Source organism: Nipponia nippon, unplaced genomic scaffold (assembly GCF_047370975.1).
Source record: "Nipponia nippon isolate SJK-2023a ecotype South Korea unplaced genomic scaffold, ASM4737097v1 scaffold_1, whole genome shotgun sequence".
Taxonomy (NCBI): Eukaryota; Metazoa; Chordata; class Aves; order Pelecaniformes; family Threskiornithidae; genus Nipponia; species Nipponia nippon.
Window position 1 is genome coordinate 31112994 of NW_028262290.1, and position 72089 is coordinate 31185082.

General features: G+C 37.6%; 1 long non-coding RNA gene across 1 annotated transcript; it reads left to right on the forward strand.

Annotated features, from left to right (window-relative positions):
- The first annotated feature begins 17045 nt into the window (after window positions 1–17045).
- LOC148057286 (uncharacterized) lies at window positions 17046–35496 on the forward strand. The gene is made up of 3 exons (XR_015699431.1): window positions 17046–17215; window positions 19904–20101; window positions 34340–35496. It is a non-coding gene; the product is annotated as an uncharacterized LOC148057286 (long non-coding RNA).
- The last annotated feature ends 36593 nt before the right edge of the window (window positions 35497–72089 follow it).

A 72089-nucleotide genomic window follows, 5' to 3' on the forward strand; every position in this document is an offset into this window, starting at 1 on the left:
ATGAATCTTTGGAAATTACCTATGCACTCACATGATTTTACAGTTGGTATTATCGTTAGTAACCTTTGAAATTTTATCTCAGTTTAACCACCACAGTATATTCTCGATATTGTGAGACCAAAAGACAGATTTGACATGAAATATGAAGACTATTCACAGATTTGCCACTGGGCATAATGCAAACTCACTCTTTACCAATAACGTCTTATTGTCTCCTGGCAAAGATTTGACATTTGTTACTTTATATCCCTCTCATGAGCAGCTTGCTGTAAGTAATTAATTCAATTACATCATCTAAACAGACACTAGGGAGCTTTGTGTCAACTTTACAAAGTATAACGGACAATGTCATATGTGACAGTGCCTGTCAGGAAGAGATTCTCATGGGTGTTGAATGTACTGTACTCATATTTTCAGTAACAATAAAAAAATTACAAAGGAGTTAAAAATAACATGAAAGAAATTATCTAACAATTCAAATGGAAAGAGAAAAGAAAGAGATCTGGTCACAAACAGCTGACCTGCACAGTTATGTTTCCTGATAAATTCAGAAAAGATCACAGATGAAATATCCAAAATAGATGTAGTTGCTCTTTATGCTTCTTTTAGACTGCTAAATGCTGTATTCCCCGCTTAATATATCGCTACCTTTAACACTGTCCCATTTTTTTAATCCAGCCTTCTTTATGCTTAGTATAAATCTATTTTGTCCAGCTCTTAAAGCATTTCTGTTACATTATACACTTTCCCGTATCTCGCTCTGTTATTTAAAATAAGATGGCTAAGCTGTGATAGGACAAGTCCAAATTATCTACATATTAGCCTGACAAATGGAGAGTGGCATCAGGTATATAATTTCAATGTCTGCAGGAGCTCTCTAAGGGATGTAGATAGCTAGGATCAGCTGAAAAATGCATAGAGAGTTAGGACAATACTCGGACAAAGTTAGAAGGCTGGAACAGCCTGGGGCAGTTGAGAAATTTGCCTAATAAAATAATAGGAGAGACAAAAGAGTTAGTGGGGGAATTTACTTGTTAGCAGTTTTACTGAAAAATATGTCTAGGGAGGATGGTAAAGAAATGATTGACCAAGGAAAAGCTGGTAGATCTACTTAAAGGTTTCCATGAGAGGTACCAGTGTGATTGCTAGACCAGAGTTGCTAAGGAAGACCTTCAAAGAAGGAGACAAAATTAAAATTAAGCCTAAATAATTTATAGGAAGTTTAAGTTTGAACTCTAGTTATGTGCCAAAATGCTTTTCTGGATTTCATCTTGCTCTTCTCACCTGAAGACAGTATTGCATAATGAGGAACCTTTCTGTATGGCCTTTTTCTCAATCCAAAGTGCTCACTTCAGATTCTCATGCACTCTGCTCTCCATCAAGGCTCTGGTCAGCTAATACTCCATCCTGTAATTAGGTCATTCACATCTAAATGTATCTATTGAAAGCTTTACAGTCCTCAGAGTGTTGCATAAAGAATTATGGACACAAGTTAGAAAAAAACAAATTCAGGATTTCAAAAATGTCATTTAAAACTGACTTGAATGCATGTCCAGAGGCATGATGAATTTAGTGACAGTTTAAACTGTTTAAGGAAGTTGCTTTGAAAGTCAAGACATTTCATTTCTTTAGTTTAAAGCACCTCACTTCAAGTTTATTTATTTTATTGTAATAACAAAGGCTTTAAGAAACTTCTAAATTAAAAAATATGTTGGTTTAGGTGAAATAAACTATTTAGATCAAGCCCCCAGCTATGTTTTATTGTTTTCCCAAGTATGAAAAAAGTGTTTGATGTGATACAAGAACAGTGTTTTTTTTTCAGTTTGGTCAGGGATCTAAGAATGAATTATTCATGCAGCTGTATAAGAAATTCTTATTAAGGCTACCTAGCTACTCTGTCTGGCCTTGAGGGAGTAAATAGAGATATAGGTCTTCTTAATTCTACTAGGAACGTGTAGAAGGAATGAATCTTTAATTCTTTAACGTCCATTGATTGATACAGGTTTGGGTGTTCTACAAGGCATTGTAAAATTACTGCCACTGTCCTAACAGAGGCAACAGGTGCAGTTGAAGAGCCTAAAAATTTCTTAGATGACATTTCCTAATTGCTATGTTTACATTTATGTATTCCACATTTGATGCTTTGCTCAGAGCTTAAATTCATGGTCTTGCATCATGTTGGCCATTTCAGTATAGGAGGCTTACACAACCTTGTGGCTTGATCATAATCGTATTTGGAAAAAAGAAAAATATTTCAGCACAGGATCATATTTGGCCTGGTACACTATTGTTTCCTAAGCAAAATGCTTTGAATATGTTTATACAGAACTACACAGTCAGCAGCCAACAAAATGGAAAGTGATTTTCATAGTGAAATAAATTAAAAGGAAGGGGTGTTTTCTTTCTAAGATTCGTGCTCTGCCCAAAAGCCAAAAATGTGAGGACAGACACATAAGTACGGCTTCTGATGTTATTTCTTCCTAGGAAGGTCCAAGGCTTCTTCACATTTAAATTTTTATCTTTATATTTGATCACAAGACAGCATAATGAAATATGCTATAATAAGATCAGAAGGTCATCTAGTCATTGTTCTCTTTCTGACTGAGAATATATAAAAACTTGCTGTTAGTGGCCTGCGGCAGGAAAGTAGACTGTATTAATATCCAAATTTTTCTCAGTGAAGATATAAATAATATATAAATGCTACAATGGAAAAAGGAGATGCATGGTTTGTGCACATTCATCCTTGAGTTCGGTGCAATTTCGCTGTGCATTGACACATCACAGCTTTCTTCAATAATCTCTTTCATCATAAAGAACTGGATATTGAATGAGCAAAGCCAGAACAATCTAGTTTCCTCCGTCTGTACTCTGAAAATACCCATATTTCTGGGGAGCACTGAAAGAAAGCCTGAAAAGATTCAGAAACAGTCTCACCGTTGCTCATTTTCTGCCCTGTGGTTTACGTAGAAGTTTGAATTTGGATTGTGGGAATTTTTCTCAGGTTATCTGTTCTTTATTCCTCTATGTCCGTGTTCACAAGGACAGTAAAAGTGGAGAGGCAAATCACAAAGCCCTTAATCACCTGGATCAAGCTAATCAAAGGACAAAGGGTTGTAGAATGGTCTGTAGGCTGAACAAAGAAGGGACAAATTCCAACACTCTTCCCCATTTCAGAAACAGACACATGTCACCAAGAAAGGAAAGGAACTTACTTTCTGTTATAGTGACACTAATTTCCTAAACTGATGTGAAGGACCTAATTGCAGCTTGTGATTCCTGGATGACTTGAAAAATAGACCCTGTATTCTATGTGGTCTAGGGTTAAAATAAGGTAAAAAATGTGAGCAGAAAGAATAGCCTTTATTAAAATAAAGCAAAATATGTTACCTCTCCCCATAAACCTTAGTGTATTCATTCTCTGGAATTTAGATGTTTTCTTCCTGCAGCAACTTTAGCCCATGCTAATTGATAAAGACTGCAAATGCTCAGTGTCCTGAACTGTAGAACTGCGCAAACATCAATGAATACTTAGAGTCTACATCAAATTCAAGAAGTATAATGCTCAGGGGATCGCACTAGCTTAGGGCAAACAGAAAGATTGTGTCCAGTTGTGAGTCCATCTCTTATCTTCTGTGACCTATAGCAAAGACAGGGTAAGAAAGTGGCATCAAATTGAAGGAAATATGCCTGACCCAAGTTGATAGCTGCTGTTGCAGTCTAGGGAGAACAGTTGCACAGGTCTGGCAAGTAGGAGGCAGAAACAGTAGTTAGAAGATGCCTGAGGGAAAGAGGAGAGTTAAAAATGCCTCTGAGAGCTAAAAATGTCTCCCTGCCATTCTAGTGACATTATCTAACATATGAAAAATACCCATATGTGCAAGCCTTCTGTATCATTCAATTATCACAGGATGCTCAGCAAAGTCATACTGCAAACTCTGATTTCACATTTCCTCACCTTTTGTCCCTTTTCACTCTGCAGCCTTGCCATTGTGTTACTGTAGGTGTAGGCTGGACTGAGCATTCAGTTGCATGCAGAAAGGAAATTCTTTAAAAGCTTTTAAACTGCTGCCATAAAAACAGTGCTGAAGTGATCTGTCAATCCTCCTTTTCTTGGCTGTAGAAATATTTTTATGCTTATTTGTAAGGAGATTGAGTTCACATTAGGGAGAAGCTCTTTGCTTACAGAATTTTTACTAAATCATGTTTTCTGCATGTCATCGAACACTAAAAGATCTACTTTCTTTGTGTCTGTTGTCTATGGCCTGTCTTTGTGTCACCTAGGCCTATGCTATTAAATGAAACCAGGAAAACATAATTCATGGTAACAGCTGATAACTGTTTGAAATTTAGCATTTCCTGAAAATACTAATTTATCTAGACTCTTTTTCAAAATCATACATGGGATGGATAGGGAACAACATGACAGAGGAGGTTAACTAAAACACCACAGGAAGAATCTAAATGTCTGCCCTATATGCTAATCTTCTAAGGACTGCAACAACTTATTATAAATATATCAAGTGAGTAGAGATTGCTTCTTCCCTGAACTGCTGAATTGGTATCAGAGCAGTAAATGCAAAGACATTGAGAAGAGCTTTTATACATTCTCCTCGAGGCTTTGTTCTGATCTTGAATAATCTTTTGGTTATTTATGCATTGTTGCCAACTCTACAGTGCCAAAGATCATGCACCAGGATAACAAACTATGAATGTTTGTTTTTTTTAACTTCATAATTTCTAAGCCAAATAATAAATGTTGGGTCCTTTTAATTTCTTTTTGATCTTTGATATTTTTGCTATCATGCCTTTCTCCAGAATATCTTGCAAAGAAATTTCTACATTAAGTTTTTTTATTATCCTTTTATTACGTACATAACCAAGCCATGAGAAAAAAAAATACAGCATGGGCAATACGCTATTGATATTTTAGTAAAAGAAACCCATGCTAACATTAGAATACTGAAAACAATGGTTCTTCAAATTAGTACTCATTCTCATGGTCAAGACATGAGGCTTACAACTGCCTCCTTGCAAAGCAGATTTTTTTCTGGAAAGATGTGATTGATCTATTTATAAATTGAACCATATAATGCAGTAAGTGATAAGGCATTTACATTGATTGTCCTTCCAGCTCTGATGAAAGAAAATCTGCTGTTTCAGAACGATGATATAACATGTGATTATGACAGAATTTAACATGACAGTCTGCTACCATTTCAAATACACTACCATTAAGAAAATATTGAGTAAAAATAGAATATAGAAGAAATGAAAAATGTTAGAAATTCAAATTTCATTAAGACATTGTATGCCAAACTTTCTTTCAAAATAACATATTTTCATTTTTAAAAAAATATAAGTTTTGTTTTGTGGTATTTTGATTTAAACCAACATAGAAATAAATATCAAAGCCCATGTTTACTAAGATTTGAAAACTCCAACATACTATCAGAGCTAAAAGGCATGCTTTGTTCTTTCTAGAACAGACTCTGAACATGTTCAAAAAAAACACTTATAGTTTTGAGGAAATAATTTAAGACAAGGCTTTGGCCAGGAAATTAACTCAGTCAAGTCATAGCTTTTAGCTGTAGGTAAAAAGGAAAATGTAACAGGAGACCCATTAAACAACTTAGTCAGGTTATTACTGAGAAATATTAACATGTCTGAGCTACATTTACCAGAAGTGAAGGATCAGAAACTATTGACACCTAGCCAAAAGGGTGAAAACTGGTGAGTCCAGATGGCTGGGATCTTAACCTCCACAAGGAAGATGATTACAGAAAAAGACAAGCTTTCAACAAATGTTATCACTCAAACATAAGGATTCTTTTTCACTACTATTTTTCTTAACTTCTACACAACAACCTACACCAGGAAGCTAAGTGAGATTCACTACAACTGGAAATGAGTAAATCATTAGTCCTTTACAGTACTGCAAAATTTATGGTATTTCTAATTGTTTTTCTCTTTCCTCAGTTTTAATAAATATTTTTAGTATTATTTTTATTTTATATACAGAGACAGTAGTATACATATTCAGTAGATATAATTTGTAATTTAGCATATAAAATGATAGCTTTATATTTATAGACTTGATGTAAAAAAATAAGGAACTAAATAGAAATCAGTTAAAAAATACAAATACTCTCTTGAGATCATCAAAATGTTGCATGCTAAATTTCAAAAGTACATTTTTTTTAAAGAAGTATTTATTGAACAAGGTAGTGCCATTTATACAGTATGTTTAGTTTAAAAAGTTTCAGTTAAAATATTTGGGACATTGGATGAATAAAATCAAAGTAAAAGTTATTTCTAATTTAGATAGATTGAATATAATTTTTTTTTAAGAGTTTATTTTTTTCAAGTCTAATTCCACTCAGTAGTTGACTGAAAGAGCTAAGTCCTCATCTACCTCAAAGTGGAAATGCATCTAGGACAAAGAGTATTTTGCTATATACATATCAAAGGGGATGAGAGTCATGAAATATCAAAGGGTAAACCTTCTTTGAGTTCTAATGTGCTGTAGTTCCAATAATACAGCCCAAAATTATTCTCAGTACAGGAATACAAGCAAAGACTGATGGACTACAGGAGAAGTAGATTACTTGAGTAGACTCCAGGTGTGTGGTCCCTTGTGAACATCCAGCTTTGTGAATGGCTTATCTGGCCTTTCGTGAAGGAGTTTCACAAGCCAGGTCAGAAAACCAGTGCATCTCAGGACAGCATTCTACAAAAGTCTGCTAATATGCATGTTACAAAGAAATCTGCTGAATCACTTGCCAAGAACTGTCATTTCTAGTGGCAGTGCTGGATGTCATAGCAGTAAGCAAAATACCTCCTTAAAACTGGAAATAATTTCTCATTGATCTTTGTCTCTCGGAGCTCCTTCACTTCTTGACAGATCTGAGAATAAACTGTTACATAAACTGAGGGCATGGTGCTGCCCTTGATCCCCCTATGACACATTTTAGTCATAATACTGAGTCTTTCAGGTCCTAATTCTTTTTTCTTTCATAGGCAGAAGTATTTTGATACATTTGGTAGCCTACAGAGGAAACTGGAGATTCCCAATATATAGTTACTTGATTACATAGTCCCTTGTAGCTCTGTGCAGCTATTTCAGCAAATTAAAGATACCAAATATTTGACAAAATTAAAGTCAATCTCATGCACTGTAACTCCATCAGGATTTATGATTTTGTTTATTTAACATGTGATGACAAGAGTTTGGACAGAATCGAGTTCCAGCTTATTATTGTTCAACTTAATAGTAGAACTTCTAGACCTTGTCGAGCTGTTTTTATTATTTTAAAATTAAATAAAGTTAGAAGCTTTTTGGCCTTATAATTCTAATGTAAAACATTCTGATAGAGGGAGAAAGTTATTGTAAAAGAGAAATAAAAAGCCTTTGGGGCTTCCCATTCCTCCACAGGGGCTTTAACTGGTGGTAGATGCTCTCATGCTTCAGTGTGTAGTGGGCACATTTTTTCTATAGACTTTTTTTGAAAACTCAAGTTACTGCAACTCTCAGTCCATATCACCACCTGAGATTTCTGGAACAGAAAAAAATAGCTTTTACAATAGGATTGTCTGGCTTCTGATATTCTTTCAAATGCAAAATTAGATTCAACTAATCATAATGGGTTTTTTTTAATCACAGTGCAAAAAGAGCCAGCTATATAACACTCAGATTTCCACAGCAGCATTAGATACTTTTAAGTATTTCATAGACTTTGCCTATATGTAGCAGTCTTCTTCCATCCTTCAAGATCTCCCCATAGTCAACATACTTTACCCAAAGTACACATAGTGAAAAAAGATCAAGGCACAAGCACTGATATTGCCATAATTTGCTATAGAAACAATTTAGTTCTAGTTTTTTAGAAACACTAACATCCTCTTAGATCCATACCATCACATCAAAGCCAGAATGATTGTGGTCTATGGCTTCAGTGGTGTCTATTTTGAACATGTTCAGAACCAGATCCCTTGGGTGAAAAATGCACTGTAGTGGACAAGAGGAGCCAAAGCAAAAGTTGGAGGACACAACAAAAGTTGATAGGAGCTGCTGGCTTGTGTTCTCTCTGATTCCTTTTATAAAAACATCTCTCTCTCTCTCTCTCTTCTTGCCAGAGAAATAACATTTTAAATGCTCAGGTTCTGGTTACTCTTGTCTTAATGTTATTAGAAGTTCTTGAATAACTGAAATGAAATTGAATTTGGGTAGTAGTAGGAAATATCCTTATGAAAAGTTCTAGGCAGCCTGACAACTGTTCAGACAAATTATGCAATTAAATCTGTAAAATACATTTTTGACCTCAGGTGACTAGAACAAATATAGAAACTCAACTATCTGAAAAATAGCTATGCAATTTTTATATTTAACCTGATTAAGCTCTATCACTACATTAATTGTCAATAAAATTTTACAATGCGGCATTTCCTGGGTGCTTATACAGCATCAGACCCTTCATTTCTTCTTACCTGCCAGCTTCCCAATGCAGAATAGCCAGGATGTTGCAGTGAGGAGAAGTGTCTTTCTTGTGTAACCTGCCATTCAGTAACGGGTATTCATGGGATGCTACAACAAAAAATGTCATAGAATAGAATAGAATAGAATAGAATAGAATAGAATAGAATAGAATAGAATAGAATAGAATAGAATAGAATAGTTCAATTGGAAGGGACCTGCAACAATCATCTAGTCCAACTGCCTGACCACTTCAGGGCTGACCAAAAGTTAAAGCCTGTTATTAAGGGCATTATCCAAATGCCTCTTAAACTCTGACAGACATGGGGCATCGACCACCTCTCTAGGAGGCCTGTTCCAGTGTTTGACCATTCTCTCTGTAAAGAAATGTTTCCTAATGTCCAGTCTAAACCTCCCGTGGCACAGCTTTGAACCATTCCCATGCATCCTATCACTGGATGGCAGGGAGAAGAGATCAGCACCTCCCTCTCTGCTTCCCCTCCTCAGGAAGCTGTAGAGAGCAATGAGGTCACCCCTCAGCCTCCTTTTCTCCAAACTAGACAAGCCCTAAGTCCTTAGCTGTTCCTCATAGGACATGCCTTCCAGTCCTTTCACCAACTTTCTTGCACTCCTCTGGACACATTCAAGGACCTTAACATCCTTCTTAAATTGTGGGCCCCAGAACTGCACACAGTACTCAAGATGAGGCTGTACCAATACTGAATACAACAGGAATAGATCTTGGCAAATCTGGAGAGCTGCATCCGTAGGCTTTGATTATAATTATCCTTGGGTTTTTTCCTACAAACTGCATCAACTTAGAAATCAAAGCAACATAACTTGTATCGCAAAAAGAACAGCTCTGCTTGTCTCAGTTACCAAAGCCATTGGAGCCACAAAGTCACTGAAGCAATTGAAGTCATGGTGATGAGACAATTAGGTAATGGTTCAACACACAGTGAACACAACAGTTTGTCACAGGGTGCTACTAAAGCTTCGTTTTCAGTGGCTGGTCCAGAAAGAACCTACAAAAAACTTAATCTTCAGCAGTAACAACTCGAAAAAGTATATTGCTTTGAATATTCCTCTGAAATTTAACTTAAGAGTTTTTGAAGAGAAAGTTTTCCATTTGTTGTCTTTGATCACTCTTGGTACTGTTGTTTTGTTTTGATTTTAACCAACAGATGTAGGATCCTCAGTGTGTGTATGTCTGCAGCTGCAGATTTTGTGCCTCATGCATATTTCATAAACAACCAGGACTGAAATGAAGAAAAATTGCTTTTTCTGAGTCACTCTGAGGCCACATATTTATTTAATTTCAGTACACTTTTCCCATGCAAGAAAGTACTCTCAAGGAAAGCAAACATGGATTTGAGAACGTAAGTGAGGTATTTAGATACATACAAAATATACTAAACAGATCACAGACTCTTTTCTAATAAATTGAACAGACAACAGGGATTTGAACATATGAAATTATCATGCCACCTCATATTGGCTCCACTTTTAAATATAACACAGTTTCTTCACAGATCCAGTTTCCAGTCTTCTCATTCTCATGGCCTCAATTCAACAAAGTGCTGAAATACATGAGTAGTCTCTGCTCTCATCTGGGTGTTAAGAAAACAATGAAGTAACCTGCGGATGTCGGTCAGGATATTTCTAAAATATCTGAGTCACCATCCCTGGAGGTATTTAAAAGATGTGTAGATGTGGCACTTAGGGACATGGTTTAGTGGTGGACTTGGTGGTGTTAGGTGTACAGTTGGACTCAGTGATCTTAAGGGTCTTTTCCAGCCTAAATGATTCTATGATTCTATGATAAAACAAAAATTGGGATCAGTGATGGAGTTCCTGAGAAAAAGTGCCACTGCTGTGAGGGTCTTGGCACAGTCACATGTTATCTCACACTGGCAGCCCCAGTATTTCTTTCTTATGAGTCTTCAAAGCAAATATATACGTAATTTCCCCACTGATTAACAGAGAATGTTCACAGATAATTCAATATGAAATTTCTGTAAAAACGTAACAAATGTATTAGAAACTATATTTAGAGCTGTTCAAAACCTGAAACCCAGACTTAATTCTCACATTTTCATATTGTATAGCACTTCTAATATTACACTTAGGTAAATATATTTAATGGATGTGCTATGAGAATTAAAAAATTAATTATTGCACAAAAAAATCACCCTACCTGAAATCATAGCAGTAGGAGAATTCATAACCAGAAATTATCCTTTTTTTTTATTTTTTAAAAATTATGTATGGTTTAGTGTGGTTCAGTATGGTTTCCATATCTGGGAACTTTTATTTGGGAGAGAATTGAAAAATCTCCTATCTGAATTCTCCTCTTCACATAACAAATGTTTTACTGTACTTTTTCAAAAGGTAAATACTAAATCTGATGTGAAATTACTCTCCCGAATCTAACTGGGGGAGCAGTGTGAGGAGGCAAGAAGCACAAATTCTGGAAAAAAGATATTGCTCCTAATTAGTCAAAACTCTCTGTTTTCAAAAGCTTTCTTTATGGGATGCATTGGATTCCCTGCTCTTCCAGGGCTGTGGAGAAGGAGGACTTCTTGCCATTTTTGTATGTAATTCCTACTCCCAGCCCACAGTCCCAATGTCACGGCTGCCTCCACTGTCTTCTGCTGCTCTGCCTGTTCCAGCAAGACCCCCGTGGCTCCAGCGGCCCATCCATACTCTGGCTGCCTACTGTGAAGGCTCAGGCATGGAACCAGATCAGTGAACCCCAGATCACCCCATTCCAGAGACAGAGCTTGAGTTACCAAGTAGGCAATGTGGACAGTCAGGAAGTTTGAGCTTAAAGGTGAGTTTGAGCTCCAAGCTGACTTGACAGCACAGATAATACCATAATATCTATGCACACCATGCTACCCAAGACAGACAGTAAAGACAAGGCGTGACTGATACGAGGAGGAGAGAAAATAATTTTACTCTTCCCCTATTATTCTTCATTGTGGAGTCAAGTCCAGATAGAATACGACAGTTGTTACATTTCCAGATACATTAAGGGCCACACAAGACAAACAGAAGAAATAGTTTTGTCAGGGATTAGTTTTACGGCATTTGATTTTTCAGCTTCAGTTCTCAGCCTAGGAAATTTAAGGCTAGACAAAACCAGAAACAATGCATTTTCATCATTGATGTTTATCTGTACAAAAACTCTTATGCTATCTTAAACAATATAGAATACTTTGACAAACGTGCAACTAAACCAACAGTAAGCTTCAGAGATACCTGAGGATTTTTTCCTTACAAACATCTGAAAGGTCATGATATGTTTAGGAATCATGTTTGCTTCTTCATTGGTTAATACTACATTAATGTCATATTTTTAAGAGGTCAAGATTTTACTGTTTTTCAATTCTAGCTCAGCAATCAAGTTTTTTAATAACTTAAGTATTTAAATGTTATCTTTTTCTTGCTCCACATGGCAATATTTTTATTTGTATGTTTTTGTTTTGTTTTCTCAAAAAAAACCCTATTGAAATGGAAAACTTCAAGAAATACTGTCTGAAATGACATTTAGAGGAATTGTATTGAAATACAAACTGAACACATGAAATTAGTACCTACATTACACACCTAAGGTCTGAAAATGATGTACCTTAAAGAACTTCAAGAATGTATACAATGAGACTTAAAGAAAAAGAATTAATGAAAAATCAATAATTCAATATTTTATTTCTTAGTGTTGTGTTGCAAGTTTTGGTAACTATAGTAGTTAAACAGTAAAGGATTAGTGATATGGAAGAATATCAGTAGCTTATGTATCCGACAGGATAACTGAACCATACCATGGATGTACTTGGGTAGCATACCACATGCACTTTTCTAATCTCCAGGATTGCTGTTGGATTTACAACACACTGAGATTTCAAGAATGCTATCCAATTTGTGTTTACTTTTGCTTAATTGATAAATAACATAAAATGAGTTTAAGGCTGAAAATGGCATTTTAATGACTGTTTCTCTATTTCGGATGTGGAATGAAGGGCCTAACCTATAGAACAGGAAAGAAGTGAACCTTGTCACACACAGTTCCCCTGGTATGGAGAGCGTGGCAGCTGTAAACTGGCTCCTGGCTTCAGGAGCTGCCCCATATTAGCGCAGCCCCTGCATTTCACTTTATGCCCTAGCCATAGACATATGCATATGTATGTGAGTCTGGAAGTGAAGGAGAGAAGCATGGCATGAAGAAATCTGTGCCATCTTTGGTTTTTTTGAGGAATCCATCCATATGGGAGATTCTCTCTTTACTGGAGGAAACAATACAGCTGCTTGGCAGACTCAGCATAACAGTTGCAAAGTAAATAAGAACAGCAGTCACCAGAGGCGGATTTGTACGGAAACTGGCCATCAGCAGCATCAGCAGAAATAGCTGGCATCGTCAACTGGATAAACTCGGAAACGTTTCTCAAATGACACACTGAAATGTAGAGGAAGGCAAGACACAGTCCTTCAGAAAACTGAGATCTTCAAATATTTGAAGAGATTGAAAGCCAGGTTCTGATGAACGGCTCTCATATTACCAAGAGCTCTTTTTACTAAAAGCTAAAAATTCAGACCTTGTATTCAGATGCATGCACAGAATCTAACAGAACAAGCATGACAAGATAGGTGCAAACTTTTGATATCTTTTAGTAAAGACAGGAAATTCTGTGAACTACCTTGAAGAATATCTCTGGTTCCATATGCTACTTGCTTTTAACAAGGAGCTGATATCCACACCCTGGCATAAATAAGCACCATTAGTTCAGTGAGTTAGGGTTTTAATTATTTAAAATAAATCTTTGGAGGGTGCTTTTCCCTGTATTCTTTTATTATCTTTATTTTAAAAACAATTTTTCAGGTGAAGATATGTCTCAGAGTTACAAACAGGATTTGACAATACCTACTAATCTCATCTACAGATCAGACAGTCTCTCAAATAAACCTTCCTCAATCTGACAAATGGGAGTAATATATACTTCTGTAACTGCAGGCTTCAAATGCTGAGTACCATTTTTAGAGGTCACAATCAGTTTTGTTATCACTGACTTTTGTTGTTAAAGTTTCTTCATCTAGTGAAAACACTTCCTACATTCTTCAAGTGGGAGAAAATACTATTTATGTTATTCCATGTTAAAGTATTATGTAGTATTTTATCCTACAGGAAAAAAAAACACTCAAAATCTGTTTCATATTTATGTAAGTCACATTTTTAAATGCTAACAAAGTGCTACTCGGTCTCCCATGTTTCCCTTTTCTATAATAAAATCATTGCACTCTTGCTATTTTACTTCAACACCATTTTTTATTTAAAAAGAACACTTTTCCCATAAGTTCCCTTGGAAAAAATTGAAATAATAAAGCAATTATGTATGCCAAGTCTCCACTTCCCTGAACAGCACTTTCAAGTATTGAAAGGAATCCCGTAGTTAATTCTTTCTTCTATTCCCTTGTTAATCTCTCTTTTTTCAACACCAAACCTATTCATTTAATCATTAAAAATACCATGGATAGGATTCAATTCACCTAACTTTAGACATCTGTATTGCAGATATCCACATGAAATACTTAGTTCAATTACATTAAGCAAAGAGAAACCAGCATAGTTAGAATCATACAATCATAGGATGGTTTGGGTTGGAAGGGACCTTTAAAGACTATCTAGTCCAGCGCCCCCTGCAATGGACAGGGACATCTTCCACTAGACCGGGATGCTAAAAGCCCCATCCAACTTGGCCTTGAACACTTTCAATGACAGGGAAGTTGTGGATGCACAACTTCTCTGGGCGACCTGTTCCAGTGTCTCACCATCCTCACATTACAAAATTTCTTCCTTATAATCAATCTAAACCTACCCTCTTTCAGTTTAAAACCATTGCCCCTTGCTCTGTCACTACAGGCCTGGGTAAAAAGTCTCTCTTTGTCTTTCTTATAAGCCCACTTAAAGTACTAAAAGGCAGCAACAAGGTCTCCCCGGAGCCTGCTCTTCTCCAAGCTGAACAAACCCACTCTCTCAGCCTTTCTTCATAGAAGAGGTATTCCAACCCTCTGACCATTTTCATGGCCTTCCCCTGGACCCACACTGACAGTTCCATGTCTTTCTTGTGCCGGTGGCCCCAGAGCTGGACTCAGTACTCCAGGTGGGGTCTCATGAGAGCGTAATAGAGGGGGAATATGACCTCCTTCGACCTGCTAGCAATGCTTTTTTGTACGCAGTCCCGGATGTGGTTGGTTTTCTGGGCTGCAAGCACACATTGCCAGCTCATGTCCAATTTTTCATTCACCAGTATCCCCAAGTCCTTCTCTGCAGGGCTGCTCTCAATCAATTCATCCCACAGTCTATACTGATATTGGGGATTGGCCCGCCCCAGGTGCAAGACCTTGCACTTGTCTTGTTGAACTTCACAAGATTCTCATGGGCCCATTTCTCAAGCCTGTCAAGGTCCCTCTGTCCTGCCCCTCAAGTGTACCAACTTCACCACTCAGCTTGGTGACATCCACAAACTTGTCAAGGGTGCACTTAATCCCACTATGTCATTAATAAAGTTATTGAACGGTATTGGTCCCAATACAGACCCCTGAGGGACACCATTTGTTAGTGATCTCCATTTGGACATTGAGCTGTGGACTGCCACTCTTTCGATGTGGTCATCCAGCCAATTCCTTATCCATCTAACAGTCCATCCATCAAACTCATATCTCTCCAATTTACAAGTAAGGATGTTGTATGGGACCGTGTCAAAGGCCTCACAGAAATCAAGGTAGATGACATCAGTTGCTCTGCCCTTATCCACCACCACAGTCACTCCATCACAGGAGGCCACTAGATTAGTCAGGCATGACTTGCCCTTGGTGAAGCCATGTTGGCTGTCTCTGATTACCTCCCTGTCTTCCATATGCCTTGAAATAACTTCCAGGAGTATCTGTTCCATGATCTTACTGGGCACAGAGGTGAGACTAACTGGTCAGTAGTTCCCAGGGTCCTCCTTTTCACCCTTTTTAAAAATCAGTGTGATGTTTCCCTTTTTCCAGTCACGGGGGACTTTGCCTGACTGTCTTGGCTTTTCAAATACGACGGAGAGTGACTCAGCAATTACATCTGCCAGTTTAGGGTATAATTCATCTGACTTAGTTTAGACGTCTGCTATAGGGCACAAGTAATCTCTCCTATACGAAATGATTTCTCACAGGAATATATAGGGACTTTAGGGTGACAGTTCAGATACATTACAACATAAACACGTACATTGCCTGTTCTTTTCTACCCTGGTCCTTAGCTTTTATGATCAAAAAGTATCAATTTTTACTTTTTCATTATTTCTTCCCTCTTATTGGCATTTAAATTTTGGGAACTGGTCAAATAGCCTAGTGATCATTCCACAGCAAAACCAAAAACATTTGTTCTTCATTTCAGGTGACAGAATTGATTAACCTAAAAAATTCCTAATGCTTTTTCAGAAAGATTTGTTCAATGGGTACACACAGAAGAAATAAAATGATATAACAAGAGCAGATGCTGACATTTTCATTTTGACATCTGTCATTTCTATGCCCTGCATGGAAAAAATAAACCACACAAAGGAAACACATCTTTTATCATATTTTTATTCACCCACCTATGATTTAGATTACACTGATCACAAAATAGTATTGTAGATGTTTGTCTGGATTTTTGCCAGGCTGAATGTAAGATAGTGGAGTTAGGAACAGGAAGCTGGAAACGCACTGAGATAATTTCAGGAATATATATGTGTCCTCAACCCAGATGGAGCTCTGCACATGACCTTGATCAGGTTACCAGATAAGAAAGTATAAATTTATAAGACCCTGTAACCCATGGCCAGAGGGTCATCTGTCTGTGAGCAAAAGCCCAGTTTTGTGTAGCACAGCTGGGTGGCTTTCTGTCAGAGAAAATTGTTGCTGAGCTGTGACTAACTACAAAAGTTAAAGCCAAGCAAGACAAGAAAAGCAAAAACACAGACAAAAGTAAAATTGTTGAGATAACAATAGTTACCAAGTCAACGATTCAAGGAAGAAAGAAAAAAAAAAAAAAAAAAACACAACAGGAAAACGGCTGACATTTTTCTTGAGGAATAAAGTCCTAAGAAAAAACACAGAGAATCAGAACATGGGCACTTAGCAAGACTGAGAATCATGCCTTTGCAAGGAGCAAAGACACAGCACTTCTGCATCTGACTGATGACTGCCTGGCCAGCAGAGACTCATCTGGTGTCTCATCAGGGCCAGTGAGCAAATTAATGCTAAGCCTAGTAGCACAACTTTGCTATCAGCTGTGTATATGAGACAATAAATAATTGCTTTGAACATTTAAGTTGTATATCCTGCTTGCAGGATCTCTGTGAATAGTAAAAGATGCCTGAACAAAAGTGACCCAGTTAAGGAGGTTACAGTTCCACATTTTACACTAGGAAACAGCTTCTGCATGCAGAATATACCCCTGCTGAGCTTTTTCATTTACTTCCACACTTTGATACAGTCTGTAAATGAACTCAGTGTATGGTAGTGCTGGTCCAGCATTTGATTATTGCTCTGACCAGGACCACATCAAGAGTCTATTTGCTCTAAGAAGAAATGGAATAGACATTTCTGGAATTCTGAGAACTAGATAAAACTGATCCCCAGGAAATTCACAAGTCTATATGCTTGCACCAGCACTATTGTTTCTTCCTGGTAGATTCTACAAAGCCAACATTCATTTCTGAGGTAATTGCTCTGACTTCTTGAAGTTGCAATTATGTCTTACAGTCCTGACGATATTTTGCCAAAGTGTGTGCAATGTTACTATAGTTAGTTCTTTACATGATGAAGATGTTTATCTTGTTATGCCTCCTTCCTATTTTACTCCTTTTCTCTTAAATCTCTTCAACATTTCAGCAATTTCTACTGTGTCACTAATGAATTCAGAACTATATTTTTCTACCAGGAAGATTCTAACTGTGAAACAGATCTCTCACGTAACAAACAGACATTTCAATATCTTTTCTTTCCCCTAGTCTCTATACAATAAGAGTTAAAATGCTTGCTCTTCCATTTATATAATATTTTGGTAATTTTATAGTAAAAGGCACTGTATAATCTACTAGTTACATGACAGCTTGCTGAAATAGTGGTAAAGGACCTGTAATAAACCTGAATCACTTTGGACTACTAAAACAATGCCTTTGCCAGTAGTTCTTAAATATTTTAAGCATGTGTATGTATGTGTTTATACATCTATTCCATTGTATACACCTAGTTAAAGGCTTTTTGGGGCTTTAAGAAAAGTACCACAGCTTTGATATCTAAAACGTTTTGCCAGTAGCCTTAATCAATGTTGTGTGTTTTATCATCTACTAAATAGCCACAGGCACTGATCGATACAATAGCAGAGCGGCTCATCATTAATCTCAATCTGTTCTAGGTCAGCATCCTAATACCTTCAACTGTGAATTTTTAATGCTCATCTGATGAACTAATATATCCTTTTCTTATTCCTTCGCATTGTAGTTTTCCTACTCACCCCCTAACGCAGGAGCTAAGCTTATTTCTGGTGACTTCTATTTGAATCTCAAAATAAAATTCAACATTGTTAAGGTTTTGCTTTTTTCTTTTAACAAATCCATTTTGAACACTGCAGTAATTTTACATTCTTGCCACGATAGCAGTAAAATGCTGGCATCCATTTGAATTAGCTTTTCTAAGCTTTTTTTTCTAATAGTTGTTATTACTCTAGTACTCCATGTATTAGACAGGTATGGGGATTTTTGACATTAAAAAGGTATGAAAATCATAAACTGCAAAGCTGTGTCTTGAAAAACACAGGTTCAGGCTGATATTCTAGCTCTTGAATGTTTTATACCAATAAGGAACCCAGGATCAAAAACAATAGCTTAATAGCCAGCAGAATGTCTAGACCATTTGTGAATGGCATTCATTTAATATAAGCTATGTTAAAGCAAGACATCAAAACTAAGAGGTACAGGATCTGTTGAGAGCCGATAGGGAGAGATGTAGCTCTGGAGCACAATGCCTCCTATTCTAAGTGGAATATCCAAAAGGCAGGATAAACTACCATATAATGCTAGTTTGGCAGAATATCAGATTGCTTATCCAGCCTTAAAAAAATCTGTCCAGCAGACACCAGTCTTTCTTTTTTGCAGTACCAGCAACAAGTGTTTGGATTCATCTCACATAACTTTGGCCATTAAGAATAATTAATTAATGCAATCATAGTATGGATTTCTGGGTGGAATTGATCATTCTTTGGCGATGCCTCTCTCATTTCCTTGCCAGTGATTACAGAAGGAGATAACCAGAACTATTTATAAGCTTAACATTTGGATGCTAAAATTAAGATGAATTCAAACTTTTTTGGGCAACTGTAAGGGCTGTTCCTATAAAGTAAGCTTTGTATGGCTTAAAGCAAATAAGTAACAAATCTTTCACATGTTAGTAATACAGAAACTGCCTTCTTAACTGTTCAAATAATTAATGTAAAATCTAGTTCCCAAAGATTTGAAATAACATCATAATATGTTCAAATTCCTGAGCTGTTCCTAGAAATTGAGTCCTATCCTTTGTCATAATGTGTGTTCAGTAGTAATGTCAGACTGTTTTGCCCTGAGTGGCATTCCACTCCACGAATTTTCAGAAAGAAGCTCAGTAAAAAATGTAATTAAAATTAAAAATATCTTGTAATTAAAATTAAAAATACCTTGTTTTTAAAGATTAATGAGAAGTACAATTCATTATAATAAACAAATATTTACAATTTTCTTATAAAAAGACCAATGGTGTACTAAGGCAGGAGAGATACTTAGGTATTTCTGCTTATAAAAAAGAAATCCTGATGTAGCAATAGATACAAGCAATTAATCTGTCATGATTTAACCAGCCCGAAAGTGATTAATTTTGAGTAATTGTGCTCATCTATTAGGCTTTTACTTAATTACCCCAGAAAGCAAAACAAAGAACAGTTTACACAGATGTGTGTAACTGTATTGGGCTCCACTTGAACTGACTGTGACAGAAAGCTGAAGTATCAACATTTCACATTAAGGGCAGAGAGAGATGGATCTTTCTGCCAGTTAACATCAGAGACAATAATCCTGTGGGACAGGGACTCTTATTTCACAATAAATTTGAACAATGCCTAGTGTATTGATGCCCTGGGATTTTTTGGGCTTTTTTGTTTTCAACCATACTGTAATAAAGAAAAAATCTCCTTCAAAATCTACTGGATTCTGAAGCTTAAAAGGTTTCTAGAAACAAAAAGCCCCTGAAGCTGATGGCATTCCTTCCATTTATCTCCACTAATGGTGGGAAATGTTTCTATAAGTATAGAAACCATCTCTGAGAATTGTTCACAATAATATGTACAAGCGTCCTCTTAATTTCTTATGTTTTTTCTAGTGTTATATAGGACTTGTGTGTAACACCAGCAAACCTGCATCACTGGTTGTAAGCAGAAGGCCCAGAGGAAGGAAAGCAAAGACACCTTGGAGATGCTACAGAGCCCATAACAGCAGAACCTGTCTAGCCACCCAAAGCAACCTGTATAGGATATTCACTTCTTGTCATCCCCACCTCAGGACCATTCTTCCACAATAGGTATATAGCATCAGTCCATTCTGCAGGTGGAAGATTTTATTTCTTTTAAGGGAGTGCTGAAAAGATATACAGAGAATATATGTATGTGCGCAGATTCCTCAGCTAGCTCCGAAACTAGAATTATTGAAGTCTCCTAAACACAGTGTTCTGTCAAAATTAATTAACTGCTACTGAAAAGAGGGTGCAATTAGCCTGGGAGCAACCCTTCACTGACACAGCCTTATCTTTTCAGGTATCAAAACTTCTGAACCATGTTATTATTATCATTATAATAGCACTGCATAACAAGCTAAGGTGTCTTTTATGGGATGGTATTGACTAGAACACACAGGGACTTCTCAGCTCCTGCACTGGGCCTGCAGTGCTGCCATTCATTAAATGTAGGATGCAGAAAGTTGACAGCAACATCGTGTCTCAGTTGTGTGGTACTAGGAAGCTGAACAGAGGAGAGAGGCAGGGTCACTTCAAGCCTCAGGTCTTCTACCATTTCCCAAAACCAGCAGTGGCACATGTCTGCAGAGGTACAGGAAAGGGGAGAGGGCCCATGATGGTAAAGCTGGTGCAAGAGATAGAAGGTAAATGAGGAAGGATGGCAGAGTAAAAGGCAGAGCTATGAAGTTCATCTAAACAAGTACAGGGACCTCAGTTTTAAAAAAAAAAGAAATATCCTCTGTTTTAGCTATCAGGACTTCCAAGGTAATGTTTGTGTAAGTGAATGTGGATCGTGGGCAAGATACCTGTAAATTAAATATTGTATTTGCAGTATAGGACAGTATTTATCTTGTGCCTCTGTCCATCCAATAGCACATGCCTTTGATTTTCACAGCATAAAAAGAGAAGACACAGGGGGGATCATATCAATATGTATAAAAAACAGATGCAAAGGAGTAAAGAAGACAGAGCCAGACTCTTCTCAGTGTTACCCAGTGACAAGGGAACAGGCACAAACTGAATTATGGAAAATTCCATTTTAAAATAACAGTAAGTTTTTTTTACTGTGATGGTGGTCAAACACTGCAAGAGGTTACCCAGCGAGATAGCAGAGTTTTCATCCTTGGAGGTACTCAAACCCCAGCTGGACACAGTCCTGGTCAGCCTGCTCTAGCTGACCCTGCTCTGAACAAAGATTAGACTAGGTGATCCCCAGAGGTGCCATCCAACCTCAGCTGCTCTGTGACTCCACAGGGGGTCAAACATTCACACCCTCCACTCAATACAGCAGGCACTACTGGTTTTCATTCCTAGACCAGGCATGCCTTATCTAATTGAAGACATAACTAGATTATGAATCAGGGAATTCTTGAATAGTTTATCAGCCTCAATTTTAGATTAAACTGGCTGAAAAATTTTATTCACATTTCAAATTAAGCTAAAGGGTTGTCCTGGTTTCAGCTGGGATAGAGTTAATTTTTTTCCTAGTAGCTGGTACAGTGCTGTGGTTCGGATTTAGTATGAGAACAATGTTGACAACACACTGATGTTTTAGTTGTTGCTAAGTAATGCTTACACTAGTCAAGGACTTTTCAGCTTCCCATGCTCTGCCAGGTGCACAAGAAGCTGGGAGCAGGCACAGCCAGGACAGCTGACCCAGACTGTTCCATACCATATGACGTCATGCTCAGTATATAAACTGGGGGAGTTGGCTGGGGGCAGTGATCACTGCTCAGGGACAGGCTGGGCATCAGTCAGCAGGTGGTGAGCAATTGCATTGTGCATCACTTGATTTGTAAATTCTTTTATCATTATTGTTGTTGTTGTTGTTGTTGTTATTATTATTAATATTATTATTACTATTTCCTCTTCCTCTGCTGGCCTTTATCTCAACCCACGGGTTTTACTTTTTTTTGCCCAAATCTCTCGCCTATCCCACTGGGGTGGGGGGAGGGTGAGCAAGCAGCTGTGTGGTGTTGAGTTACCAACTGGGGTTAAATCACAGCAAGGGTTAAGAAAAGAAAAGATTGCATGAAATACTTGTTAAGAAAAAAACTATTTGAGTGCAATCATTTAAGGATAATGCAGAGAAATCTAATAATTAGGTGACACAGTTGATTTGGAATAATAGGAATAAAATGTCAACAGGGAATACAAGCAATTTGATTTATGTGTTTGATTTTGAGTTTCAACTGAAATACAAAAGGTAAGAATCTAGAAGGACATAATATGGAACAAAAGAACACATGTAATTATATCCTGACCTCCACTGATCAGCATATGTTGTTGTACCAAAGTGCATAGCTGGTATTCACTCCTACCAGAGAACATTCTGGCCTCAGAGAAAACACCAGGAGAACTGGTTTCTTACCACGTGCCTGGGGAAAAATGTTCAGCTCAAGAACAGATATTATTTTACTTGATAAATATATATTTTAGAAAAGGACTAAAGGTTAAGTAATAAGCAGTAGGATTTTTTTCTTTTGGTCCAATTGCAAGACTTTCTAGGCAAGTGCTTTCACTGCTTTCAGTGGCACTTTTCTGGAAGCTGGATACAGAAAAGGATTTGTCTGTAACAATCAAGTCCTTTAGAAGGTATCTATGCAAGTAATAGAGGTAGATATGCATGTGAACTAGGGAAAAGAAGAGTCTTAAATCCATCCCAGAATTTACTGCCATAAAACTCTAACTTAGGATTTGCGGCACTTACACCTACCCTAGATTCAAGGCATAAAGTTACTTCTTTTTCAGAAATTTCTTCTGTTTAGTAGATACATTAGGCCAATGCAGCAAAAGGTCTTGTCTAGATCTTGAGTCTCTTCCTAACTTTTGTAAATCAACAGTAGGACCCTACAACAATGCATTGGTCTGGGAAACCTCTCTGCTTTTCACACTGCTGTTCAGTTCAAAAAATGCCTTTTGATTGTCCATTCAGTGTGAAAATACCCTAAGATGTTTTGATAGAGAAACCCCACTTATCCCACCGAGAACTAGTGAGCATGCAAGAAAAAGAGAGGATGTTCATAAACTTTAGACATCAGACAAAGTTAGCTACAAAGCACATGAAAAAAGACAGTGTTTTGGGGACAAGAAGTGAGCATGTTAATTACTCTGGAGCTGACCTGGTTGTTACTTTATGAACTGGAAGTGAAAATGCTAATGATTACACATTATTTTTTTCTGTGCCTCCACTGATGATCTAGAAATAAGACAGAGTGCACTCTCAGAAAATTTGTGCATGATACTAAATTAAAGGGAGTGGTTGATATGTCAGTTGATAGAGCTTCAGTTCAGGGCACCTTGAGAAACTTAAGTTAGTAACAGCTCTGCAGAACTGGACTTGGGGATCATGGTTGATGCCAAGCTGAGTATGAGGCAGCAGTGTTCTCTTATTGTCAGATACATGTCAGATACGGGGTTATAGTATGACCAAAGTGTGGGTAGAAAACTGAAGGGAGTTGTTAGCCTACTTTGCTTGGCACCTGGAATGTTGTGTCCATTTTTGGTGTACTCAGTTCAAAAGGAGAGCTGAGAAACAGGAGAACCAGTGGACAGCTACCAAGATGGGCAGATACTTAACACCACATACTCTATGAAGAGTGGTTGAGAGAGCTGGCCTTGTTTAGTCTGGCAAAGAGCAGCTTAAGACTAACTTGAAAAAGAGATACAAAGACGATGAAGCCAAACTCTTCTCCATAGTAGCAGGAGGTATAACAAGGGCAGCAGTCACAAATTCCAGCTTGGGAGCTTCAAAATGGATATTAGGAAAATTGTTTGGAGTTTGGGATCTGGCTACACAAAGCCACCGCTGAACTGATCTAGGGTGAGAAACAGTCCTGCTTCAGGTAGGAGGCAGGGCTATGTGACCTCCATATGTCCCTTCCAACACACATTTCTATGACTCTGTAAAATACTGATTCAAAATATACTATTTTGTTGCCCTTGGTTTTGCTTGGCTGAACAACTGAATTACAAAGAAGACAGGAGAATTAGGCCCTAGATGTACTGAAACATATTACACATTCCTGCCATAGTAAACTAGGCAAAAAAGCAGTGGCTCTGTTTTCTGAATGTCTGAATTTTAATTTTTATTTTTTTACTTAAGTTCTCCACTATATAAGAGAAAAATAGAAAGCATAATGAAACTAATAAAAGAAAGCCAGAGCAGAAGTGATCAGATACATTGCAAGATGTTTCTCTTTTGCAAAACTGGACTGAATAAATCAATCTTGACCAATCTTGAGTAAAAAATCATGGCTTTAGTGATCATATACGTAACAAAAATAAACTAAATTCTTCTGCATTAGTATCAATTTTAAAAAGGTGTAGAAAATTATTTTAAAGGAACTTGAAGGCTAAGAGGTGAAATAGATTAACAATTCCTAGACATTATAAAACTTGAAAAAAAAATTAATTGTCATGTCATTGCAGGCAAAGAATAAAAGGATTTTGCATGGAAAAGACTGAAAATTATATGGATATATTTCAATATTCTAAATTAATTTTATTTAACACAACTATCAAAACTTAAAATATACCTTAATTGTATGACACTTAAGGCAAAGAAAATACTACGGATATTCACATAGAAAATGGAATATATACTACATATGTTAAATTAAAATTATTATTATAAAGCAGTACTGCAGTTCTTATGCTAGATGGTACATGCAAGCCTAAGAGTAGAAGTGATTCTTCTCATTTCAGTTGTGCTCATATGAAGCAATAAAAAAGTCTGATACTTCTGATACAGCAAAATCTGTAGCATGTTTGGTTCCCTCAGAAATATGTATTCTTAAAACAAGATATTCTCAGGAAAAAAAATGTTAAAGTGCTACCATTGCAATAATCCACCACTCCTGCTCTTCTCAACTGCAGAATTCAGGAGTATATCTTCTCTCCTATGACATACAGGTTTCTCTGAGCTATAAAATACTGATATACCCATTCACTATTCCTCTTGCTTGTGTGTAACTTTTCTCTCCTGGAATGACTGCAACATAGGCATCAAAGGTAGGACCCTTTCAGAAGTAAATCCTGTAGTTAAACTGAACGAGGGTGGTTTTTCTAAAAAAACTTTTCTTTTAGAAGATATTGACTTGTCAGAACTAAAATAGTTGGCAACCACAAATTATTTTCAAGAAATTTTTATCAAAAATGTCCCTCAGGTTTACAGCAGAACATTTCAAAGAAAAAATAAAGTGCCATCCCTGCATAGTCCCAAGGCAGAGACTTCAAATGGAACAAAGCTCTGACCTTATGTTTCATCTCTTAACTATCCCAGCCAAAACCAGTGCACTATGTAGTGAGCACACTTCTGTCTCTCCTCTGGCAAAATGTATTTTTATTTGTAGAAAATTGAGGTAGGTCCAACATAAGAAAAAGAGAAACCAGCTGATGCCAAACTTGTTGACTAGGACATTCACACATCTTGTGAATCCTTTCTTCAAATTAGCAAAGGAGAGACTTTAATCTTCTTTTTCTTAACCTTCTGTTAACCACATTACCAATGAGTATTTCAACTACCACTTTTTTTTTCCCACCAGGGGTGGCACTCTCCCTCATCCTTTTTTTCTGTAAATTTTCAGAAGTTGTATGTTCTTCTGAAGTCAAGCGGGAAGAGAAGCAATGACTTTTTTTTTTTTACTCTTTTACTTTTTAAATATCTTCTTTCTGTAAAAGAAATTCCTTTCCTGTAAGTAGAAGTAATGGAATTGAAAATAAAATGTAAAGTATTCAAGTAGAAACCAAGGAGACTGTGCTATAAATGATATTTCACATTTAAAACACAATGTGAAGTCCATTTCTTAGTTGCTGGCATTACTTCTTTTTCCCTTCAGCTGACCATTGGTGGATTCACAGATCATGCATGTGCACAGCACAACTCTTAGCTTCTTCAAGGTAGGAAATATCTGCTTTCACATAAACTCTGTGTCCTAAAGACGCTATTATAGAGCACCTTCAAGGAATGCTAAAGTTTTTTTTGAAAGGATAGTGATCACTCAGATCACTAGGTTCTGCTAAAATGGGATCTAACCTGAAAATTTTGAGTTTTGATTTGAACATGCTAAAGATCGTATCATGTCTCACAGCACACCTGGATTCAAAATCTAATCCTTTTGCAGAAGCAGAGGAAAAGAGAAGAGACTCTGCAAAATGAATTTCTTTGTAATACATGTGTGACCCATTGGCTGACACACTCTTGGTATCTAGGGGTGTACAGATGCATTTATTGGAAAAGAATTTGAGAATACTGTGACCCAGACTAATTTAAGTTTGGGAATACAGATAAAAGCTGAATTACTATGGACAGATAGCCTGGGTTCACCATTACCATGTCTAAAGGAGGCAAAATAATCTTATTACCTGCATAAGTATATGTAAAGTAAAAAAAAAAAAAAAGAGCAAGTGTTAACAAAAGCATAGTCAGTAGGTGAAGCAAAATGGTTATTCCATTCTGTCTGACATTTACCAGTCTGCATCTGGAGCACTATGTCCCGTTTGGGGCCATTGCAATACAGAGCAGACAAACAGGAGATTGCCCTGTGGAGGGCCACCAGGCTGGTCAGGGTGCACAGGAGGTATGAGGAGAGACTAAGGGAGCTGGATACGTTTAGCTGCAAGAAAAGAAGGTCAATATCTTACTGCTGTCTTCAACTACATATTGGGTAGTTATGGAGAAGAGAAAGTCAAACTCCATTTGGAGAGGCAACAATCACAAAAGAAATTCTGACTAAATATTACGAAGTAAAATTCACCATGAGGGCAGTCAAATACTACAGCAAGTTGCCCAGAGAGACTGCCTCCATTAATGGAGATGTTGAAAAGGCAGCAACCCAAGCAGCCTGACCAAACACCCTGCTTTGAGTCAGGGGTTGGACTATCTGATTTCAGGAGTCCTTTCCAACATAAATGATTCTTTCGTTCTGTTACTCATCCTTTAACTGAGGAACGTGTTCTCCTGATATGTCTCAGTATTCTTGGGACTACAACTCCACTCCTGCCCGTGATTCTTTCTCTGTGTATACATGAAGACCTGCAACCACATGTTTTTCTGTTGTCACTCAGAAGTGTTTGGCTCAGCTAATAAAAAGCAATATTTGTTTTCTTTGAACAATGTATCCCTTATTTCAGTGTGACCCAGTGTAATGAGTGCATAGGAAACAATAATCCAAAAACAATTAGATTGGTCATTTATCTCTTTCTAATATATGTTGGTAATCAATAAAAATTACCAACTAAGCCATTATTTCCAATAACAATGTGCCCACTTTAATTACAAAGAAACTGATAGTGAATAGGATTCATTTAAGGCTGACAAATTAGGACGGGCATTCACTGTATATATTTATTCCCATACATTTTATCACAATGAACAGCTGTCAAAGGAGATAAGGAGACACTGTGTAACTGAAGATATTGAATGATTGAGCAACTGATGTCCATAAAAGCTTATTACAAAATCATAGAATCATTTAGTTTGGAAAGGATCTTTAAGATCATCAAGTCCAACCATTAACCTAGCACTTCCAAGTCCACCACTAAACCATGACCCTAAGCACCACATCTACCCATCTTTTAAATGCCTCCAGGGATGGAGGCTCAACCACTTCCCTGGGCAGCCTCTTCCAATGCTTGACCACCCTTTCGGTGAAGAAATTTTTCCTAATGTCCAATCTAAACCTCCCCTGGCACAACTTGAGGACATTTCCTCTTGTCCTATCACTTGCTACTAGGGAGAAGAGACCGGCCCCCACCTTGCTACAACCTCCTTTCAGGTAGTTGTAGAGAGCAATAAGGTCTCCCCTCAGCCTCCTTTTCTCCAGGCTAAACCATCCAAGTTCCCTCAGGCGTTCCTTATAAGACTTGTGCTCTAGACCCTTCACCAGCTTTATTGCCCTTCTTTGGACATGCTCCAGCACCTCAGTGTCCTTCTTGTAGTGAGGGGCCCAAAACCGAACACAGTATTTGAGGTGCGGCCTCACCAGTGCTGAGTACAAGGGGATGATCACTTCCCTGGTCCTGCTGGCTGCACTATTTCTGATACAAGCCAGGATGCCATTGGCCACCTTGGCCACCTGGGCACACTGCTGGCTCATATTCAGCCAGATGTCGACCAGCACCCCCAGGTCCTTTTCCACCAGGCATCTCTCCAGCCACTCTTCCCCCAGCCTGTAGCGTTGCATGGGGCTGTTGTGACCCAAGTGCAGGACCCGGCACTGAGCCTTGTTGAACCTCATACAGTTGGCCTCGGCCCATCGATCCAGCCTGTCCAGGTCCCTCTGCAGGGCCTTCCTGCCCTCCAGCAGATCAACACTTCCACCCAACTTGGTGCCATCTGCAAACTTACTGAGGGTGCACTCGATCCCCTTGTCCAGATCATTGATAAAGATATTAAACAGGACTGGCCCCAGTACTGAGCCCTGGGGAACACCACCTGTGGCCGGCTGCCAACTGCATTTAACTCCATTCACCACAACTCTTTGGGCCTGGCCATCCAGCCAGTTTTTTACCCAGCGGAGAGGGCACTTATCCAAGCCATGAGCAGACAGTTTCTCAGGAGAATGCTGTGGGAAACCATCTCAAAGGCTTTACTAAAGTCCAGGTAGACAACATCCACAGCCTTTCCCTCACCCACTAAGCGGGTCACCTTGTCATAGAAGATCAGGTTAGTCAAGCAGGACCTGCCTTTCATAAACCCACGCTGACTGGACCTGATCTGATCCCCTGGTTATCCTGTACATGCCATGTGATGGCACTCAGGATGATCTGCTCCGTAACCTTCCCCAGCACCGAGGTTAGGCTGAAAGGCCTGTAGTTCCCCGGATCCTCCTTCTGGCCCTTCTTGTACATGGGCATCACATTTGCTAACCTCCAGTCAACTGGGACCTCCCTAATTATCCAGGACTGCTGATAGATGACAGAAAGTGGCTTGGTGAGTACTTCTGCTGGCTCCCTCAGTACCCTTGGGTGAATCCCATCTGGCCCCATAGACTTGTGTGTGTCTACATGGTGTAGCAGGTTGCTAACCATTTCCCCTTGGATTATGGAGGCTTCATTCTGCTCCCCATCCCTGTCTTCCAGCTCAGGTGGCTGTGTACCCCAAGAACAATTGGTCTTACTATTAAAGACTGAGGTGAAGAAGGCATTATGGGCTATAATACATTTTATGAAGCTTACAGAGACAAAATATTCTCTCTGAAGAAATGCAGCAGATATTGGGCCTGAAATTGAAATCATAACTCTCGTTTCCCAATTATAGACAGTAGGACAGTATTACGTATTCTGTTAAAAAGAAAAGACTCTTCTTGTGTCTGTAAGTCAGCAATTTTCAAGACCGGTAACTGTGGCTGTTGAACCAACAGAGACTTAGTGTGCAGCTACCGAATAAAAATGAGTTGTTATTACTCAGTTTTTCCGAATTAAACTGCTACTGCTCTTACCAGTGTGAATATGCTGCTATGATATGTAAAAAAACCACAAAACACAAGAGCTTATCTTAGAAGCCATACCTTTCCATACCTAAAGTATATGTTTCCATACCTAAAGGTATTGTCCCAGCCTCATTTAGCAAACTATTTCTCTTTGCTTTGCAATAACTGTTTTGTGTTTGGTAATTACTTTGGAAATAGCTATGTTTTGATTAAAATGGAATAAGAATTTTTCTGCATCTTTCTAACACCCCATTTAAAGAAGAATATGTTTTGAACATGGCTGCTCCAGTGCCAAGAATTAGAGAACAAAACAGCCTCCCCACCACCAAAACCTCTAGGAAGCAGTCACATTTGTGGGAAAGTGCAAAAAACATATGTGAATTCTGCACATTGACTTTATTTTAATGGATGTGTGTGGAGAGGGAGGTTCCCTCTCTGAAGGTGGAATTCCTCCAAAGACTAGTGAGAAACAAAATGCTTATGGTACTGAGTATTACACTCAATAATATAGTGCTTTAGCAAAATTATGCAACCTGCAGTCTTTGTATGTCCGTCTAACAAAGGGATTGGCCTATATAAAATACTTCTTCGAGTACCCAGAACAATTATTTGCTTACAAGTAGTTTTTAGTCAGTTAATGCTTTATAGGAAAGGTAACTAACTAGGAATATTGCATTTCATTTTAGCTCCAAATAGTTGTTCTTTCTGATACAAACTCCTTGCCTCACATACTTTTTTCCTGATTTCCTCTTTTCAAAAAAATAATGATGTATAGCAGGACTCAGCATGGCACCTGGTAGATTGGGGGTTAAAAGTATGAGTCATGAAAGCATAGAACTTGCTTGACTGATTACTCCTGCCACACTAATTGGCCAGACTCGTGAGTTTCTCAGCTGCCTTAGCTCACATCCAGGACTGACTTTTACAATGCAGGAGCCTTGACCCTGGGAAGCATTCAGTTTATGTTTGAACCAGAGCTGAAGGAAGCCTTCATTATACATTCTGACTAAAAGTGACTACGCAAGGCCTTTTCCTTGATCTAATCAAGTACTGCAGTGATCCACATGTCATCTTTTTACATGAAAAAGAGGGTATCTTTGTGCAGAAGGTCAATTAGAATTGAATACTTACACATTATTCCAAGCAAGCTCAGCTAAGAAAGTTACCAGCTGGGAAAGTTCATAGCTTTGGAAAACAGCTCACAGCAACTCTGGTTCTAATTCGCCTTAGAAATAGAAAGGCAGAAACAATACATAACGTATTGGTCTAACGATCAAGAAAAAAGTGCGTTAATGGGCAGAAAAAATCTGACATGAGCCAGTTCTTTTAGTCTTAGTGTGTAATTGACTTTCACTTGCAGAGCATCTTTGCAAAAGCCAGGTTTGGATGACAGGTTTGACTTAGGTAGAAAAGATCAAATTAACAAATCTTTTACTCACAGAAATGGTATTAGTTTACCAGAAGTAGGTAACGAAATAGTTTTACATGGGTTAAAATAAGGTTTAAACAAAGTTAGGAAAATTACTCCAAAAGAAACAAGAAGTATTCAGCCTTCTAAAATATTTATAATGGCACTAATGGTAAATACAGTACCTTTGTTTGCTCCCCCTGCCACAAATCATTCATCAGTGGGGACTTGAGCTAGTCCATAAAATCCTTAGCATACCAGAGAATCCATACGAATATACACAACTGACAGGTAAATAAACATCATCCGGCCTTAAATGTATTTCTTATTCTACTTCCTACAGATTCATGCCATTTGTATTGATTTTTTTCCAGACAAAGTAATAACCACAGCATAATATTGCTCTCCAGTGTATTACCTTTTTTCACTTACAAGAGTCTGAAATATTTTTCCTAGTGACTTAAAATGTTTACACAATCAAATTGAATCCATTTTGTCAAATCGTTAGTAATGCAGAATTTTGGATACATAGGACTGGCAATGAGGGGTCTTTTGCCCATAAAAATCTGCAAACTAGCTCAGTCAATGCAATTTAAACTTATGCTGAAATATTGGAAAAAAACAGGAGTGGTTTAGAAGGGCTGAGAAAGACAAGCGTTTTAAAAATTGCAGAATTGAGTAGACCATTCTGCTAAGTACTTCCTATTTTCAAAAAGTAGCCAAACTTGGCGTCCTGAAGGAATACAACTGAAATTGCTGGAAAAGCATCTCAGCCTATGTCACAACCACTGGCATTTTTTAAATCTTTAAAATAAGTATTTTTTTTAAAAGTTTAGAAAAATGTAAAAATTTTAACAATTAAAATTAATTTTTAAATGCACATAAACGTTCCATTTACCTTAATGGTCCATTAAAATAGTTTAAAAATTTATGTCCATATAGGACCTAAAATAGTCTCACATTATATCCAACATTAATATACTCCTGTTCGCAAGCCTGCATATCACCATCACTGCTGCAACAAACTCATTTAGTCAATTGCTTAAGTATCTTTTCCTGCATATTCCTGTTTTCCCATGGACACACAATCGTATATGCAATTGTGTTTTGGGGGTTTTTTTGCTGAGCCCCTGGGTCTTTTTTTTCCCCTTTTTCTTTTTTGCATTCTGAAAATCCCACAATAACTCTAAAAATAAGTGTGATGATTTTTTCTTCCTTTGAGCTACTTCTCTTATACATTTAGGAGCAGATCTTATGCTTACTAAGGCTGATTTTTTTTGACATTTGATCTGAGCACAATAATCTTCAATTATTTTATAAGGATATAAAGGTTTCCCTAAACAAGATAATCTTTCAGCACTGCTCTAGCAAATCTGAAGTTTTTTTCCTCTACCAAATCCAGTAGAGCAGCTGATCTGTGAGGATCAAGGGGGTATAGTAAACCTTCTGTGATCTGCAGTAGCTAGACTCTGGATATCAATATGGCTCAAAGTCCAGAAAATCATAGAGAAAGTATATTGATTTAATGTCATCTTTGCAGCCATACCCTTCTAGCAGACATGCAAAACCTGGATACCAGGTCTGAATTCCCCACTGTTTGTTTTAGGGGTTTAGACTTTAAGAACAAATAGAACTGTTAATCACTTATAACTTCAACCACTTAATGGTAGATATTCAGAAAAGAGTTACATATGTAATTCCTAACCCTCTCAGATACTCAAATTATTTCAGTTTATAGAACTGGTCTTGCTTGTATAAAACAAGGTACAGAAGAAAGTGATACGCAATTAATAAATTGAAAACCCATTGCCACGGAGGGATATGCATTTCTCTTGCAAGACAGGCATTACCTTACAGGTATTTGTCTGTCCTTCTCTTTAACCACTTTACAGTTAAACTAAGAAACAGAGACTGAGCTTCAGGGTTGTTTTTTTTTAAGAACTTCAGATTCAACATTATCTCGTTAATGTGGAAAATGCCCTGAAGTGATCAAATATCAGCAAAAGTGCCCTAGAAGCATACACACCCATATGCTTCCATTGCTGCTGCTAAGCAACAAGAACAAAAATCCCAACACGAGTCAATTCTCATTTAAAGAACCAATGCTAATTTCATTCTTGTTTTGGAAAGAGAAAGGAAATTAATGCAAAGTGAAAAAAACAAGAGGCTCTTTTTTTTTTCTTTTCTTTTACTACCTTTCTGATAAGAAAGTATAACTTTTATTAACAACTAGTCTGAGTGAAAGGGAATAATGATTTGCTGCTGTTATTAGCCACATGGAACAGAAGTTCACATGATGATTAATACAATGAAGTCTAAATCAGTGACCAGACTGAAACATTCCTACTGTCAATAAAATTGTGACTTTATTAATCAGCGTGTATTTCCCCATTTTCAGTTTGGATTCTTGAATTGTTCCTCTGATCAGATCCAGAAAAGTGAGCCTTTGTGTACAAACCTTTGTTACCTCTTAATGAGATGAGATGACCTGTTCTCTGCAGAAATGCAAGTGTGAACTTCCACCGAAGAGTTTAATGACGCTCTCAAGAAAATCAAAATTATGTAGAAGTTTAAATGCAAGGAAATAGAGAAAGCAAGTGCCCAATTTAAAATATAAGAAGACAGTAATGACCACACTGCTCTAAGGCTGGCTTCTCCCATACTCAGATTATAATTTTACGAATGACCTCACATGCTGATATAAGGAAAATACTTTTAGTTTTCTGAGTTTCAGTCACAAACCGTGTCTTAGTGTAAACATCCCTGCCCTTGAGTAATGCCTGCTTAGGTTTATAAGCTTTCTGCCTTATGTATTTTTGAAAGCAATTGCCACAGATTCGACATTTGAGTTCTAATATCTGTTTGATTTCTGTCATACATTGATCATCTCTAAAACAAATGTGTACAGTATCCTATAGCACTGGCATGGTACACAAAGCCTGTGAGAGTTGTTTTGCTGTTAGACTGCAGAAAAACATAAGTAACAAAACGCTACATGCCTTGCAGATAAATGCCTGTTTTGACACATGGTAAGTACCACTGCAGAGCAGACAGCAAAATAACAAACACCTGGCAACTGCCTGCATATCAAAAGCTAATGGATGCCCCCTGGTTGCTGATAAATTCAAAGACAGATTGGACTCTGTCTGGTAGCTTTTCCAAGATGAGTGAGAAAGAAATTCTTCTGAGGTGCATTATTCAATAATGTTTTGGTATGGAATTAGTTTTAGACAAGCTAATTGTAGTAGCAAGGTCAGTGTGCTGAGAGTACAACATACATTTCAGGTACATGTCTGGAAGAGAATATGTAAACCATTATATGAAAGTAATCAGGTCTTTGAGAAAAGATGTTGTAGAGAAATTTGCTTCCAAAACTGGAAGCAAAACCAGAGGTATGTATACCAGACGCTTTTTCTATTGATGAGAATGGGTCAAATTTGTTTCTTGCCTTGATTTCATTGTCAGGAGCAACTGAGAGAGATGTGTGCCCAACATTTTCCATTTGGGATTAGAAGAAATATCCTTAAAGCAACCAGGAAGCAGCACTTACTTTCAACTTAATGAAGAGACGCATCTGGACTGTACCTTACTGGCCTACTGACCTTTATATCCTACTTGGGTGATATCCAAGAGACCTGCAGTAGAAAAAAAGCCTAAACACTAGTGAAAAGTGCTGGGGGGCGGGAGGAGGCAGAGCGTATTTTTACATTAACATGAAACAAAATGAAGAAAAGAGAAACACCAAGTAAATATGTACACAATACCTTGTGAATCACTGTCTGAGACCGAGGAAGAACAGACAGTTCTCAGCAGCTTGAACAAGAGAGGAAGAGGCAAAGGCAAAGGTGATGTAACCCAAAATTCCCATTACTAAGCTCTCAATTGTAGTCCTTTATTTCATGTAATAAATTAGACTGGTTCATATATCTTTAAATTATAATATGATTTAATGGAACTACCTGTTTTTGTAGAAAATGCAATGGATATGTGTATTCTTGGAAACTGAATATGAGTTTTACTACTCCAATGCCCTAAAGGCACAATCTTTTTCACATGTGTTATTCAGTAAGATTTCCACATGACACTGTCAATGTACACTTGATTTTCTGTACTATGGCACATCTAAACTTTTTCCTAGTGTAAGAGAGCACTTTTTAAACTGTGTGTTATAATTCATGCAAGCTCCAAAACAAGCATCCATTTTTATATTAATGTATAAGGACGTGTTGAGGTCTTCCTGGTACAAGATATTTTTTTCAGTATATTCAACTTGTTATCTAATCTATGTATATAGATCCCACTGCCACAAGAATCTAAGAAGACCTCAAAATTATAGTGTTACTGCCTTTATAAACCCTTCTGTGTGGGAAAGCAATGCCTTCACCACATTTAACATAGAGGACTGAGATTCAAAGCACTGGAGTGAAAGGAGCTGAATTCCTGTTAAAACCAGATGAATACTGCCTTGATAGTTTGAAGATCTTCACCAGAGAAACTTGTGACAAGATTCGCAAAGGGTTATAGACATGGTGACATTCAGTATCCAAAGTGAGTATTACTTGCCTGACTAAAGAGGCACCTGGAAAACTAAAGGCTGCAATATCACTCTTTCTCAGGGTTTGTTTGACTTTTGTGGAGCTAAGGCAAAAAAAAAAAAAAAAAAAAAAAAAGAGAATGTGAGACTAGTCAGCAAGATTTTTGTCTATCTGGGAAGAAGTATATATCTGAAAATCATCTGAGTATCTTTGGGAACCTTCAGTAGCATCCTGTTGTCAAGTCACAATGTGGGTGCTGTACAGACAGCATGTCCAGTTAATAAGATAACTATGTTGGTCTGGCAAATTCAAATTAATAAAAGAGATAATCTCATTACCTCTGAGATGAACTGAGAATCTCTGAAGTTTTCTTCTTATAAAATGATCTTCCTCCCACCAAGATGTGACAGTGAAGGAAAATGTGTAATTATCAAAATATTACTTAGTGCCTGAATGGAGAAAAGTCTAATTTTATAGGCTTATTTGCAATTACTCCACTAGTGCTTCTCAAAAAATCAGTTTTATTCCCATGAGCTAAACAAAACCAATGAAAAGCTAAGATTCTCTCAGCTACACTGAGAAAGAAACATAAGGTAATGTTGTGCTGTGGGGATTTTTCCTACCTTATTTTTAATTCATCAAGAACTTAATGTACAGGTGACCTTTCTATGCTCCAAAGGGAAACAAGAATGACTGACATAAGGAGGTGTCTCAACCCTACCTCGGGCCACAGTTAGAAGAGCCTGATGGTCTGACCCATGTAGACTTCCTCCTGAGATATCTGCCACATATGTCAAGCTTAGATGAAATAATTAGGAAAGGAAGAGAAGATGAATGAGCTGGCAAAGGCTGGTGCTGACCCAAGGTAAGACTGTGCTATGCCTAGGAGAAATGGCTTTCAGTACTTTGAGAACTACTATGTTCCTGAAAGGGAGAGAAGGTTCATCAAAACTTCTCAGCAGGATGGAAATCTCAGTCACAAGTTCACCATCTCATAAGCCCAGTTCAACCTCTTTGTCAGAGAAGAGACTGCTCAGATGTCATGCTGATGACCCGAAGGTCAGGTGGCAATGAATCCATTCTTCACTTGGAATGTGCAAACTATTTAATGATAAAGGTCTAGAGAATGATTCATCAGGTTCCTTTAAGTGTAAGGAAGATGTAGAAGTGGATCAGACATACTTGACTTTGTCCCTTTGGATCTGATTCATTTTAAATCACAGGTTTTATAAGCCAATTGCATCACCAGGGTTGCTGACCAGAAAGGAAATCATAGCTGGTTAGCAAAAAACACTTAGAAATACATCTTCAGACCTTATTATTACTGTTGTGTAGATAAATACAGCTCTGTTTTCACTTGAGGCTTGCTCTGTTTCCTGCTCCTGCTAGTTTTCCCTCTTTGGACACAATTCCGACAGTGGCATACACTGAGAAATATCTTTTCTAAGAAACATTTATGAATAGTCCAGCACCATTAATATTTACTCTTATGGACAGAGACTGTCATGAAAAAAGTAAATGAGGACAGTAAACACTACAGAATTTAATTTACTCAAACTTATTGCTAAGTGATCGGTGTCAGATTACAAACTGATCCAGACAACTGTAGATAGGATGCACTTCAGGTAACATTAGACAGAAAAAATTAGGTATGTACTGTAAGATAAGCTCTCTAGGTACCTTCCAGGATCAACAGAGAGAGATGGTTATTCTTAGACTGCACAAGTATTTTAGATTGCACATTTCATGCTTTCATGGACGATGTGAGACAAGATGAATTCCGCCCTGAATCACCAGAAAAACAATGGCATTCTAACAAATGTCACTTTCATTCAGAGCTTCAGAAACCATCAGTATCAACAACAATGCACGGTCTAAAAAGACCTACATCTGGTATTTGCATAATTGCTTTTTATCCCTAAGAAACTGAGGCTCAGAAATATATCACCCTCTTTATTTTCAGACTATAATGACAACAGTGATGTAAGGCAAACAAATAAACATCTGTCATTGCGTGTGACAGAGGAAGTTTTCCTTCAGCTTCAGGCTTCAAGTAGCAACACATGTACGGAAGAACAAGGCAACCTTGTGTAATCCCCAAAGATGCTTATTTAGACTCATGGGAGGTGTACAGTGTTTTGACAGTACCTCTTATAACACCAAAGCACTTGCTTTAGCATTGTACTTTCCATTTGCATAGATGCTCAAGAAAGAGAAGGGAATCTCTGTGCTCTATTCCCGTATGGCTCAATACCTATATATTACCCAGTGGTGTGGCTTATAGGTGTAGTTCTATACGTGTTAAAACTATTTGTTTATTATATATTGTGTTTATATATACTCTTGTTTCCTGTACAGTGCAGCTCCAGTAGATGATTTAATAAAATATGTTGCACATCATTCTGGAAGATTAGAAGGGTTGATTGAGCTAAAAAAACTGTAAAAATTATAGTATCAAGAAAATATTTCCATTAATATGTCATGGCAGAATGTATACATTTCTGTTACATAAAAATCCTTTTGACCTAAAAATATTACTCTACAAGCAGATATGCTTCAGGTAGAAGCTCTGGGAAGACATCACTTCAGTTTAGAAACAATGACATATCCTTAAGCATTCAGGTTAAGAAAAAGCATATATACTGGGACATCACAATTTAAACAGATGTCTGAAGTGGTATCTGAAATGGGCTTGTCTTATTTTCCTAATTACAGTACTTTAATTATTGCAGACTGGAATCTTTGAAAAGCCAATTTAACAGAGCTTATAGGAAATCTCATTTTTATTCCCAAGAAATTTAAAAAACTGTTTGTTACTGTTGCTTTCTGAAGCAGAATGAAAAGCTGAAAATTCCATATAAATATTTTAATGTCATTCTGGAAAGAAGTCCAACTGCATAGTAGCAAAAGTGTAGCCATCAGGCCAATGAAACTAATTATTCCTCTCTACTTAGCACTCATGAGACCTCATCAAGTACTCTATTCATTCTTGGGCTCCGCGGTACAAGATGGGCATGGATAGATCGGAGAAAGTCTAGCAGAGGGGCTTTAAGATAGTTAGGGAGCTGGAGTCTGTGGCACACAAGGACAAGCTGAGAGAACAGGTTCCGTTCAGTCTTAAAAAAAGGAGACTCAGGGAATATATAATTGCAGTCAGCATTTCCCTGATAGGAGGGTATGGAGAAGACAGAGGTCAGAAGTGTACTTCAGAAGAATGTAAGGCAATGGACACAACTTGGAATATGGGAAACTCTCACTTGATAAGGAAAAAAGCATTCGTTATGAGCATAGTAAAACACTGGACTAGTTGCTCAGAAAGCTGTGAAATCTCCATTCTTGGAGACCCATCAAATTTCACTCAACAGGGCCCTGAGCAACTCGTCCTAACTAGAACTGCTCTGAGCAGGAGGCTGGCCTAGATGACCTCTGAAAGTCCCTTCCAACCTACATGATTCAATGGCTCTAGGATTCTATAGAATACCCTGTATAAATTCTTGTAATAGATTATTAACAAAGCCGGGAAAAAAAAGGTTAAACAGCTAATTTCTACCTGTAAATTAAAGACACGCAACATTATTGTTCAGGTTTCTCACTTTGTTTCAGCAGTATTTCGGCTATCAAAATTCCTCCCCGAAACAACACAGTATTATTAAATGTTTCAATTTCAGCAGCTCTATGTTGCTTTAAAGGAAAGTTTTGGAATACCCATTGTGATTGAGCTTTTGTTGCATGGCTATATCACTGAAGGATAGTATTAACTTACTGGACATGACCTTGAATTTGGGCAGTGCAGAATCCCTCTGTTCCTGGAGGAATGCCAGCTCAGCCAGCTGGGTCTGCTGGCCAGCATATGGGCAAGGCCAAAGCCCTGTCTCTTTTGAAGCCTCTTGGGTACGTGGGCAGAGACAGAGCAGCTCTTCATCATTCTCCTAGGGCAGTCAGGGACTAGCCACAGGTTTAAGCAAAGCAGACAATGGGATGCTTTGTAACTTCTCCCCCACACACACCTCCCTCCTTTAAGAGTGAACCACTGTTGAGGAAGGTGAACCCTCTCGCTCATCAAGGGAGGTATGGAGATGAGAAAGGAATTACTACCCTAGCAACAGAAAGTAGTTATTCAGTCTTTGCTGGAAAGCATGGCTTTAGAGAGAAGTTCTTGTAGCTCATATACTTGGATTTGGACTCTAGAAACCTGGCTTAAATAATCTAGGTAAGATTTGCTGCAGCTTCTGTAAAATTTTGTCCTGTTAAAGACACCCAAGATAGCTCTAAATTAGCTTTTCCACATATCTACAGCAGACAGTTTTCACTTCCCAAACTAGCTTTCTGTTATGAAATATATTTCTTTAGCAATGTATTTCCCATTGCATAAAGGAGGATGCAGAGTATGATGGAGCAGAGGAACGTCTATGAAGTGGGTTATACAGTAGAAGGCTATAGTCCTGTGCTGGGACTGGTGGGGAAGGGCTCATATCTGCTCTGCTTTAATCTTTATTCCTGAACAAATATTCAAACCTACCTAAGCAAAGTTTATACAGCAGAAAATTTTAGGAGTCCAGGAAAACCTGAATGAGGAGTAGCCCTCCTTTGAATCACACATAAGAAATCTTCAGAGTGGCAGCTCCACAGGTTAGATAGCTTAGCTTTGTATACTCTGTAATTTGGAAAAAAAATTCAAAACAACAGTTGCGCAGGCAACCAAAACCAGGCTGAAACTGGGAATCAGCCCACATTGTAGGACCACATACCAGCATTGCAGTAGGCCTGATGTGGGTTGAACTGGTTATAGTGATGCAGCCAAGAGTGTAAGCCCGTTCCTAACCTTTCCATAATGTGAGCTGACTAGGGAAGCCTTTCAGAATTTTTTAGGGGAAAAATCATTTAAATATTAAATTATGTTTGACATTTTCACATCTCTGAGTGTCTGAACTTGCTCCTTGACATTACTATATGATAGTTTGTTCCTACTGTTTACAAATTCTCTCTCAAGCAAGGTGCCTTTAAGATGACATACATTGGTTTGCTTGCATTCAATTTTTACTACGGAATTTCTCTGCATTTTTGTACTTGCCAGAAACTCAACAGTGTTATTTTATTGTTGTTTGGTTTTAAGTCATAACACATTTGATGTTTTCAGAAGTATTTTAAAACTGGTTTGGTACACAAGCTGCCATGCAGATAAATCAGTAGCTGCAGTTCATGGGTCATAGCACTTTTCTTGAACCGTAAAAATGGGATTTTAACCAAGAGTGCTAAACATCACAAACCATTTATTCTGTGTTCACAGCACAGTTGAAAGAAACGTGACTATGTTACCTAATAACTAAATGCCAGAGAGCAAGATTTATTCTAGACTGTTGACAATAGAATCATGGCTTGATTATGCTGGTTTTAAAGGCCATTAAAGCATTTTTGAGAGAGAAAAAGGAGAAGGGCAATATCATAATATGTCTTGAATTTCCACATGCTAATACTATTAATGTCAGACTATGAGAAAGAATCATTAGATCCAGGTTTGCTAATAGACTTTATATTTTCATTTGAAGGCTTTGCAAGCTTGATTTCTGCCTTGTCCTGTTTAAACAGGGGTCTGTATTCAGAATTTCTACTATCCTGGGCAGCCAGATGCTGCACCTTCATTTTATTACTGAAGAGATGTAGCAATGACATTTACATTAGATGCTTACCACAAGAGGACTATGTAGTTTAAAGACACCAAGATCTGTCTGGCTTACATTGTAGGCTGTTGATAATGTATAGCTGGATGCCCAATATATCCCATGTGGTCCCGTAGTGCTGTCCTAAGACCAGTCAGGTGTATAGATCAGCTGTGGGATGCTTTCCAGAATGGTCCAGCTTTCACATGCTACATCAGTTTTGGAAGCAGCCTGTGGCTGGTCTCTGCATTGGGCAATGTAGACAAAGGAAGATAACTTAGGGATCAAACCTACTCTTCCCTCTGGCTGGTCCTTACAAAGTGCAGGTCAGATGCTTTCCATGTAGTGTGGTGGTCAGAGCAGAATAGCACTAAAACCCAACATCTGCTAAGGGTAATGCTGAGACCATCTGCTGTTGGCACCTTGTTTAATCAGCACAGCTACTCTCACACCTTCCTTGTCCATCTTTCTTTGCTCTCCAAAGTGTTAACAGAATGGTTACTGCTAGTGCTAACTGCAGTTGTGGGAAGAGCCTGGCTGTGACCACAGGTTCAGGCCCAGGATTAAGCCCACAGTGCAAGCCCACAGTGCTTCTGCTTCTCCCAGGGGTTGTGAGGAAATACACTGTATTACAAAGTTTTTTACTGACTTCTCTCTATAATATATGTCAAGTTGAGCAATTTTAGTAGCCTCCTTCTTAAGTTCGTACAACTGGATTATGATTTAGACCCTCTGATCCTAAAAATTTTATTGAAACCGAAGATCCCCTGAATAAGTATTTTTAATAACCGGCATACCAAAACTAAAAACTGCATTTGGAGCACTGCAGATAATGTAATACAAAGAAACAGTTACCAAGATGATCTTCTTGAGGGCTTGCAGAAATGTCACCCATGGGGTATGCTCAGTAATGAGCCACTCTCAGTTCCTGCTCCGTTCAAGTTGAGACAAGCTGTCCCTAGATGGTGTGTTACCTCTCCTCCTTCTCCTGTGGTTACCTGCCTCCTCCCCAACCTATCACTGCAACTTGATCCACTATTTACCTGTAAAGAATCCAGACTGTGATTATCTGTAAGGAATCCAGATGATTGTGTATTTCTTGTGCAAGCAAAGTACCTGCCAAGAAATACTTCTGGCAGAATTATTTAGAAGACAGGAGAAAAATAAAAAAGAAATCAATGAAAAAAAAAACAATAAAGCAAACATACATAATGTGAAAACAACACAAATGTGGCCAGAAGTGTATTATCCTATAAAGAGAACAAAAACCACGCTGTAATAAGACATGGAGATTACATAAAGGAAAAAAAAAAAGAAAATTGGCGGGCAGCTGAAGTCCAGCGGACTAAATTTGGATATAATAGTCCTTAAACTATTCTGGAGATGGCTTTTAGTATTTTGGCCCTTTCATGTTGATTTTGGTATATTCCAGGTGATTTTTCAAATATATGTATAAATGTATATTTATAATATACATATTCGTATATACACACATATACATAAATATGTATGTTTATATGCAGATATATATGTATATATAAATACATAGGTATACATGTGTGTATATATATGCACACACATATATGTATGTCTATATATGTGTATATATGTACACGTATATGTGTGTATATATGTGTGTGTATATATATTCTGTAACTGGGGAGAATCACTGTTGCACTTGTCACACTGAACTAAGCTTGCCTGAATCAAGTGAACTTCAGTATGAAAAACAGGAAGCCACAGATTCCAGATATTAATTTAAAGGGATTGAACAGGAGAAATTTTGCAGTGTCATTGCCCTTGTCATCCTGAATAGATAAATTTAACCCAGTTTGAGTGTCTGAATTTGCTGTGTTCACACATGTGATTACGTTGAAAACATGCTCTGAAGTCAAGGTGAGAGCCATTAATTGAACACTATTGCTGCACAACATTTGAGCAAAAGGGGCTCTGGTGTGGGGCTGCAAAGATGAGGGGACAAGAGAAGCAGAAACAATAGGGATCAGCTGACGTGAAAGAGTGATTTTAATTTCTTGGGGATGAAGCATAGAGACAGCCAACTTACACCACAATTATCTTTGTACTCCACACCACCCTGTTCCACCCACTTCTGCTCTCTGACTAGTTACCACTTTTTTCATACTATTTTTTTCCACATCCTTTATTAATCTGGAACTGTAGAGAATCTTATTTTATACAGTGATTTAAATGCTACTCTGCAGCATTTTTTAGGGGGGAAACTCGAAAAGAGTTCCAAAAGTTCTTCTGAAAATAGGCATGTGTAACATCTGTCTGTGTAAATGATACGTAGGGCCATGAATTCTGGGCCACAACATCAGGTGATGAAAAGTTGGTATCACTTCAGAATAATAACTGTCCTTTAGAGGTCAGCCTGTGAAAATACAGTTCCTAAGCCCTCCATGATGTAGCTCCATGAATCTACCCGCTCTGATAAATGAAATAACAGAATGGTAGGTGTCTGTGGGAGATTCAAAAGAGTAACTGAACTGTGCAAAAATCAAATATTGAGAAAAAGACACTGAGAAGTGCTAATCATGGGTTTTGGTATATAACTGCCCTCCCTACATACAGCAGTGAGGGCCCCGTTAATTAAGAGGGAAAGTTGCAGCAATGGTCTTGCTTGTGATAATGAGTATTAGGCCAGATCATCCAGTTCTCCAAAATCTTATTCTCATTCTAGGTCTTCATTTCAGCATGTTTTAAGCACTTATGAATTACAGAAGAGATTCAACACAGTTCAATCTTTTTTCTCTCTCTGACCTGTGTCAGTAAAGAACTTAAACATATGCTTTAGTCTGCTCCTTCATCCTATATATCCTCAAATTCATCTCTGTGCCACAAAGTATTTGTTCTGGATCTGTATCAGTGAAAATTCATTGCCAAACCCTGGACATCTCCATCTTATAAGTGGAATGAGGTCCAGAACATGGTTACGTGCTCACGTGGGAATGCATACACATAAAAAACTTGAAGCAGCAGCTCTCAGTTGCAGAACATTAGGCTAAATTGACTGGGTGATTAACCAATTTTTTTCTCTGTGACACCTGGAAAATAATTAGTCATCTGTGGTACTGCAGAAGAAGCATAAACACCAGATGTTTACATCCACTGAATACCTTAGCATTGTTTTATGAATTGTTTAATAAAATAACTGAGTACAATTTCCCTTAAAACATTCAGTTAATTGCATTTACCATTGTTTTAGAAAAACAGGTTTTTGTTTTCATAACAGTAGGATTGCTTGAAATTAATATGCACAGATGCATTGGCTGATTTGCATCATTAAGTCTTGAAAAGACTATTAAATTTTTATATCTTCCTATCTATTCTTATTATCTTTCTCAGTAAGAAAATTTGACTATTAATGGATGAAGTATTTCAGCAAGATCATAGAAGCAACTTTGTAGAATAAAATTAAAATATATAAATAATAACAGTTAATAGAATATAGAAGAATAATTCCAGTGAGGCTGCCATATAGCATATGAAGACAAATTTCACAAGTGAAGTGAAAAAATATGGAACATATATTCTTGCAACTGTGGCTGTAACTGAATACATTTACTTAGGTTAACTTCCAGCTGATCAGTAAATATATAGATTGACTCACCATAATGAATAGGAGTGTTTGGCTCACCATAGTGACAAATTCAATTGCAAAATTCAGTCTTGAATCAGATTCTCTCTTGAGTTTTGAGCAATGTGGCAGTTCAGAGAATCACATTTGTTTTTCTGTGAGGACAGTCTCTCCCGATCCTCAGTTACGGCATAAGGGGGGAGAAAAAAAAGGAACATACTCCAGTGTCAGTCCTAAAATTGGTATGTATTACTGGAAATGTTTTTCCCAAACTTATTTTAAAATGGGAATCATGCTTTATCAAGAATAGAATTAAGAAAATACAGTTTAAAAAGAAAATGTATATTGTGAACACCTTCAAACTGTTTAGGAGATCCCCATATTTTTTAAAACATCCTGGCACAATATTAATATTTTTCCTGGAATTTAACAGGACATGATTCTGTAGCTTTTCTACTTGTAGGATCACACCCCTTCAGGAGAATTCACCTGCTAAAATCGGATCCTAAAGAATGCTATGCCATCTCAAGGCACAGACAGCTCCTGAGGATGCAGTAAATATACTTATACAGGAATTTAATTTAAAGGTTAACTCCCAGTACTTTAATCTTTTGGAAGATTATGGTTTTACTCAGTATTTGCCACCGTACTGGTGGATAAGTCTACCCAGGGAGTAAATTTTTGATCACCTTGCTGAATAATTTCATTTTGTAAAGAATGCATCTCACTGTTTCACAGAAAATGCTGGTTTAGAATAATATATCTGTAAATGATTCCCAAAATGCAGCATCTCAGTGTTGGGGTACTGTAAATTTTTCACTATTGCTGCAATAACATAGAAATAACTATATTACAGAAATGGAATTACATTCTATTGCTTGCTTTTTCTTTATGGACAGCAATTCAGCCGCTGCATAGGTTCATTTTGTGACTGTTCAGCACAGTGGGTTAGATGAAGTATTAGCAGTTTAAAATAGACACGTACACTTTCAATTTCAGTGCAGCCCAATAATTTTTCCTATCTTGTCTGTTGGCATCATTATGCAATCAAAACAGTGCTCTCGACATTAACCTCCTTGGAAGTTTTGTTTTGGCTCAAGGACATGTTGAGTGGCTAAACCTTGATCCCATTCCCATTAAAATCAAAGCTTCCTTTGATTTCAATGGCATAGGCACAGATCTTAGCAAAACAGCAGGATCTGTCTGGTAAATTACAACAATAACAAGTAGGGATACATTTGTGAGATTACAAATGTCTTCTGTGCTATGCTCTGAATCTTTTGAAAGTATATTACTCACAAAATATAATGACCTTACACAGATGAATTGACCCACTGTTTTGTTCAAACAGTAGAATAATTCTTTTCTGAATTATTTGCTCTAAGTATAATTATATTGCTCACTCATTCAGCAGTTTGTATTCACTGCTTCTGTCTGTATTTGATCTACAAACAGAAGTAGTCACTTCACCTTTTATAAGCATTTCCTTCCTACTGCAAACAAGAACTGAATAATTCATAGTAATTATCTGTATGCGTTGGGGAATAAGGACTTTGAAATTTTCACAGGTTTCCTGAAAAACTAATAAACCAAAGCTCTTGTTTTATAGATTGTGAATATTCACAATTTGCACAGTGGTAGTTAGATTGCATTAAATTGTTTCTCTCCACTGAGTTAAGAAAAAATAACACAGCTTGAAGTCTACATTGTGCAATCAAATCACAGAATTGTAGAATGGTTTGGGTCTGAAGGGACCTTAAAGATCATCCGGTTCCAACCGCCCTGCCACGGGCAGGGACACCTTCCACTAGACCAGGTTGCTCAAAGTTCCATCCAACTCGGCCTTGAACACTGCCAGGGATGGGGCATCCACAACTTCTCTGGGCAACCTGTTCCAGTGACTCACCACCCACATAGTAAAGAACTTCTTCCTTATATCTACTCTAAATCTACCCTTTTTCAGTTTAAAGCCATTAACCCTTGTCCTATCATTACGTGCCCTTGTAAAAAGTCCCTCTCCAGCTTTCTTCTAGGCCCCCTTCAGGTACTGGAAAGCTGCTATAAGGTCTCCCTGGCGCCTTCTCTTCTCCAGGCTGAACAACCCCAGCTCTCTCAGCCTGTCCTTATAGGAAAGTTGCTCCAGCCCTCTGATCATCTTCATGGCCCTCCTCTGGACTCGTTCCAACAGGTCCACGTCCTTCTTATGTTGGAGGCCCTAGAGCTGAACACAGTACTCCAGGTGGGGCCTCAAGAGCAGAGCAGAGGGGAGAATCACCTCCCTCGACCTGCTGGTCATGGTTCTTTTGATGCAGCCCAGGATACAGTTGGCTTCCTGGGCTGCAAGTGTAAATTGCCAGGTCATGTTGAGCTTCTCATCAACCAACACCCCCAAGTCCTCCACCTCAGGGCTGCTCTCAGTCCATTCTCTGCCCAGCTTGTATTTGTGCTTGGGATTGCCCTGACCCATGTGCAGGACCTTGCACTTGGCCTTGTTGAACTTCATGAGGTTCGCACAGACACACCTCTCAAGCCTGTCAAGGTCCCTCTGGATGGCATCCCTTCCTTCCGGCGTGTCAACTGCACCACACAGCTTAGTGTCATCGGCAAACTTGCTGAGGGTGCACTCAATCCCACTGTCCATGTTACTGACAAAGATGTTAAAAAGCACTGGTCCCAGTACTGACTCTGAGGAATGCCACTCATCACTGGTCTCCGCTTGGACAACGAGCTGTTGACCACAACTCTTTGAGTGCAACCATCCAGCCAATTCCTTATCCACTCAGTGGTCCATCCATCAAATCCATGTCTCTCCAATTTAGAGACAAGGATGTCATGCAGGACAGTGTCAAATGCTTTGCACAGGTCCAGGTAGATGACATCAGTTGCTCTTCCCTTATCCACTAACGCTGTAACGCCATCATAGAAGGCCATTAAATTTGTCAGGCATGATTTGCCCTTAGTGAAGCCATGTTGGCTGTCACCAATTACCTCCATGTTTTCCATGTGCCTTAGCACAGTTTCAAAGAGAATCTGCTCCATGATCTTGCCAGGCACAGAGATGAGGCTGACTGGCTTGTAGTTCCCCTCATCTTCCTTTTTGACATTTTTAAAAATGGGGGTTATGTTTCCCCTTTGGAACTTCACCGCACTGCCACGACTTCTCAAATATGATGGATAGTGGCTTAGCAACTTCATCCATCAGTTCCCTCGGGACCTGCGGATGCATCTCATCATGGACTTGTGCACCTTCAGGTTCTTTAGATGGTCTCAAACCTGATCTTCTCTTACAGTGGAAGGTTCTTCATTCTCCCCGTCCCTGCCTTTGCCTTCTGTGACTTGGGCGGTGTGGCTTGAGCACTTCCCATTGAAGACTGAGGCAAAAAAGTCAGTCTTCTCCGTATCCCAGGAAACTTGATCTCCCGTTTCGCTCCACATTTTCCCTAGTCTTCCTTTTATCACTGATGTAACTATAGAAGCTTTTCTTCTTGCCCTTGACATCCCTGGCCAGATTTAATTCTATCAGGGCTTTAGCTTTCCTAACCTGATCCCTGGCTGCTTGGACAATTTCTCTGTATTCCTCCCAGGCTACCTGTCCTTGCTTCCACCCTCTGTAAGCTTCCTTTTTGTGTTTGAGTTTGTCCAGGAGCTCCTTGTTTATCCATGCAGGCCTCCTGGCATTTTTGCCTTACTTCCTCTTTGCTGTGATGCATCGCTCCTGAGCTTGGAGGAGGTGATCCCTGAATATTAACCAGCTTTCTTGGGCTCCTGGTTAATTCAGGGATCAACCAAAAGGAACTGCTTCACTTTCTGAAAAGCACCTGCAGTTGTGTCCTTGCAAACAGGGCCACTGAGTGCCGTCAGCGAGGATGTTTATAGTTGCTGCCAATATCACCCTAACTCTGTACACAGAGAGAAGGACCAATGGGCTCTGCCAACGAAATATCTAACAGGTTCATGAACTTCACCTTCAGTTTGGTACATAGGCTTCCTTTTGGTTTAAAACAAACATGATTTTTTTTTTCAGGCAGTTTAGATTTTTGAGGATTGGACCCTCAGTAAATGTAAGGTAATTCTAATTATAATATAATGAATGTAATAAATGCTGCTGTAATACAGTGTTAAGTGACAGAAAATTACCAAGTACTATAGATACATTTTTGCCTTTAATTAGAGAGAAGCAACCATCTCATTTATTCTAGTTAAATCAGAGATGTAATTTTTCAAGTTAGCATCGAAGACCTCATGATTTAACCTTACTAAGCACACTACTACTAATAATTTTAAGTGTACTTACATTAAGCAATAATAGTGGCTTTTCATTTTATTACAGGATAATATTTTGGTCTTAGGGTAGATAAACCAGAAGATGGAAGGCCAAACCAGTGAACTGCAGAGTACCACGATACTATTATTAACCCTCTGCTACTGTGACCTTCATTGAAATGGATGTTATTGAGCAGAAAAAGTGTGTACCTGAAGAGTTTTAAAACAAATATTTTTGAGGCTTAAGAGAGTGGGAGCTGAGGTCGTAGCCAAGATTTCAATATGAAGTACTAAATCATCCTGATTTGCTGAAAGAAGCCACTGCTACTGCAATTAGTAGTCATTTGAATGTATGGAATAATTTCCCAAAGTCAGACCATGTTTCTAAACAGATAAATTAAACACTGCTTACTTTATTTGTTTCTGATGATGCCACTATGACTCTCATGGGAGTAAGAAAAGGGGAATATGGACTTTTTCCATTTTTTCCTATGGTGTTTTGAAAATAATGACATTGTTTCTTTGCTTACTCCTTAGAAATGGCAATGGAGATATAAAAATCTGTCTATCACTTGCTAACTTTGTGCTATAGTATAATATTTCTTCTCCTGGCACATCTGATTTGAAATCACTCAAGCAATGGAGATTTCATTAAGTAAATCATGTCACAATGTATTAGACCTCACTCCTGTACTAATGATGATTTTCCATTTGTTTCATATGGTATTGCTCTTTTTGGAAATACCTTCATTCCCACCCTGCCAACACTCTGAAAATATTTATTCTAATGACATCAGTCTAGCCCTTGCATCTGACTTTTAATTAAAGCTTTACCCCAGACTACAGCTGAAGTAAAACTTTAGAATGAATTGTGATTATTGCCAAGGTCTTAGGGGACTTCCACACTGCAGATGATTAAGAACCTCAAATGTACATTTAACAGCTTTCTTGCTGAAGAGCTTCACAGTGCAGCACTTGGATGCGTTTTCCTTTGGGGTATTCTCATCGCTGTACAGAACTGAATCATTGCTTTGTACCATAGCAGGACACAAACAAGCTTCAGTTCACCTCAGGTTGGTTAATCAGAGCCTCCATGTATGTGTCTCTGTATTCTCTATATTATTCTAGATCATCCAGGTTTGAAATCTAAGCTTGAAAAATAACAAGTTTTGGGTTGTTTTGGTTTGGTTTTTAGGCTGGGAGTAGAGATGGAAGAGAAGGTGGAAGGGATAAAATCTGACATGAGTGAAATTGTGATCTCTGATCTGAGTGGAACTAATGCATGATATTTCTGGGCAGAAAGATACCGGTATATATCTTTATGATAAGTACGTACCCTAGAAATTTTGGAGCATATTTTGGGAGTCTGGATATTTTAGGAGTCAAATTTACTCTAGGTACCTACACTTTACTCTGTCAGAAACCCAAAAACTTTTCCAGAAGAGGGCAGTCACTTGAAAAACATCACCACTAGCAATTTTCATTTTCATTTTGTGAGTCAGCTGCAAAAAATGGCCATCCTAATTGTTGCAAAAAATTGGAAAATTTTCCCAATTCATGCTTTTAGTTTGATTGCTCTTCTATTCAAAGTAAATGTTTCAATCTGGTAAGCATCTTTCATTCCATCCTGAAAACAGAACATTCTTTTATACAGTTCCATTGTTTTCTTAGGAGTAAAGGTGCAGGAATAGAAAAAAATGAACTTCCTAGTATTAGAACCTTTGGAAATATTGGAGAAACAAAGTAGTTTGGGCAAGAGAAAAATATTTCCACAGAAATCTTTAGATTTCTCAGAAATGCAACCTTATCTCAGAAATTAAAGCACTGGAAGGAAAAAAAAATGTAAGACAGAGGTCAACCAAACATGACCTTGCTCCCCTGAGACACAATGAAGTGGAGATGGCATATACCTCTGTTATCCATGTAGCTCTCATGAGAAAGAAGTAAGGAGCCAGACCTACACAAAGGCACAGACAACTCAGCTGAGCTGCCCACACAGGTATGCAGGAGCCAGCTTGGTCACCCTGCTGCATCCCACCTGGCCCAGCGAGTAAGGTGCAGATCATCTCTCTGTCCAGTGTTGCTATATGTAAGCGTTCTCCAGGCTCCACTGATTCTGTTAACTAGATCTCCATTAAATATAATGAGAGCTTAGACATCCATGCACATAGGGATACCTGTGTGTAGACGCCTACATTTTGGCATCTTACTCCCGAAATAAATCCCTTGCAGAAACAAACTCAGCAGAACTAAAGATGTCAGCTTTCTTCTGTTTTGACATGCCAAATGCTTGTGGTGTCTGGTGGTTTCTGGCTTATTTGTACTATTCCCCTTCCCTCAGTTTTGTGGCCACTACTCTACATCTTTCTAGGTTTCTCTGCCCTTCTGCTTGATTTGTTCTCTCCCTTAATCTGTCTTTCTGTTTAGCTAATCCTTTTAGCTCATAAAACCAATAACAAATGCTAGAAGAACTCGCTAACCTTCATGGCAAGGATACTATTTGATTGCACGGTCTTACTAGTATCCTGGAGTACATGTAAACTGCAGCACCAGGAGCATTTACCTGCTGCCTTACTCACAAATGCACTGTGCACTGAACTCATTTGGGGGTGGGAGATCCTGTGCCCATAGTTTTCTCTAGAAGCTGTTTGTCATGTAACATATGCAAAATCAATAAATGTGCTGAACCAAATCATTCAGAGTGCATTCTTGCAAGGTGCTTCTCTGTAGACATTTATCAATGGTCTCGCATTCATTCATACCCTTTTTAAAAAACACTTTACCTAGTCCGAAATCCAGGAGTCTTGCCATACTATATATTTCTTCTGAAACAGTACATAAGGAGCTACGTTACTTTGTGTGGACTGACGCCATCTATCCTACTGTGCAGGATTTTGAAATCTGAGCATCAGAAAAAAGCAAAATACAGTTTTCATGCTATTTATATTCCTTTTAAAAGACGATACATATATATTGAATTCCACTCCATTACTTTGAAGGCAGTGAGTCTATGAAGTCTGCACTGGTGAACTGGTAAATTAGAAAATCAGAACACAACTTTTTTTGTCTCATACTCCAACTGCATTAAATGAACTTGAGGATTGAAAAGCGAAAATAGCAAGAATGGCTGAAATAATGAGATCCAGCCCCGCCATACAAATTCTCAGGTGTTATTGCAGGGGTTTATTTTTTTATTTTAAACTACAAGCCTCATTAATTTTCTTTTTCTTTTGGTAGTAAAATACAACTCACAAACATATGGAAGAAAAAGACAGCATTTTCACCAAAATCACTTAAGTGATTTAGGAGCTGAAACTGCATTTAAAATCAGTTGTACTGAGACTTAAATATTCACATAACTCAGACACTTTTATGTAAAGTTGTTATGTAAAGTTCCCATTTGGAAGGGAGGAGAGGACGAATTACCAAGACACAAAAGTAATGTGAAGTTTGAAAGTAATCTCTGCTAAAGCTATCCACATAGTATATTTAGTGAGTTCCAGTCCAGTATAGGGAGTTCTATGTGGTTCTGTCTCTTTGGACTCACATTCCAAATGTAGTGAAAAATTGAATATAAGACTAATTGAATAATTGAATAATAAATTATGAATTTAATAAAATAATATAATAATAATTTAATAATCCAAATATTAAATAAAATGGGCTATCACAGTGCTAATGCTCTTTCTGTGGGCAGTGTGAGAGGGTTGCTGTTAGTGTTCCTCTCACATGTTGCTGAGGAAGAACCCAGCCATAATCTGCGAGAAACACAATGAAGTAACAATTTCTTCTGGAGGAAATAAATGAACTGTCTCTTGCTCAGCTAATGTTAACAGAATGGAGGATATCTAAGAGTGTGACTTGATAATAATTGTCTTATGTTCAAATGCCTTCATACACAATCAGATTAAAGTCATAAATGCCATAAGCTAGCTATAGCTGTACTATGAAGGATTTTTTTAGTTTGGTGTCCCTCAGATTCTCTTTTCCTCGTATCTTTTCTATCTTGCCTCATAACAGCATGCTTTTTACCTTTGTCTGAATATGTCTTGGCATTACTTCTGCAGTTTCTTTTTTTGTTTTTGAACACTAACTGTGGCCAAAAAATATTTTTCTGTACAAGCAAACAACTTTTTGAATTCATTTTGAATTTGTTCAATAATTTTATCTAGACAAATATTTTGAAAGCTATATTTAAAGATGAGCCATAGAAAAATGTGGTGTCAGCAGCCTGTATTCAGTGCCTCAGCAGCATGCTGGTTACACAGACTTGGGTTAAATTCCACCCTCACTGTGAGCATATTCAAGTCCACACTTCAACTTTGTAGAGACTGGAACAGTGCAAATGAAAAGGATAGCAAGTGGTCCAGTCCTAGAAATGGGATAGTTTGCTGAATAGAAGTTCACATGGGAAAAAACAAAAGTTCAAAGCCTCTGCTTGATACAGGATCAGAATTTGAACTCAAATACTTTACTTCTTGCATGAATGTCTTAATCACTATCTATTTAGGTATTCTGAGGCAGAGCTTTCACAGTCTCTGCTTATACGTTTCCTCTTTGTATAAAAATACTTAAATAGTTATTATGCCAGACTACATAAATGATTCTAACCTGTCTGTTAGGCCATTTTCCTCATTGATGGATTCCAGCTGATGCACTATCAAATATCTAACAATTTATCCGAAGTATGACAGAGTCTGTAGGAGGGACTGAAAGCACTTCCCCAGGATGTCCCTACAGCTTAAAAAGCAACAGCACTCTCTCAGGATAGTAATTTTCTCACTCTCCCTTTTTTGTTTTTCTCACTAATATCTTTAGAGGTGTTTTATTTTGTGTCAGATGGAACATTTCTGAAGCAAACAAAACATTTTGATTCAATTTTGCAATGCAGAAAATAATAAAGCATTTTAAAATTTTGGATGCATACTTTGGCTATTTTATTTTCTGAGTGCAGTTCAAACAAAGAAAGCAGAGACTTGCACAGCCATGCCCAGCACCCTGGTATCCTAGCTCCCATCCCCAAGGGCTCATGGTGCAAATAAAAGTAGGTGTGGAAAGACCAGAGAGAAACACTTGCTAGAAAAGATATCTTCACAGCAGAGAGCTGATTTAAAACAGAAAATTTGAAAAGTCAATAAGCATGTTGTGGAAGAAAAAACCAAAAGACTAATCAATTGCCTTGGTTGAAGTAAGATTTTAGAAATGTGTAGCATTTTCCTGAATTAATAAATGTTTTAACAGTTTGAAAAGCCTTGGTTTATGAAGGCTTTGCACATTATCTGCAGCAACAGCAACTTTATGCATGCATGAATTTAATGAACCAACCAACAAAAACAAAGAAGTAAAATTATTAATGAGACATTTGCTCAAGGCAGGCTAAATGAGTTGCTTCTGAGAACATCAGAGAGAGTTCTCTAATGACAGGCAGAGAGGCACAGCTGCTGATTTGTTTTTGTACAAAGATAGTGGTCAATGGATTTATTGTTGGGTGACAAAAGAAACAGATTTGGTAGGACTTTAGGTATAAATCTTTAAGTACATGCTTCATCTCCTCTCTTTTTACTTTCTTTTTATGCCCTTTTCCCTCCTCTATCCTTTCATTGTTCCTATGATTTTTCTTGGGTTTTGTTCCCTAAAATTTATTTTATTCACTCTTTCTGAAATGTTTGAACTTACTTAACAACTACTGGGCCAGTTAATCAGAACTGAGCTTGATTTCCTTTTGAAACTTGGTTATCATTTTGAGTCACTTTTTTCCAATGTTGTGTTTTGTTTTTACTGTGCTTATGGGGACATTAGTCCTCCAGCTGAAGTGAAGTTCCCTTCCTCAGAGACAAGCAGGAAAAGACCAAAACCTTTGCGTCAAGGTGTTTCATCTTCAATGAGCCACCGTTTCTTTTCAAGGCCTGGGTGATTGCAAACTTCTTGCTTTTGAAGCCTACCAACAGTCTTTCATGCTTGGTCTGCAGAGGTCTTATGCCACTAATCAGATTTAAAGGAATCATTTGCCCTCTTTTTCTCAAAAGCTTAATCTTATAGAACAGTAATCTTTCAGTACTGTACAACCAATTTTATAGTACAGCATAAGTAGATTATAAATGAGGTATACCCCACACCTAGAACTTGCAACAGAAATGTTCTTCATTACAGGTCAAAATTACTCATGTGAAATGTAAAATTTTACTAGTTTTGTTCCAACCTGGAATCAGAGGTACTGAAGTGTGCATTACCACTAATCAAAAGCATTGAAAAAACTCCTGAGGGAATGTTTTCCTTTAGTTTTCTAGCTCAGTTACTTAATTATACAGGTCTGGTGACCTTAGAACAGAAAACTAACCCCCCCAAAAATTATTAAATCCCTTACATATTTTATCTGAAGTGGATACTTGGAAGTTAGTCTGTGCAAAGGCTCTTTAGCTGGTGTCTGTGATAATGATGTTTAGTTTATTTTCAACATCTAAAAAGAGATAGGTGTTAAGGAAAGACTCTTCCCCAAACAGATGCTTTCTGGAAGACAAATCTAAAGTGGCAAGAAAAATGAATAAACCCAAAAGAAGAAATTAAGTTGGATACTTTATGCAGTGTATAGAAAAGATTATGTTAAGAAGAAAAGTCACAATGAAATTCACACAAACGATATCCACAGAATCAGTAGCTGATTGCAAACTCCAAATTTACTGTGAAATGTGTGTTATTTCACAATCTCATGTAAATATAAGCCAACAGGAAAATCATCACAAGAGCTTGGTTACATACAGTGGAAATATAAGTCCACTTTTCTTCATGACATGCCTGATCTTCTTCTGATCGTGAGCAAAATATAGAACAAATGTTGCCATGAAATCAAAATCCATAACTGTGTCAAGACCAGAGAATAAAATACATTTGTTTTCATATGACAGAACTAGTTGAGCTTCAAAGATATCATAATAACTATACTTCTGGACTGTTACTCCAGGAACTTTCTCTTAGCATTTTTGGTCACTGAGTGGAGCTCACTGATTAAGTTCTGCAGTCTCTCTACAGGTGGGTTAAACAGGTGGTTTCACAGCTGCTATTTGTTGGAATTTCTTTAAGGCAATAAGCTTTTGGTTTTTTCCACCACTCTCTCTCTCTACGGTGTTTTTCACTCTACTGATGCCTGGCTACTCAGAACAAGATCTGGCTTTCTACTTTACTGTTTCATCAACCCAATAGTATATCTCTCTGTAATATGATCCCACCTGTGATTTACAACACCAGAACTAAAACTTAACAGTCCGTGAAATTTATTGCATATTGTTTGATTCATTTCTATTGAGCCATACAGAACACAAGCTAAATTGTAAATTTATCTCATATTGTTTTCAGAGTGAATGATTGGTCATAGTTCATATGCAAATCTGGAGCTGCAGTGAGAATTTTAACTGCTTCATAAAAGTTAATGTCAGAGGTTTTCTGGTGACTGCACCCATCTTCTTTAATGGCCTTATTTATTTATTTATTTTTCTAGAACAAGCTTGATGCAAGTCATTCTTTCTTACACATTCTTCACATTCTTTTCTGTAGCCCTAGTACAGCAGTTTATTTTTAGAGCTTTTCCTCTTTTTCTGCTAAGTAGCATGAGGAACTGACAATAAACCCAAAATATTTCCTTCCACCTTATAACATTAAACTTCATGCTTCCATTTTCTGCCCATTTTCCCATCTGTTTAAAACTTTATGCAATTCAGGAGTGTGTTTCTTGACACATACTTTCCCTCCTGTTTGTCTTATTTGAGATTGTTGACAATATTCAGGGCCAGCTGTCTCAGTCAAAATGCTGGGATGTTCTTAGAACTGCACATGTCTGTGTCAGGGGGGAGGGCAAGAAAAGGGTGAATAAGAGGGAGAAGAGGGAAAGTGATGGAAAGAGAAGACATTTAGGGTTTATTAATGGAAACCTACCAAGACCAAGTGCATTACTTGCTGAAGCTATATATATTTGATACTGAGATATTAGAGGATGGATCTCTTGTTAATGGTATGCATCCAGTAGCCAGCAGACACCAGTCTTTCCATCTCAACATACATGGGTTCAGTCATTCTCAGACTGATATGAAGGAACAGAAGGGAAAAAAAAAAATCTTGAAGTTATTTGCATCCATGCAAACATCATCCCTCAGGCAATTACTGCTGCATTAACACTGGAAACATGAAGAAAGGGCCTGGCCTGAGGAGAAGGAATTAGCTGAGCTGGGCTGAGCTTTTCCTCACCACACATTCTTCAGAGCCTTGGGAATGTCACAGAGGGCAAGATGCACAAAGTCTATTTTGACACCTAAAAAGATAATTCTGTGTAATTTTGATGTCCAAGCAGCTTACTCAGTTACCCATAGCCCTTGTCCCCTGGCTGCTGCCACCAAACAGTAGAGGACCCAAATCTCACTAGATCTGAAAGATCCCTAGGATTGATATTCTGAAGAGATTTATAACTAATCCCTAAATAAAATCTGTAGTAATTCATATGCAGAAAGGAGAGAAGGCTAGACTCTGCCCAAAGGCCAAGTGGTATCTATTAGGTGTGCTCTCAGCACCCTGTATGCTCCTTTACAGCACAAAGAGATGGCACAGGTATTTTCATTCCAAAATCATAGGATTGCCATAATCCATCTTCTGCACAACAGGTTTTGTTAAATATCATTGAAATAAGACACAGAACATTGAGGCTATAGAAGAGCCTGAACAGGAATACTAACCATATACTGCCCAAATACGTGGCCAAAAAAATAGTAGTCAGGGGCCTAGAAGAAGATCAAATAGGCTGACTCTGTAACCATTTGTCAGGATATTCACTAAGGGCCAGGAAAAGAGTGTTGTACTACCTGTAGTTCAGGTAGTTCAGAACATAATGATCACAAAAGGTATTTTTCTACTGTGCTAAGTCCAAACTGGTAAGACAGCCAACGTTAAGGTTTGTCAGAATGGTGCAGGGAGCGAGCTTCAAAACAGGCAGAGTAGATTACTGCAAGGTAACATCAGATTTGTTACTGAAAAGAAAATCACATCTTCTTAAAGAAAGTGTTCAAAATACATGACTCTCCTTTTTTATATATCTGTTTGCACACGGGTGGCTGTTGGGCATGAGCGTTGAACCTTCTTTCTAAATTAAGCAGTGGATGTCACTAAATTATCTACTAGCTTCCTTTCCTTATATTACAAAAGCAGGATAAACAAGAGATTGTGACATTACATCTTTTAAAATAGTTTTTCTGAAATTAATAATATACTTTAGCAATATCAAGTGACTGTGTGACGAATTCTCAACGCTTTTAATGCATTTATTGCAGGAAGTGGGAGAACTGAGTAATACTAAAGCTATTTCTTCACTGTGAGGTATAGTAGAATTTTAACTAGCCTCACTACTTCTCAGCAAAATCACTACAATAAATGTGTGATATATAATCACATTTTTAGTTAACTCAGCACTTGAAATAACACATCAGCTCTCAGGAGAACAATTCACCAACCATGATTAATATGCAGCAACATGCTAATCTTTGCCCTCTGAATACAACTTTTTGAAATTTTGATTCCTTAAGCTTCACATCCACTTTCTGTGAAGGATGGAAGACTACTGCATCTTACAGGTATCAAGATTTGAAATGCATGTTGAGCCTGTTTATAGCTTAATTGGCTACAGGTAGAGACTTTGAAAGGTCATTGGACTAGGTAGATATGATTTTACTGAAAGCACAATTTAGGTCAAAGACTACTACTACTAATAAAATAATAACAAGCAAAAAGAGAAAAAAGTAATAGTTGAATGATTTAACTACCAAGGGCAATCCCACTAAAGTTGGGACAAATAAAAAGATGTCAACGCAGTAGTCAGGCTCATGTCTGGCCCTGTTTACCAGTATAGACATAGCTTTCTGCTTCATTTCCAACATTACCACAGATTTGCAGCTAACCATTGTCATTTTACTCAGCTGCTTCATGCTGTAGTTTTCTAGACTAGAACTGGCTAAGCCATGCTTACCTACCTCACAGCTGTATGAGGTAGGTTAATCAAATGTAAATGCTTTTTGGTCATTAAGTTAAACACTATTATACATGGGGTTTTAGTACAAACTTAGTTTGTAGGTTAAAGATTACCTGGAAAATTATTCAAAAATAATCCTCATTAGGATAATTTTAATTTTAAATTTAATAATCAGAAGTTTTGAAGAGGACATGAAAATTTTGGATTGAGATTCCCTTCTACCACTCAATACCACCCTGGGGACAAGTAGTACTTTACAGGATGTTTCTAAGTGTTTTGGTTTTATTCCTTGCTACTATTTTATTATCCTTTCTTTTTTAATCCTCAATCTAAGTGGTAAACGAGTAGTCAACAAATATCACAAAATGAACTCCTTATGTATAAAGTTTCAGATGTTGAAAAAAAAATCATATTCACAAAAATATTGTTCTAAGAAAAGAAACACTCCCTTTGAGAAAAAAAGATAAGACCAAGGCACCATGGAAGCCTTAGACCAATACCCCCGATGTCCTCATGCTCAGAAAGTTAGACACATCCTGGCTGTGCCATTCTCAGGTTCTCTCCACACAACAGGACTAGCACATCCTCAACAGTGAAAAATCTGGAATTTCTGGACATTTCCGCAACTGCTCCAGTTGCTCTGTGGGACATCCAGAAATAATGGGCAAGTGTCTCAAGTGCTTTCTACTTCCTTTTTTTTTCCCCACATGGATAGGATTTCCCAACAGCAAATCTGTGGACGTTTTCCACAAGGCAGAACGTCTGGAGAAACCTGAGCATCCTGGTGAAAGCCTGATCCCTGAGTTTTCTTTTAAAGGGAGTGTTCTCTTAAAAAACAGTGGGACATTTACTATCCTACACTTTGATATCAAATAAGGATGCTATACAAAGCATATCGAAGACAGAACTTCTTTAGTTTTTTTAACTATTTAAAAATCTGTACAACGTATTTCCCAAATATTGCTTGCCTGTTATTTCTTATTTCAAAAAGTATTCAACTTGAGAATTTTCTAGAAACATAAAATGTGCCCAATGAGATTTTTTTCCCAGCCTTTTTTGTTCATCACAGACCAGAGAAACTTCACTAGGTTTATTTAGTGCTTTCCTTGTCTTTTTCTCATAATTAAGATCTTCCAGCATTTAACAAGACTAGAATGCACTAGAAAAAATAATGCAGCTCCCCAAAATAATACTATGCATTCTTAATTTACTCTATGAAATTACTCACCTACTTCAATACACTATTTCAGTTAATTCTTCATAATATGTAATTTATAATTTCAAGAAAAAAAATATTAGATAGATTATTCCAGACCAACAACATTATTTTAATTTACAAATGAGAGTCTTTCTGAGTAATAAAAAATGGTAATCTACTGACACTTTATACAGAAACCCTAGGTGATTATCATCTCTGTGGCAGCATATTAAAGTCTTTTCAGTACTTTGTTAAATGTCTTTGAATGCAAAGATTTGAATAAAACTACATTTTTAGAATATAATTTTTAAATTTTGATTATTGGCACTACATTGAACTATAGAGACTTGGCTATATTTTGACTTTTCATTTGGGGGTAGCAGAGACTAAAAGTCAGCAGGGTACCAATAAAGAAAACATTTAATTTAAAATTATTGATGTCTAAGGGGATTGTGTGTGTTCATGAAACAAGTGGATTGTGAAAACAAAATTCTCAAACACTCTTTCTCCCAGAGCTCATACACACCATTAATTTATTAACCAAAATCAAATTGGCAACTAATGCTTGCAGCATTATTTGGTGCAAATTACCATTATTATTTTATTTGAAGTAATTAAAGCAGATATTAATATATTCAAGTAAACATAAACTCATTTACTTTTGTTACCATGGAAGAAAAGTTTAAGACAAAGCAGTTAATAAATCAAATAATAATAGCAATAGTCTGCTATGTCTCATGTGAAAACCACTTTTTGATCTCTAACAGAAGGCAGAATTCTGTTACAAAAGCCTCCTTTCACAATTTCACTGTTGTGTTTTTGAGCATTCAAAAGGAGATGAATGCTCTATGTTTAATAAAGTGATTAGAAATCTCTATTTTTAAATGCATACAATTTAAAGTACTTTACTATTGCTTTTTAGAAAATCAGTTAGAAATGTTGAGAAAATTTATGTTCACAAACACATAGTGCTGAGACATGAAACATCCTACTGAGATAAAACAAAGGTACTGGGGAAGCAGTAGACCTGCAATGCAAGGCAGTTCAAGGCAAGAAGAAATATCTTAATAAAAACAGTAATGCTATTTAAGAATCTTTAAAGAAAAGGAGCAATAAATACCTACTGTCCTACATTTTTGCAGACTAACGGAGCCCTATGAACAAGAGGCATCTCTGTACACCAAGTAAGTTAAAAGAAGTTTAGTGATTCCAGCTGAGGTGAAAGAAGGAGTACCCTTTGCTCTGTCTACTAGACAGAGTGGAAGAGGCAGCTGAGACGATTCCATTTTAGCTAAAGAGTTATACCAGCCAAATATAAAAAGGTAACTTTAATGCTGGACCACTGTGGGGATGACTATCTGCAGGAACAGATTGTTTCCTGCTTCTAAAAACCACACACAAGGGAAGATAAATAGCCAATCTTCTGGTTTAGTTTGACCAAGGAAACAACTAGGGATAACTCTTGCTGAAATACATATAACAAAATGAGATAAGATAGTTAGATAAATAGATAGATTGATAGATACATACATACATACACACGTACATGCATACATATATACATAGATAGACACCAAAACTGGCTGGGTTTGCCAATATATTTGTACCTCTTTTCATTATAGCTATCCCAGTACTCCTGGTCTGTGTTTATCATTTCTCAATCAAATAACTGACAATGGAAATAGAAATTCTAGTATTTCTTTTGGGCTACATTCACGAAGCTGTACTATAACTCAGTGCAGTATTTGCAACTGAAGTTGTCACTTTCCTGCTTCCACAAAATTCCCAGCATTTACAACAGAAAGGCATCATTTTTCAGGCAGGCAGAGGATGAAATGGCATACAAGTCCATCACAAACCAACACCTCCATCAAAGGCATAAGTTTTGTTTTTCTCTTTTTGTGAACAGCTTTGCAATATACAGTTAGTCCCTAGCCATTTCTACAGAATGGATTGATTTTTTGGCCAGAATACTTCAGGTTTTCACCTCCTCAAGAGCTAAATCTGCCCAAGATACACTTCAAGCAGTGTTGTGAGCCCATTCATTTTTTAACACACACAAACACACACACACACACACACACACACACAGACACACACACATTTCATGCCTTGTTGGAGGTCTGCCGCTGTTTGTTGTGTGCCTGCTTTTTAAAAACTATTTGAAAACTGGTCGTTCATTAAAAAATGTTATCTCCCGAAACAAATTCAAATTGGCTGAAGCTTTAGTTACACACTAAGGTCTGTGGAATTTGTGGTTTTGTTTATTAGAAGAACAATTATCTTGATTTGTAACATCAGCTTCCAAAAATACTTTATTATTCATTCAAATTCTTCTGCATTTTAAGTACCCTTCATGCAGCCATGACCTAATACGGCCCTGATGAATACTTGTATTTTCCAGACTAGAATGCCATTCTGTTTCATGATGCAGTTTTGTATTTTATCCCCTCTGTTATTCAAATGAACTTCTGATAAGTGGTGAATATGAGCCAGCATTTAGTTTTAATTATTTGCATGGGGTAGTCAGATATGGCCAAATGACTGCCTGGTGTCTACAAAGCTTACATATATAGATCTCCTTTTTTGTATTTTTCAGACTTCAGTATGCATACAATACACAGAAGAGGGCTCAATTCAAATATACAGCAATGTTAATAAAGATCTCAGTAATGACCTGGTACAGAAAATGAGGCGTTTATTATTCTATGGGTGTCCACAGTTAGATTTTTTTATTTCAGAAAGCAGCATTCTGAAACCGGCTTAGAAGCTAATATAGCAAATTAACATATATCTATTCTCATTTATTACATTTCAGTAAGTGAGAACAGATCTATAGGAATTCTTCACATATCGAATTAGATTTGCTTTTGGTAATGTCTGTGGTGCGTATCTAGAACCTTAAATGAACTGTTGTCATCAAGCTTCATTAATAGGACACCAGTGCTTTATCTGATCCATTTTCATGTTCACATTTCAGCTTCAGATTAGATTGAGTTCCCGTATAAACAGGTTCAGCTTAATTTAGCTCAGCAGAACTTTACCCAATACCATCAGCTTTGAATGTGGACTGTTGTGCCATTTGAGGTTAGATACTATATTAATGCCCAAGTACAATTTTCACAAAACAATCTCTGTAATGAATGCTTTGAGATATTCATTCTTGTTTATAACAAATCCACAACATTTGATCTAAATATAAAGAGACAGGATTGTTGATGGGTTGTTTGAAGTTCCGTGAGAGAAGAAATCAGTCTCATGGCAATGAGCAGTATGAAATAGTAATAACAAACAAGATCTCTCAGTACCATTTGACTACACGCTAATGAAAGTGCAAAGATCTGGAGAAGAGTGTCTTTAAAACTCTGAACTATATGTGGGAATACAAAGAGACCTAATGAATGAAGGGGTAATAGGAATAGAAAATAAGGAAACTTGAAAAGAACTGAAAAATACATAGATGTGAAATACAGTAAAATCAATTAAAAAGATGTAACCCAAAGAAGAATAAGCTTTTCAGTGATAACATTCAAAGTTTAGCTGAGATGGAAGTGTCCTGAGCTGGATAGCGGCAGAGTTAGAATATATTGCTTTTATCTTAGCTGGTTCAAAAAAATGTGTGGAATGTTTCATTTGGCTTCAAAGTGATAAAATGTCTCAATAGAACAGCTTATAAATGCAGCCTTGTAATTAATGTGAACGGATGCCAACCTACAGGACTATAGATTTACCTATTCCTGATTTCTTCTATTCCCTCCTCTATCCCACAGAAAGAGAAAGACATAAATGAGTCTCCACAAATAGTACCTAAAGATGTCCTCTGGAAAGGCTGTGTCCATTTAAGAGATAAGAAACTTCTTATTTGGGGATCTGATGCCATTTGAGATGATGAACTGGTATTTTAAGACAAGTGTGTCCAACACATTGAGGAGGGCACACAGGAAATAGGATCTTTGCTCCATTTCCACAGCTAGCTGGTACTTTTGTACCAGAAGCGGGTAAAAACCTCTCCTGTTTCTGATTAAAGCTAACTACAGCTGATGGTCACTTTGGGGATAACAGGTATCTCTTCACAGTGGAATTTTAGCATTCCCATTATAATTAACATTTATCATATGTATTTGCCAGGATGGGATGGGATGGGATGGAGACTTTACAGTTCAGAACATATATAATAGAGGTCTCCTTGAAGTGGTTTCTCAACTGGCTTACTTATTCAGATTTAGCTCATCTCATGATATGCTATTTGGAGGCTCATAAGAACTGAGCTGGTTACCTCAGTTTCATCTTTAAAGAACAAATGCACACATGGACTGCAAATATATCCTCCAGGAGTTATAACACTGTCCTTCCCACCAGCAGTCTAAACATGGAGAATTAAAAGGTATAAGCTACAAAGAAGAAATATTTTTCTCTTCCCCCGCCCCCCCCCCCCTTTTTTTCGGTATGTATCTTTAGAGGTCCACTGCTGAAAAAGTGATACAGGGAGTTTGACTGGAGATTGCCTTTGATGATAGCAAAGAGAATATTTTTATTGCCTAAAACTGTAAATCTGATATCAACATTCACAATTGGACTGAAATTTCAAAAAATATTTGCAACTAATAATAAATTATAGAACTGTTTGAATGCTTTGCATGAGGACAAAGCACATTTGAAACTAATAGCATTCAGCCCCTTCTCTGAGCAAAAATGAGCAAGAGCAAAAGGATGACTTGAAAAAGATCATTTTACATTGAACACTTCTGTACAATTCCTAGGTGAACTGCATTGTAAAAGCATTAGGGTGTGTACTGAGTAATGCATCTACAAGGTTAAATCATTATGGATGATTATTTTATGTCCAGAGACTATGTTGCTTCATAACAGATTTGAATAGTGGAGGTCTTACTTTTATTTAGAGTGGTCACAATGTTTTTCTCAAGTACATTAACTGAACAATGAAATCCTTTTTAACTGAAAACAACTGAGAAACCACAATTATACCTAGACTGAATTCCAGAGTAGTATGTTAAATGATTGATGTTGAGTAATTTAGCTACAGAACAAGATGAGTTGTTGGGGTTGGCCATAGCACCTTTTTTCATTTCCGTGTAAGGCAAGCCTGTTATTTACGGAAATAAATGGACAAGAGAACAGAGAGGTTATACACCTCAATTAATAGTATCTTGCAGGTCCCTTGGCTTTTTGTATTGTATGCTTTAGCTCGCAGAACTTTGTACTTTGTAAGAAAGAGAAAACATTTATAATTGCAAGGCATACTATGAGAAAAGACAACATTTTTATAAATATTTAGTTTGTTTCTCTACTATTGCTATGAATATTTTTGAGACATAGCTAAAACTCCTCATTTGCTAAAAATATTGCAAAAACCTAACAAGTACAAAAAGTATTAAATGCTTCAGACTATCACCATAAAATAACAATCATCAGAGTATTTGGTGTTTGATCTTTGACCGTTGGAACTTACCTTGACTCCATTGTTCTGATATTTGAATATCATCCAGATTTTTACGTGCTTATCTTCAGAACTGTCCTGGGATTCCGGTATGTCTTCTTAAACTCTTTTTAGAAACTGAAACACTGATAATTGAAGACTGATTCAATTATCCAAGGTCAAAGAGCAAGGCAGAACTAGACCTTAGGTTTCTGCTTGTCCAGACACTGCCCAGTCCTTAGAGTAATTCTTCTTCCTTTTAGCCATAAAAGCAACTAAACAAAAACACCTTTATGGGTATACTCATGGTACAAAATGAGATTGTTATGTGATAAAAGCTCATCTGTACACTCACAAAGGAGCATAGAGAGACAGTGTGGAAGGTGGGGAGAGCCCAAACAATACCCTGCCCCAGCTACTCCCAGGCCCCCCACAGGAGCCATCAATCCATCAACAACCATGACAAGTTCAGAGGAGCACAGGGGCACAATTGCAGGTGGGAACCCAAAATAAGGACCTCCAAGGAATGAAAACCTTGTCTGGGCCCCTTTCAGGGCTGCCCCAGAAGATCCTCAGCCCCAGTGTCAAGGTGTGAAACCCAGCACCATGAGTCATTGGGAGCAGCTCTCCAGATCACACTTCAGGCTAATGGGGGTTGCTGTCTGGGGGTGGGACACACAATGGCATGCAGTGGAAGAGCATTTTAGGATTGCACAGGACTTCTTATGGGATGTTTTGGGGAGGAACCCAAGGAAGGAAAAGGGAGAGATTTAGGTAATTCATGAGATTCAGGGAGGACCAAGTGTAGGAAATAGAGGGGCAAGGGGACAAAAAAGGCTAGTCACACATAAATAGTGGCTAGTTATTATGCTTGCCCAGCCTCACCTTGTGCCTGATAGTAGTGTTTAGCAATGTCCACAGTGTTCCTAGACAATCTAGCTTCAATATTCGAAACTGTAGTGCACATTGTTGTCCTTAAAATAATTATCTCCATCCAGAAGTTACTAACTCATTTAAACATGGTGTCTCACCACCAACTCAGTTTGCTGCCTTTTTTTTAATATCTATAAATGCACAAGTTTAAAATACCTGTCTCTATTTGATGTCATCCAAGAATCAAAGATTTCATACTTCAGCATGCACATTTTTTGCAGACCAATCAAGAAGTGGGAATAAGAAGTCATGGAACAGATCCTCCTGGAAGACATACCAAAACATATGAAAGACAAGGAGGTGATTAGAGACATGGCTTCACCAAGGGCAAATTGTGCCTGACTAATCTGGTGGCCTCCTATGATGAAGTGACTGCATCAGTGGGCAAGGGAAGAGCAACTGGATTATGTGGATTTCTGTAAGGCCTTTGATACGCTCCCCCCCAACGTTCTTACCTCTAAATTGGAGAGATATGGGCTGATGTCTCAGCCAAAGGAGACTTCACTATATAGGATATTTAAATAAGTCACACAGTTTCTCAGTTTAGAAGTTAAAACTATTATAGCATGCAAATGGCAGACCTAAAAGTGTATAATGAAATGGTTTCTCTGAATAAGTAAAGATTAGTTTCATGCCTAAAACTAAGATATTGAAATGAGCTGTATTATTAACAAAGCAAAAACTGTGGTCAGCTAGGATCAGAATGATATCCATAATCTTCATATAAATGTTAAACAATGAGGCAGAGAGTATTCAAATATCTACTTGGCACTTTCATGCACCATTGGCCATTTATTCCTTTTTATGAGAAATATTAGTCACTTCTTTTTTCTTCAGTTATTCCAGCACAGTTCCCCTGAAGTAAATGCATTTGTACAGATGTAACTCAGATGAGAATTATGGAATGATGTAAATCAAAATATGCATCACCCTACTGAGATCACCATACTGAGATCATCAGAGATGTATCGGGCAGCAGCATTAGCTAAGGTTTTCATTTAAAAATGCCCTAATAGATTGAAATAACTAATAGTGTGATCAATAATACTCTATGCTAATTGGTGATATTTTCAAATCAAGAAGGAAATCATCTGTGGCCAAATGTTATGCAAGCTAAAGTGTGTGTTTATATTACAGAAGATTATGCAAACCACAATACAACTGTCACTTATAGTTTCATCAGCAAACTGCAAAATTTATTTTTCTTAAAAATTGACAAATTACCTGGCTAGTCCAGGCAACAACATTTAAACAGGAAAAGCAAGAACATTAAGCTTTAGTACTCATGCAGACAAAGTAGTACAGATGTCTTTGGGAAAATTCTCTAAATAGCCCTGAGACTGGACCTTACAGGAGTCAAGCCAAGCTTAACAAAAATAACTAGCATATACATAAAGAAAAGCACCAGAATTCATCTTGGATTCATATTAATTAACCATTTCACACACACTGAAGACAGAAAAGTAAAATGTTTGCTATGTATTACAATGAGCAGCCTTGAATTACAAGCAGTACTGCATAGGGTTGCAGAGACACTGCAGTAAATCAAGGCAGCTTGATGTCATAAAAACTCAGAGGTATATTTATAGTCTTGCTCAAAGTTTCTCTTTTTACAAGGTAAATTGCATGAATCCTATGAGATAGTTCTTGTTTAATTTAAAATAATAGATATTTGAGACAGAGGAGGGGAAAAATCCCAACATTAAATCATGCAGTCAATGCCAATGTCAGCACAAGATTGCTTTCTGCAATATATCCTCCAGAGTCTGGACTCCAGTGCTGGGTCTCTTACTGTTTCCCTGTAAAGATTATTGCTCAGAATAACAGATCTTACATTTGGAAAATATTTTCTGGAATTCTTGTGGTTGCTTTCATTCCATTGGTTCAGGCCTGATTCTCCTTAAAAAAAAAAAAAAAAAAAAAACAACAACTAAGTTCTACCTGGATTGTCTAAAGACATGTTGATTGACCTTGACTAACTCTGCAATTGCCTGTAACTGTTTAAGCGTTCCTCAGCTATAAAGAGGGGTATCTGTCTTTTTTGCTTTCTCATGTTGATGTCATAAGGTTTAATTCATTATAAAGTTGTTTGTGTGCAAAATGCTCTGGAAACAGTGCTATTAATTAGTGTCTGGTATGGTGATTTTGATATCCTTTTTGTCAGCCTTAATAATCCCTTGCATTTTTTTATAGTTATACTGTTAAAGTACTTGGAGACTGTTACCTTGTCCTGCTAAGTTATCCGGCCAAGCTATCAACATTCAGCTCCTTGAACAACTTCCTATAAGACAATCACTCTACCCCCCTATATTCTTTCCAGCTGCCGATCTTTATTAGGCATCTGAGAGCACAGAGTAGGGATTCAGAAGTTTGCTTTCATACACGCTTGAAAACATGTTCCATCTTTATATTCAAGCTTTATCCCACCATGAATTTCAGACTTAACAACAAATCTGTCTTTAACTGTCAAACCACGTTATAATTCAGGTGGGACGAAAGATTCACACTGTCTGTGGTAAGCAATGATTTCATGTTTGAATTGTACATTTCAAGACATATTCAGTCTTGCTGTTGACCTTACCAAACTATGCAAGTGATGCTTACCAACCTACTCTCTCCTTTAAGCTGAGCTGCTAAGGCAAATACAGAATTCCATGAAGCACAAAAACAGAGGTTTATGTTTCCTTTCCAATGATATTATCTGCTTCAGCTACCCACTAAAACCAAAGATTATTTCTTTTTCTGTTTCTTTTAAGGGTAAAAGTGATAAGCTAATGTACTAGGTGATTTCATTGGGCATATGTCAAGTTACACCAGCAAAGGATGTGTCCTTATTGCTACTGGCACGGACCCTTGAGAGACATCAGAGGAAGAGCTCTCACACTATTGCCAAAAGGCATACATAACTGAATGAGCAGTATATGGGCCCTGCAAGAGAAAGGAAAGGTAATTTGGGTTAGAGAACAAATGTCAAGAGAGTAAGTGCTTCCCTTCTGGTTTTGCACTGTAAGGTGGTTCAAATGCCTTGTCAATTAACACTAGAGGAGACTGATGAACTTTTGAATCTGTTCGCTTTGGAAGAGCTAATAAAGGCAATAAAAGGAGATGGATCCATCACCACCAAGTGCTTAGAGCAGTACACTGCCTTGCATATTTCTTTGTGAACAAAATTAACTCCTCACTAATTCTTGTGACTTAAATCAAGTGGCAAGCCACCTTAGCAAAGGAAGAAGATTGGAAGCCTATGGTTAGCAAATCTGAGGTGAAACATTTGCCTAAATATAGTCATCTAGTGTCATTTGAGATGCCCTAGGGCAATCAACCTGGCGGTCTGTTGCCGGTCCAGGAGGCACAGGTCCCACTAAATCCTGTGACATATGTACCAGCCCTGTTTGGATGCCTCAGATACCATACGCATTTTAAATGTCACTAGATGACAATGTGTAGGCAATTGAATCATCAAATGGATGGAAAACAGAGATGCAAATGGGCTTGAAGTCTGTGAATATTCATGTTGCACAGAGGAATATACATCTTGTTCATTTAGGCAAGCCAGGCCATAAACACTCCTACTGCAGACAACGGCAATGTTCCCATTGATCAAACTGGAGGAAAATCTTGCCCTTAGCTGTGCTATGACTATTTAATCAAACAAATTGGACAACAGTGAACACCTTTGTGCCTTTAGATCCACTGAGGAAAGATCTTCAGCTAAAGGCAGCTTCCATTTTCTGTGAATTAGCAAAAGGAGGCTGGCTTTCTACCAAATCTATTTATCTTTATTGCCTCTTTCTTTCTCTTCAGCTCATGGTATTCCCTGCTCTTACCCTTTTAATCAGTTTTACTGGCCCTTAAGCTAAAAGGCACTACATACTGTAGATGTTCAGTCCCATTTTCCTTAGCTGCCCACCAGCAAAATGGCAAAAAACTTTATAAACCTCATGATTTTAGCCTTTCCTTATGGTTTCCGTCAAGAAAATCCTAATATTTGGGAGTAGTGGTCTTTAGCATTCTCTGTTATTTTCCTCACTTCTGTTATTGTGTATCTGAGGGTAACTTAAAAACTCAGAAATAATAACAGTAATAGTAAGTAGTAGTAGTAGTAGTAGTAGTAGTAGTAGTAGTAGTAGTGACACTAATGTAGATTTCTGTCTGCTTCTGGAATCCTGAAGAGCAAATTTGGACACTGTATTTGGAGAAAGCAAAAGATAGTGAACAAAGGGAAGAGGAAGAAATTGTTGTCTTCCTTTTTAAAGACTGCAGTGGAACAAATTAGATACAGTTTGGAAATACAGAGATCATTTCAGTGGCTAACACTGATAAATGGGACTCAGAGTCAAAACCAATCAAAGACGACTAGCAGTGTTTAAAATTGGGGTTGTGCTGACCTTTATTTTGATGTGTTATGCTCTGCTGACTTTGTGGAGGAAGGGCATTTAAGACAGAATTTTCAGCAGGTTCACTGATTCATATTTGTTCTCTGGGCTGATATATTACTGGCCATATAAATTGTTTAGTGCCACAAGTATGATTATTAGCAGCAAGAACAAGAGGGTGACCACACATGGACTGGAAAATCATTATTCATCTTGAGGCTCAGCAAAATAAAATGCTAGACAATTTATTTCAGCCTTCACTTAGACCATCCTTATTTTGACCAGTGTCTCCTGTTATTCTGAAGACACAAAGCACAGGGAATATTTGCTTTTCATAGGACAAAGCCATCGTTCACATCTCAGACCAAAATGACAGCATATAGAGTAATGAGCAATGACATTATGGAGACAGTCTGAGGGAACTGGCAATACTCACCATGTATTGAACATGCATCAGCTGTCAGCGCTTGACAGTGGATAATCAGTGGGTTATTTTATTATCATTACTCAAATTTGCCTTAGTCATTTTCCACCATGTTATTATTGGAAATTCATTCTGTAAATTTTTCTTAACCTTCCAAGCCTTTAAAACATAGCACAGAAACCTGCAGAAGGAGGGACACGGAACAAAGACCAGAGGAAGAATTTTGGTTGAGTTCATTTAACAGATGGAAATGCTGAACTCTAAAGCTGAAGCTCTTGAAATCTTTCTATTGTAAAATCTTGTTTATGGGATATACAGTGAAATAAGCCTATAACTGAAAGAACAACCAATCCTGAAACTTCCAGCATGGAAAAATTCTGTCTACTGTAGTCCAACTTCCAGATTTTGGAACCAGTCTTAATTATGTTTGTACCATTTTTAATTCCATGGAATAATTCAGGAAATTTACAGTAAATTTAACACTATGTACTAGATTAAATCCATAAGTACAGTCACTCCTACAGTAGTCTCTGCAACAGAGAGTTTAATCCACCTTAAATTGCATAGATGGGTTAAAGCCCAAATCATTTCTGGATGCTTCTCCCTTTGTTTCTAATATAAACCCCAATTGCTCAAATCATTTTACCAGCAACTGGAATTTATTTGGCTATGACAGAATTAAAATGGCAAAATATAAGACTTATTTAGTCAAAAAACTGAATCATACATGAGCACCAATGTTAAAGGAGATCTTAGTTCAACAGTAAAGACAAATTCTGGGGACATCTGTA